Here is a 70651-nt window from a genome sequence, read left to right as displayed (position 1 = left end):
CATTTTAATTAAAATTAAAATTAATAATTAAAATAAATACATGTAGCCTTCTGACCCAGGACTAGTCATGGGTTTGAATCCCATTCATGGCCTTTGTCAACATCATCTAATCTCTCATTCTAATTCACTGTACTGTATTTCTCCCTCTTGCTAATCAACCAGAAAAGGCATTAAAAATATAAGGTTGGGAAACAACAGTCCGTGTGGAACATGCACTATGGTGCGTGTTACTGTATTTCTCAATGAAATAGGTTCACATCCACGCACCTCCCCCTCCACCTGGTCTTCTGTGTGTATGTGAACGTGAGTGAGAGCTCATTAGCTAAGTGGTGTGTGTTTAATTGATGGCCGAGTGACCTCTGCCCTCTCATCCCACACTCTGACCTGGTGTGCGGCAGCTGCCTCACATGTTTAAATGGATTCTATCACACGTCGGTGCAGGCAACACTTTGCACTGTGTCACCCACAAAATGGCTGACTTAATGTTTTTTAATGCCCTCTCACCTCCCTAAGGGGAGGCAGGACACGTCCACTTCACTGAGATGAAGCAGTTTGTGTGATGAAGTGATGAATGTAGCATATGTGGACTGGTGATACAGCAGAATCGCTTTAGAAACATTTTAAAAATACTTGGGGGACCATTTTACCATTGCATGCAAATGGGTAATTCTGTACTATCAAATTTTTTTTTGCTTAATGATTTTTTTTTTTTTGTCACAGTTTTTCTTCATTCTTTGTAGACGCTGTCTTCCTCACTGTGTTCAAAATATGGGTGTAAAGAAGCCCTCTCACACTGTGAAAGACGCTGAGAAATATTTTTTTAATTTGTTTGTTTTTGTTTTTATCTATTTAACTTTATTTTCAGTGTATGTGGCATTTACGTTATATTCTATTATTTTTCTTTCTTTCTTTCTTTCTTTCTTTCTTTCTTTCTTTCTTTCTTTCATTCTTTCTTTCTTTCTTTTTATTTATTTATTTAGTATTTTCTGTTGCAGCTTGCCTTAATCCTTAACGCCTTGCCTGGTTTAGTGTTAGTTCTGCCTTTTCCCTGTCCAGTTTTTCCAACATTTTCTAATTCTTCTGCAACTGTGAGTTGCAGAAGAAAAATATGAAACATGAGCTTGGTGAGTTGTACATTTACAGTATGTTATTTCAGGAATGCTTTGTATTTTTTGTGACAAACATTCCCTTTTCTCTACCATATGTAATGAAAAATGTCCCACAATTACAGAATCAGCCCAGTAGTACCAGGGAATATTTATTTCTCCACATGCACACATGTTCACATTTCACCTGAGTGGTCAGAGTGCAGTTACATCAGGGGTCAGTGTCTTGCTCAATAAAGGACCCTGTGGCAACAACAGATATACCGGCTAATTGAACCAGCGACCTCTGACCTTCTGACTACAAGAAGGCCTTTGCAACCTCTAAACCAAACCAGCTGACAAAAATGTTTAGGTTAGGTTATTTATCAGCACACAGACTGACTCCACAAACATTTTTTACTAACGTACATTTAACAGCGAGTCTTGTATTCAACAGGAAAGGCATGTCAAATCCTGAGCTCTTGATTTCAATCGGTAAACATAAGATCAGAGCTAAGGCACTAATGTCCAACCTGAAAAAGACAGGAGGGGGGGTCAGTGCTTACAATGAATCTTTTCACTAGATGAACCAAACTAGGGCATGACTACCCTCTATTGGTCAGCATAAGAATTACAACCCCTAGACTCCCTAAACCTGCACACAATGTGCTCTTCACTAAAGAGAAGCCATTCAAAACGGGATACAGGGCACAGGGGAGGCGTAAAAAGCAGCCATGGGGAAGGACAAACAGGGCTAAATAGAGAAATAACAAGGTGGGTTTTTCTGCTGTCATAAAGCAAGGGGCTGAAAACAGTCTTGGCCAACAAGCTAAGAGGGCATACAACAATGAGCACCCTGTGTTTTCAGCTATGGGCTTTGTAATAACAACCCTGCAGCATGGGGCAGAGAGGAGGCAAGGCCTACGGTCACCAATGGGGTGTTATGTCAACACAATGGATGTGATAATTCACTCAGCGGGACCACAGTTGTTTTCGGGCCTGAAATGGCTCGAGACTGGTGGCTGACTTTCTCACTGAGACTAAATGTGAGATTACACATTAGAGGGTCGATTGCATTCCTCTCACATGGCACAATCTGTGAATAGAGTTGGTGATGACGTCCCTTGTGAATGCACTGTCTCTGACTGTGTTTTTCTTGAGCTGCTGCGGTTGGACTAAAGCAAGAAAGTAAAGCTAAGATTAACTGAACTGAATAAAATAACATGAACTGTGCTGAACTGGACTCATCTTTAAGGAACTGGGCTGACCTCAAGTGAGCTGAGATGAGGCCTTAAAAGTGGCTTCATAGGTCTGCTGTCCTGTAGGTGTATCACATGATAAGTGCATTCCTCCAGAAGAAACATGGGCCACAGTTTTCACAGCACATACCGCATTGAACAGTGAATAAATGTTGCACGGCTGCGCTGCTCTAAGAGGATTTGTTCAGAAAATTAAAATTTGGCTCTTGTTTTTGTTGCCATTAGATAACACAAGCAATGACCTGGCAACCAGTCAGAGCTATTCACAGGGAAACTGGTTTTCTGTTCAAATATATTGACTAGCATGTGAAAGTGAATCTAAGTGTACCCCACTTTTTATTTGCAGAATAAAAAGGTATTATAACAGTATTAGATTGATAAAATGCATCATTGTAAGTGCAATCAAAATGTTGTAAGATAAATAAGAATAAATCCTTTGATGCTTTTCTTGAATTATAATGGATTTAATGTATATTGGTGGTTGTTTGCTGTATGTGGCCAACCCATAGTTGACCTCCCTTTCGATTTACCGCTACATCACTGGTTGTCATAGCTGGATTTAATGATTGCTAATGCAGTCCAACAAGATGCTAAACCTGACTTCAGTGCTGCATGGCAACAGCCATCATCACAAGGGGATTATCACATTAAAGCTGTAAACATCTACGGCTGGTCCATTTATGTGAAGCATTTGAGCCAACCACTTCAGCCAGAAGAGGGAAGAGAGGTTTCCTAGACAGGGCTGATCAGCTCAGCCAATTACACAATGTTTACAATGGCAGTGGCAGGCTTAATAGGATGGACTTGATGCTTGAACTACACACACACACACACACACACACACACACATGCAGCACACATGCACATATACAGTATAAACACACACAGATCTGGATTAGTGTGTTTCAGAGTGATAGTGTCGAAAACAAATCTCCCGCCGCAGCTTGTGGCTACTTTGCCAACCTGAGGCTCACTGATTACAGCCAACACAGGCAACTCAATATGACAGGAGCGAGTATCGATCCTGGCCTGTTGTATCTGTGCCTGTATAACCTTCATCACATTATCTCCCATTGTCTATGTGCATGTGGGAAATAATATAAATGCGTTTCACTCTGCTCCTTCAACGCATTGGCTTCTCATCATTACATAGATAGACAGAGAGGAGAGAAGAGAAGAAGAAAGAGAGAGAAGCAATGTTGGAGAGAAAGAGGACTTAAAAGTGCAGGTACATGGCTCTAATTCAGTCTAAACAATGGAAAAAGACAGTTGGGAGGTATAAAATGCAGCTGATTAAACATTTACTCAGCAGGCAACTGATAAAGACAAAATCAACTTTGAAAAGAAGAAGCACATCTAAAAATAAAAGTAGCACGGCAGAGGGCTCACATTGCGCTTGAATTGTATTGGTGCACACAATCATGCTTGCTGATGCTTTTCAGCCTAGACAGACTTAATCAGAGTACATATGCACATACTTTTATTTTTGGATATGATATTTATTTTCAGTCTTTTTTTTAAACACTTCAAACCTACTCTAGCTGAAACTTACTTTTACCTCCATTTTAGTGACAAAATCAACTAGCCTTTAAAGTGAAGTAGGACTTATACTGACTTATACCTTTTTTTCCTGCTGTTTGCAAACGCTTTGGCTCAGACTATCTGTGTAGCAGTAAATTCTGTTTTCATCGTCACAAGAAAATCACTAAAGCCATACAACTTCTATGCACTAAACACAAGCATGCTTGCTCATGTGTTTACCACAGTTGGTCCACAGTCTTGTAGGTCAGGACATGGAGGGTAGGTCACACCTCATCTGACCACAAACCCAATGTGACACCCATAAAAAAAGCATGCAAAAACAGCTCTGCCGCTTCAGCAGAGGGTCTCACTTTTTGTACGGAGATTTCGTTTCTAAAGTGAGCAGTACAACACACTTTCTTGTTCTCTCTCACACACACACATACAAGGCCTCAGGCTGTTTTCCATTTCCAGCTCAGCAAATCATAACTACAATCCATCTCCCATGCTAAGTCTCATGAGGGACATCCACTATTTTTAAAAGTGATATCTAATCTTGCAAAATGACTGACAGCAAAAAAATGAAAACAAATCATGGTACTTTTTAAGAGATAGCATGCAAATGACAGTAATAAAAACACATATACTGACTGGGTCCTCTACAGTTTTGAGGTACTGATTAATTTCAGCCTGGGAGTCCTTTTTAAACAAAATGCACATATTGCAGTTAGGAAATGAACTATTATGTATCAGGATTTTTGAAATCAGGTTTAAAATTGTTGCTGTGACCCTTTTACACTTAACTGTAATAAACAGTCATTAAATTGCATAATACACTTAAAATGTATTAGATGATTATTTGCTGAATTACTCATAAGCACAGTTAAAGGGCTGAAGGTGTGTAAATTGTGAGATTGTAAATGCCAAAATAATCTTACAAATCCTGAATGAATGGTTGATGCACTGTTGTGGGGGATTAGGGTAACATTATTCAGATTAAGCCTGTTAAGTAAATAGAATAACATGTTAATTTGCCTGCATATTTTATGAATGTGGAGGCAAAAGTGACAGTTGGTTTTTATTATGGATTACACAAGCAGGCGATCAGTGAAAGTATATATGAGTAAAGTGTTAACAGATATGATTGTGAAAGTCAAATTCCCAAACCTGCATGAATGCTGAATACAAATGGACCAAAAAACAGGGATAATGGGTAAAAATGTACCAATAGGAGGCAGGGGGCTCTAGTGGTTCAGAGAAACTGTTCCCTGTATCCTGCTCAAGTTTCTGTGAGCAGGATGTTGGTTAAGTGTGTCTGTGTAAATGGAAAAACATAATAATGATAAAAAAAAAAAAAAAAAAAAAAAAAAAACAGATTTAAAAACTATTACGTGTGGAGCAATGGAAGAGCACATCTGATTTTGGAAGAAAGCAAGTGCCAGAACTACTGATGCCAAAAGATAATTAAAGACTACTCATCAGAAGTATCACTTCAGAACTGCATTTCCTCTTTTTCTGTATTTGGCCAGCAGGTGGCAGAGGTGTGTGTGACTGTGTGAGCAGCAGTGTGTGAGGCTGTCACCCACCCTGGCTGTGACAAGCTCCCTGCCCTCTCACAATTACATGCCCTAGTAATGTCTCCCCCTCCTCCTTCCTTGATGGTCTGCTGGCCCCCAGCTGAGGAGCTGGACCACAGCTCCAAATCTTTGCCCAAGAGGAGCACAGTCAGAGCAACAAGTGCAAATCCTATTTGGACCACCCACCCTCCTGTAAATACGAGATTCCCTTCTCCTACAGTCTCCCTCAGTCTGATAAATGTGGTAGATTTGCTGGGATCTCGTGCTTTCCTGGCTAATGTTCTGCAAGACTTGAGGAAAATCCCTAAACACCTCAAATTCCACCATTCATACAAACAAAATTTTGAAAAAAGGGGGGGTGGGGTGGGGTGGGGGGCGATATCCAGCAGAAATTCTACCCTGATGAGGTGCTGTGAGACCCGACAACAATCTAAAAAACATCACTGGCAGAATGTTTAATGACCAGTTCACATAATTACATGGGATTATAGCGGTGGCCGGCTTGATGTGAAGTGTTGCCTGGCTCTCAACCATTCAGCTTTGGCCTCGCTGAGTGAGAACAAGTCAGGGGCGGCCTGCTGACTCACATAGCCAGCACACCTGAATTAACCAGCAGCTGTTGAAAAGGCAAGTTTAAATAGGAAGCTCCTCTTCAGGAGAGCCTACTTCAGCACCTTACTGGAGTGGCCTACTTCTACATTCAATTAGTTCTCAGCCAGTCAGCTGGCAATAATGCTAGGACTGTGGCCACCTGGGGGAAATGATTCCCACTCTGATACCACCACAGAGGAAGCAGCTTGTATCATACAGACACGCAGTATAGCACAAGGATCTGTCTGGACTCTAACATCTTGCATCATGCAGACAAAAATTAGAGAAGAATTTAAAAGCTTTTGAGCATTTGAATGCATAGACTTCCCCAGACTTAACAGAATGAAAGATTTTCTCCAGTATGCAGCTCCATTTAAAGCCTACAGACTTCCACACAACACCAAAATATCTTGTTTATGACATGTCTGTCTGAAACAGCTTTGCTTCTGGTTACAAAAAAGCACTCTCAGATGTTTGTGATATAAAAAGTGCAGCAATCAATATTGAGATTTCAACTGTTTTTGAGTGAAATGTGAAACCCTTCCAATTTCCAAATACATCCACAGTAATTGTAGTGGGTGGTTAACTCTTGTTTATATACCACTGTATAATATAGTCCCATATGCTAACATCAATTCAGCTTCATAACAATGCAATGTGCAATTTAATTACAGCACTTCACCACATGATTTGTACCATCCAGAGTGACCACCCTTCAGCAGAGAGCTTCAGGCTGGTCTCTATGGACTTACATACAATATGTAACCACAACAATGTTGACATGACAAGCAGTGGGTGTGGACTGTCTTCAGCTCTAGCTTCTGTATGGCCTTTACAAGAAATTCAGTGAGACAGACATGACTGTCTCTCTCTGGTGCAGTGCTGCTGAAGGGAAACTGTGTAAATTGTTGCAGGTCTGACTTGTCATGACACTTTTACAGGCTGCGACTGTGGATAAATAACGCACAGAGCACAACCGCAGGCCTACAGCATTGTGTATGGGTTGCGTTTGCATGTGAATGGGAAATATGAGTTCCCTTGTTTGCCTCCATGCATACATCCACACTCAGCCGCTTGCCACAAGTGACCTACGTGGTTTTCCTCCATGCGTCCGACGCAGCAGTTTTCCCTAACCCTCATTTCCTGCCTTCTGCTGCCCCGTGGCATCCCCTAATTCCCCCCTCTCCGCTCGCCTTACTCACTCTCTCCATCCCTGGCTTTCCTGTAGCTACTGGCTTTCCAGACACATGCTCACACATTCACAACCACTCTCTCCCTCTCTCTCTCCCTTCCTCTATCTTCCACTCATCTTTCCTCTCTCTCCAGCTTCATCTCTCTCTCTGTCTCCTCTCTACATGCAGCTCACATGCACACTGCTCTCAGCCCCTGCCGTCAGCTCCATCTAGCCGAGCTGCAGTATTGATGAGGGAAGCAGTATTGGCTGTGCAATAAGAATCAAGAATGCTTGCCAAAGTTCGAACCTCTGTGCTCTTCAGCTTTACACACGATGTACATACATGCATGCATGCACATCCACACACACAAACAGGAGTGTCTACACATTAAGTGTCTCAGCACAATTAGAGGCAACAAATTGTCATGCACAGTTGCAGGTGTGCACAGAACCACACAGAAATTCAACGACACACACACATATGCACAATTAAACAATAATGCAATATACTGCCCTTCTTCTTGAGATACATTATCAACACACTCGTGCCAGGTACTGATATTTGAGTTTTCTCAAACGTCTTTTGCACACATGAGGAGTATTTGTTTCTGTCTTTAGGTATTTTAACTAAAACTGTTCTATTATGTTCATGTTGCAGGTTCTGTCCATACTAAAACACTGAAAAACACAACTGATTCCTGCTTATTGGAAAATTATTTTGCCTTTTCCAGGGTATTTTTTCTTCCTCAGTTAGAGGTGTCATGATATATCATAACCAGTTATCTTATAATATATTTCATATTGCAGAATCACCTGCATGATACCATCATTTCCGTGGGTAAAATATCATGATAGAATCGAATCGCCAGTTACCCAGTGATCCCCGCCTCTAAAGCATGGTCACACACAGCCAATTAAAACAACAGCCTGGTGCAACATGTAGGGAGACTGCCCTCATGTCACCAAATGTTGATATATTGAAATTATAGTGATAGTGTGATATGAGACACAGATATGGTCTTCTTTCTCATTATACCATGATATTGCTCAAGTGTTGCCTTACAGTAAACAGATGCCATTTTCTGAACTCACTGCATTATTCTACCTGTTTTGTTATTTGCATCTATAACATGCTTGGTTATATCCACATTATTAGTGACTGTTTATCAAAAATCCCTTTTGTGAAAATATCTTATGAATCAGTGATATTCCCTCCCTACAGTATGATCACAATATCAATATTGAGGTACTCAGTCAAAGATATTGTGATATTTGAATTTGTCCATATCACCGAGACGTAGCTGAAGTGTCCTTTTGAGTCCCTGGTTCCACGGGTGCTACTCTGCCCTGCCCCTGCCCCTGACCTTTGACCTACTTATGAAGGCAGCAAGCAAAATTTTGGATCAATAATATATCCTGACACAATCAGTCTTGAATGCACAGACTGGTATTGGTAAACACTGTATTAAACACCACTCATCCACCCACAACGGCAGCCTCTTCAGTCTGCATGCAGAGCAACCAAAACTGGGACATGAAGTCTACTGTAAGAAACAAGGCCATTGGTGTTCATTCATCAAAAAACTGATTTCGCCAGCTTCCCCTGGGAATCAATTCAATTCATTAGTAGGCGAGCTGGGTTCATGCTCTAAGAGCCAATCTAGACCTTTCGCTCACCACTTGGTAATCAATAAACAATCATTCATCCCAACAGTAGACTGATCTTTCACATCACCAAATAGGCTAGAAAATAAAAATAATTCAGTCGGGTTCCACTAATGCTTCAGTCCTTGCTATCCATGTCTCACAAGATGAGGCCTAGAAGCAACCATTTTTTCAGATAGAGCGAGAGTCTTGTCCAGCTTTAAGCCCCAGCCTTAGTCTTATATCAGTGAATGAACTCCACTTGGCCCTGCAGTGCTCCAGCCTGCTGCCTTCTCTCGTCTTCAGTCAAAGACTACAGTCCAAGCAAAACCCCAGACGAGAATCAATGCAGTTTACAGGGCAATGTGTAGGAACATCAATCAGATTAGAGTCAGCTCATTGCATGTAGGGGTCTACATCCCAACCATTTGCAAAGCAAGCTGGCAGTTATATATACCAGGATAAAACAGCACAAAGGTTCACAGTTTTGCTTATTGCAAAGAGCTCTGTCATGCAGAGTTGATTAATGAATGCTATTACATAGCCTAATATACTATTACAATGCTCAGTGTCACCTTATACTCCTCTCACAAAACTCCACAATATGATGGCATGCAAATTCAAATCCTAGGAGGCAATGTACATTAAGGCTGTCACCCTAAGAAAAGCAAACATTTACACTCTGTATTTAACCTGAGATAGCTGAAATGATGAGAGAAACGTGGGTTAGGCACTTTACTTTCCCACCAAAACAAGCACAGTTTGTTCCGATGAAAGCTGTTTTGTATGATCAACTTGACTTAGGGGACCTTTTCATACAGACAGTCAGCATAGAGAGGGTCAGCAGTCAAATGAAAATGGAATAAATTAAATGCATAATATACAGCCTTTAGATTAAAATGAGTGCAGCTAGCTGAGCATGTGTTTTGTTGGTTACCATGTGAACTCCTGTGGTAAACTGGGAGCCAGTTAGTGATCTCCAGGGAAGCTACTTTGTTTTCTATTCTTATATATGTGGAGTATTTCAGAGACGGTTTATCAGTCAGTACACACGCACTGGTAAGGATTGTAAAGGGCTTTAACACACATTACTATGTTGTTTACTGCCGATATTGGTCCTTGAGGGATGCAAAGATTGCTCAGCTACACATTGCACCTACTGGGTAACTGACATAGCCAAAGCCTGCTCTGGCATTATTGCTATACAGGTCTACAGAGTAATGCAGAAAGTGCTGCTATAACAACATACAAAAAAAAGACATGGGGGTCAGTTTATATTAAGCAACAAATAATCAGCAAAATTACAGGATGATAACGCAAGTAAGAAGTTAATTTGAAGGGATAAAAGCAATACTGTCTCACCAGGAGCATCCTGGCACTGAAACAGAGGGTATATGTTATACAGCAATATGATATAAGTAATAATAATTAACCCTGTTCTTTTAGCACTAAATGCAGAATGCTTCATGAAAAGATATTAACATAAGCATACAGTATATAGAATATAAATTAAAATGTAGTTAAAAATCAGGAAACACATCCAAGAGAAAACTGGTTAATAGAGCTGGAGAAAACATACAATTAATGACCAGTTTCTTATTGTTGTTTTTATTTAATCTATTGACAGCAGAGACAGCCAAATATGTGAATAAAAGACAACACGGCTAACAATGTGACAGGCTAATGCCAACATAACACAGACATTTAGATTTGCTTCAACCTCTGAGCTTCTCCATGCGTTTCCAGACCTGCTGACATCAACTAAATTATGAATTGATCCCTGTTCCTACATAATGCAGACAATGAGCTTTTTGGGCTCGCGAAGAACCATGTTTTCAAATGGACCATAGGGCTATAGGACAACTGACATGTATGGAAAGCCTGTCAACGTATGGCCTTTTTCATACAGTGGTAAATCTATAGAAAATTGTTTCTCAATACTTAGTGGAGTGCTACAGTCTATTAGACTGTACATCTTTATTTTTGTGAAGCCTTATGTTGCAATAGCAGTTGTGCAGGAAATTAAAGCCCGGAATAGCAATAAATCGAATGTGAACATTTTTTACTTGCTTAACTCAAAATTTCTCTGGTTCAGCACCAATTCCTCTGAAACACAGATAGATGAAAGAGATGCTTGTTGATAAAGTGATAAGAACAGGTTACTACAGGCTTGTGATACCTTACACTAAAAGCACAGCTGAAAAGAGGTTGTGTGTGATATCAAAGTGAACTTGATGTGAACCTTCCTTTTAAGATTAAATAAATTTTTAAAAAACTCCATCCCCACCTACAGACCCCAAACACCTACCAAACATAGTCAGTACACTGTTAATTTAGCGTACAAATCCAATAACAAAAATGAAGCATAACTGGTTCCACAAGTCACAAGTGTCTTTTTGGATGTTGATAACGTTACATGGTACGTCAGGACAGAAAACGGAGGGAGATAAAAGCTGGAAAAAGGCTTTGAAGACCAAAGTTAGAGCCACAAGGGCAACAGTCAGATTTCTTGCTGAACCATTGAGCTTGTCCCATTAAACATATGACTGAGTCTCTGCTGGTGCTGATGATCAAAAATATATCTTCCTGAGAATGATGCAGGTCCTCTCGGGGGCAATCAGAAAAAAATACGTCATCTAGGTTTGGCCTGTGATCGTTCCCTTCTGGTCCTATCGAAGAAAACTGAACATGCTGGAAGACCGCGGACAGAGGCAACATTTCACAGTTTCATCATTATCTGATCAGTGGTGCTTAAGATAGGACGGCACGATACAGCACAACCTTGAATGACCTTACTTGCTTTGCATGTAAACCCATGAAAAAGTCCACTTGTTGGCTAAAGCTACCCTTGATGTCATTAGATTAACAAGCTAATGGCTTGTTGCTATTAGTTCCTAAGGACAAGAATGCAATTTTTTTTAAATCTAACTTTGCAAACCCCGGAAGTGGGAGCTTCTGAACCATCTTGTGCATCCAGTGAGAAAATCAACACAGCAACAGACAAACAAATTAGGTGGCACCCCCACAAGGCCAAATGTTAGTTTGAAAATGCCCCATTAAAGTGGTGAAATGAATCATTTTTATCACATTTACTGTAACTCAGCTTGTGCCTCCAGTTTTATTTAAGCAATAATTAGCAAAATTTTAACAGAAATAAATGTCAGTTTCGCTACTCTCTTCTGACTTATTGAAAGATTTTGCAAAAGCTTTTCCAAACACTTGTTGTTGGATCGGTCTTTCCCAGGAAAAAATGCTCTGATGCACAGGAAGTGATGTGACAGAGAAAAGACTAGAACGTGCAGAAACTCAAACTTCATCATCAGAAGATCCAAGTAAAAAGATAACACACTGTATGGCTGCCAAATGAATTCTGGGAGGCTTAGTTAAAAAAAAAAAAAAAGCACCACAGCAATGACCACAATAGCCCCAAAGATGTTGAGTGAGGAACTCAAGTATTACAACTTCAACGTTTTGCAAAAGCAAGAATAAACAATGTGTGAGTCAAGACACAGCTTGCTTCATAAATTCATGGCAGGAGCAACACCAACAAATTATTTGTAAATACATATGACAATTAAAGGACTCTTTCATTATATCCCTAGTGCAAGCACACATAGGTGCACTGGGTTTGGCTCCCAGTGGGAGCCAAACCCATGATGACAGTAGTGAGCACACACATGTACTGGCAAACGGTTCGCACACGCGCACACACACACACACACACACACACACACACACACACACACACACACACACAGACACACCTGTTCAATGTAAAGTCCCCAGCAGCTTTGATTTTTGATATGTATGGCATTACTTGTATCTGGGTGTGGGTGGGTGTGAGTGTGTGTGTGTTTCGTGTACATATGTGTGTGTTGTCCAGACTGGGTGTGGTGATGATGGAGGTGGTGGCACTGTGGAAAGGGTTGGCCATTCCTTAGAAATGTGTGTGTGTGTGTGTGTGTGTGTGTGTGTGTGTGTGTGTGTGTGTGTGTGTGTGTCTGAGGGGGTGGTGGGGGGGTGGAGGGGGAGAGGGGGGGTAAACAGGGGATGTTATATCAGCCGAAATCAGAGAACGCCAAAGTCAAGGGACAAGGTAATGACTGAACAGTACTATGATCTCACCTGAGTACACACTGTTGTGAATGGGTATCTGTGGTGCATATGTGTGTGTGTGTGTGTGTGTGTGTGTGTGTGTGAGTATATGTGCATGGGTGTGTGTGTGTTTGTTGTGGTTTCTAAGCTCAAAGCATGTCTCAGCGGAGACAAATCCTTAAGAGTAGAGGCCAAGCATGTCTCTGAAACAAAACAGACAGAAACAAACTCTCCCTTTTACAGTCAGACTGAGTTGAAAGAGATTTGTATCACAGAGAGAAAGAGGGTGTGTGTGTTCGCGTGCGTGTGTGTGTGTGTGTCTCTGTGTGTGTTGGCAAGTGTGTCCTCTTGCCCTGCTGCCATGACAATGCTAAACCAAATAAGCATCTAGAAAATGGATGAATGGATGGATGGAAGTCTGAACGAAACAGAGGTGAGAGAGAGGAAGAGGGAAGGATGCTGCAGTCATATGTGAATCAACTGGAATATAAATCAGGCCCAGGTACCAGTGATCAGTCTGTCAGTATAAAAGCTAATTTCCCAGCTTCCCTGTGGCTTTACAGGCTGAATTGGCCACACCCTTACACTCACAATATGGAGGTTTCGAGTCCAGCTTTAAACTCTATCACATGCTATGCCATCTTTTCAACCTATCTTTCCTTTGAATCTACACTCTGTGTTGCCTGTTAAAGCAAAAATGCCACAAAAATAACATTTAAGGTTGGCAGGTACCCAAAGCCTTATCACATCTCACTTCTCAATTATCTTGTCAGAGATATTTTTATTCTCTTTGAGTCACTCCTATAAGCTTATTCAATCATTGTGTATTAAAACACTGTTACATATAATATGCAGTCTAGATCGGACTGCATATTATCTAATATCTTTGACTTCCTTGCCTCAGTGCCTGTCCAGTTTATCCACAATTTGAGCAAATTCAATATTAACCATTTGCAGTGGTTTCCCGTCTGTCATTTTATATTTTACACATTTGGCCTCTCTGGAGCCGCTGTGGATTAGACAGTGCTAACTGCTGTTCAGGTTTTAGAAACATTTCATAGATTCATCTATAACTGTGGATGGAACAGAGGGTGAACCCACCAAAACTCAGTTTAATCATCTTTTTATTTGTGAAATAGAATTTGCCCAGCTCTTTTTATGGCCGACATAAACCTTCATGATATAAATTCATGGTTTACATCTTAGTGAGTAAGCATCCTGTCAAAACTGGTGAAACATACTTGAAATAGGAAATGGAAAAGGTCTGAATTGCTTCTCTCGATGTTTGCTTTATGATTACTAAAGATCACTGACCCTTTTATTTATCATTACATCATTACACTAGCCTAAATCAGATTCATGTAATATTGTAATAATGAAATAATAAATCTTGCTTTTCCGAATACTTGTGAAACATAAATGCCACTTGCTTTCTGTGCAAACTTGTGCAAGGTTTTCTTGAATTAACTGTTATTTTCATTCTCATTCAATCATTTATTTTCTCTACCTTTCCAATACTTTTCAGGACTGGGTCTTATTCCAGCATGGGTGGGTTGACATCGTGCACAGACTGCCAATCAAAAGACTACAATGCAATGATCTTCCCTATTCCAAGACACTGACACTTGAGCCTGAAAATCCTGAAACAAGTCAAACTGCAAGGAAACAGGTGGGGGTATCTCACAGCATCCTCAGGATTTTTGCACTTGTTAAAAAAAAAAAGACTAATTAGATGCCACGTGTTAAGATGACAATTTTGCAGAGTAGGATGACAACATGTGCGTTCTGTCTGTGCGCTGCTGTCTGGGAATATTAAACAGCAAAGCATGAAGTCATTCCAGCACATTCCAGCGGCGCAGCACGGAGCAGCCCCCTGGTGTGGCCACGCCGTGGTATCACCTAATTGATGCTTTTGGATGCCAGTGACGTTGCTCCAATAGCATCGTGCCATGAAGTAAGCCCCCACTCTCTCCACTCCAATTCGCATGCACTTTACAGAGCCACTGCGCTGCTCACACACCAAACCCACTGCAACCCGTCACGCCGGGGAAATCACGCCGACACACCGGTGCGTGCTCCCTGCAACAAAGTCTTGCTCCGTCTTGCTTTTGAAAATGCAATAAAAGTTACATAACCTCAAATCAAGACAAAGATTCCCAAATAGGCTAGCCGGCAAAGCGATGTGATCACCCGGGCTGCTTATCCGCCTCTAAGCTGACATCACTGCAATGGGGCCAAGGAAATAAGCTGCCACATCTGTCAAATCTCCTTCTGCAAAACCCTCCACCCAAATACAGCGGGTATAAAGAGACCTTAAGGGCATCCGAGAGACAAAACACATGCTGTATGGTATGGCTGCGAATGCAACAGACAAGGCAGGTCCAGTAGGGACCTGTGGGGACTATGGGTTGCTAGCCTTCATAGTCTAGCGGCTATGGGCCCTCTAATTACAACTTCCTACACTCCACAGTTAAAGGGGCCCGGAATAGCAAATCTATGGGGAGGAAAACATAGCAGCATCTCACCCGCCCCATCGCCCTCGCACTGAGAGTGTGCGTCTTGCCATATGTGCGCACAGTCTACACCGCCGACGCACCGGCAGCAGCGCCAGCGTCATATGGTGAAGGACCGCTGTCAACAAACCAAACCAAGCCCAGGCAGCACCGCACACTTCACGTCCACTCTCTCTTTCAGCCTATTCCCCGACCGCCGCCGCCCCTGCTTACCTCCGATGGTGAGCTGTTTTGTCCTTCTTTCCCTTCGGCCTCCTCTTTCTGGCCTGGATGGCCATCACTGCCGGGGTGAGAGCGTGTTTATTCACGGGCATGACCGACGTCCGAGTCCGGAGAAGGGTGAAGGAGGGGCAGGGAGAAAGAACAACACATATCAGTCTCTAGAGCTGGCTGGCCGGGTCATAGCATCGTTTAGCAAGAACGCAAGAACGCTCCCGTACACACGCGTAATTTCCGCCACGCTTTCACTAAATGCAAGCAGAGCGGGTTTAGGATAGACTATTGAAGGATACGCACCTTTCCTGGAGCTCATGTTTCCTCCTCTTCCCCTCAGCAGGAGCGGGCAGCTCGGCGGCAGCAGCCGGGTTCTCTCTCTCTCTCTCTCTCTCTCTCTCTCTCTCTCTCTCACACACACACACACACACACACACACACACACACACACACACACACACACACACACACACGCACCATTCTCCCTTTGGAGGACGCGCACTCCCTCTGTCGTTTGAAGCAGGAGGCGCGTTCAGTCACATATGTGGCCCTGCACAACTTTGCACAGTTAATTTTGCACATTTGCATGTTTGCGGCTTTGCATCCGGCACAACTAGTGAGTTTTCGGGTGTAGGCGGGTACACCAAGTGGAAGCATACCTTCCTCTTTCTGTGGATATTTAGAGCTTGTTCTCAGTCAAATTTCCAGTCTCAGTAACTTTAGACACAGTTAGGTTAGAGAATCATATGTCAATATTGTATTTTTCATCATAATAACCATGATGAAAAATATAATTGTTCAATCACTACTCCAAATATTCACCTCTTACACTGTCCCCATTTTACTATATGGTGAAATAAATTAATAGCAAATATGCAAATCCTTTTTACTGCAGTCACTGACATTACAAGAACTCATGAACTTTGATCCAGCTGCTCTGTACTATTTGATATAACATGGTTTAAAGGAAAGTATGTTTTTAGGCTGAAATGCCTTAATATCTTTTTAGCTTTCATCTTTATCGTCACTGTGCGGAAGGTCTCGTTATTGCAAAGAGAGATGTAAAACGCAATTTGAACTTAAAATACATAACAGCCACCACTTAAAGTCATGAGATAAAATCAGCAACATCATGTATACAGCCTAAAGGACTTGTCATCAGTTTGCACAAGCATTTAACAAGCACAGGCTGATGACACATGAGATAAAAAAAAAAAAAAAAAAAAAAAGGGTGGGGGTGGGGGGGTGGTTCCTCACCCTTTTAGACCTGGTCCTGAGTTGCCTAAATATGCACCTAGAGGGGACAAATTCAAATTTCAGGGGATGAAGACATTCAAGAGTATATATATTTTTTTAGTGTACTTCAACTGTATGCCTACATCAGCTACTGTTACACCACTGGACAACATCCATGTATTTGTGCAATTCACCAGTCGTTCTTGGTAGATGGTGTTTATGGTCCAACTTTTATTTATTGTATTGCTGTCTACAGCCCTATGTCAGCTTTTTCCTGTCTATGCCTAGATTCATTTAACTTTTGACTTGTGATGCTGCAACAATTCAATTTTCCCCAACAGGAGTGAACATTAAAGGTTTATTCCATCTCATCTCTCATGGTGCATGACACCTCAGTTATTCCAAGTTACTGCCAGAAACTAGCACCTTAGGCCCATAAATAACTGGGAATAATTTGTCTGGGCACTGTTGCTGCTGCTGGTTTCCAAAAGCTGTAACCACAGCTACAAAGCTCAGACAAACAGATCTCCTGGTCTATTTTTGTGAAGATTCCGGACGACTCCTTCCCAGAGCCTGAAATCAGATGAGATAAATTACTGTACAAATTTGTCAAGTTGGTAGTTTGTGAGGTACCACATCCTCCTTAAAACAGTGGAAATAAGTATCTGATATACCCCACAGGTATACCATAAGTTTAGAGGATGCTGTACCCCAGTCACAAGCCAATATGCACTTAATGTTACAAATCAATCCTGTATTTTCCAAGAGGGTACGCTGCTACTTTCAATTCTGAACCAGAAAATGTGTCTACAGTCACTGAGAACGTTTCATCTCTTTTCATCTCTTTAGCATCAAGAAGCAATCAGGGCTGAGGCGGCACTGGTTCCCTCTTGTTTCTGAACACGGGAAATAACATATAAACTCAGACCCACCCCCCCAGGATAACATTGCAAAGATGAAATTCACTACTATTCGCCTTTAATTTTGAAATCAGTGAGCTGTGAGAATGCCAGATCACAGCACCAGGCATTGAAGGGCTTTACACGCCAAGTAGGATTTTGTATTTTTGAGAATGTCAAATAAATGATTTATCACCATTGCAGATAAGAATTTGCTCCCTTGCATATTGCACTCAAATGTAAAAGTGGATCCTTGTCCAGACAGGATAAGGCATAATCAAGGGAGGCAATTTCTTGGGTAAATATTGCATATGATAAGTTACTTTAAGCTCATCAGTCAAAATCTAAATATATCATCATTAGTAAAAACTAAAATACAAGTTGTGACATTTGAACTAATTACATGCTGGGAGATTCTTTCAAATCCTGTTGTATAAGGTCCCACAGTTATTTCGTTTCACTTAGTGGTGTATTAGCTCTTGAGTGGGTGAAGGAAAGCGTAGGTTTTCATGTCAGAGGTGAAAAGGCACCGCTGGGATTCGAACCCAGGATCTCCTGTTTACTAGACAGGCGCTTTAACCAACTAAGCCACGGCGCCGCTGGTCCTGCCCCTTTCTCTATACTTTCTTCACTACACAAGTCAGTGAGTCATTTCCAAGTGCTTTAGTGCGTGGGAGAGAAACTCGAGATATAACACTGTCTATGTGCCGATTACATTCCACAGTGACAGACATAAAATTGAGCTCCAAGAATTAAACAACACCTGGGCTCATTAATTAGTGTTTCCCAAACTTGTACATGTCAAGGGCCACCAAGTAGACACGCGTTTGGACCTACTGGATACAGATTCGATAAGATTTTGTCCTGATTGAAGCTCATTTGAGAAGATGTTGTTACATTTGACTTGGTGCAGAATTACATCTCTACAGAACAGGGGGATGGGGTGGCGATCGAGCTTGTTACATTTATATAAACTAATCAAAGCAGTTTATTTAGATCAAAACACCAAAGCAGATGTGCAAGTTCAGTAGCAGTCTGTGATTGGCAGGTCCTGGACCAATAGTTTTTAATGGGCAGATTTTAGAGCTGGATCTGTTTCCTGAAAGCAGAGATGCACAAGCAGAGGAGAGGAGATAAAGAGTTCTCACTCTGGTACTGCTTTCGTAGTACAAAAATCACAGCGGGATATTAACAAAGCTGAAACTTTCGGGTTCAGAGGTACATTTCTCATTCACTTTCTCTCAGAGATTTTTTTTTTATTATTATTTTTATCAGCCATAATGCTTTAATTATGTAAGGGAAACTTGACATGATCTATACGGTGAGATGACTCCTTGTACATGAGTCATCAGTTAATAGTATTTAAAGACTGAAGTTACCACAGAAATAATTACCTGCACCAAAGCTGAATGATGCTCCTATTCACACAACTAATGTCACTTGTCTCTGCACTGGCACCGCTCTGCCATGGTGCTGCTGATGGAATTGTGGCCTTACATTTTTGATTTTCATATAAATTGTTAGTTTGTTTTGGTTTGTTTTGCAGTCTCAGTGTACTGTCAGTGTACAAGGTATGCCAAAAAAAAGAAAAAAAAAGATATGGCCTTCTGATGTCTGCCAATATTGTCACAGCAACATATATTGTTTATTTGCGGAAAATTACACTGAAACTGAGCTAAAATGAATGTTTGTGCAAAAAAATTGCTGCAGCTCTGTACCATCTCCGTTACTATGGTAAAAAATGTAATGTATGTCAATGTCTCCATCAAACGTACAGGAGTACTTTTGCAAATCGGAAGGTGAGACTTTTTTTCTGTTAAATGATTTAGCGAGTCATCTTTTAAAACATACACGATCTTTGTTGCAAGGGACTGTCGCCGAGTGTGTACTTTAACCACACATTTTCAGCGGGAGGGGTTTAGGCTAGGATCTGTTTCCGGAACCAAGCACACACACACACACACACACGGGCACATACACATACACATACACATGCACGTGTGAGGGAAACCTGGCGTGTTTCACTGTGCGCGCTGTCCTGAATCTCATCAGACGCAGGTAAAGACTAGCGCATTTCTCATATCATTAAGTGACATTTAGATTTTCAGCCTAGCTTGTTGCGTTTGTTTCATTGCTAGCTATCTCAGTTGTAGCTAGCTAAACTCCGTCATGTCATCGTGACCACTGCGAGTGCATTAGCGGCTTTGCTAACATTATTAACTTTACGATGAAAGCGTATGTCTTCTCTCAATTTGTTCAATGTTTCCCGTAGGCCCTGCATTAAACTCACCGTTCGGCCCGTCAGTAAGTGTCTGTGTGTCTCCAGCAACAGGGAGGCGAGTGTCTCCCATATCCTGCTACCTCAGTTTAGCAAGCAGTAAGTCTGCACTTGCATTTTTGTAAATCTTTGCTGCTGATTCTGCTGGCAATGCTAAGTTAATTTTACCAGGATGTGTTGGTAGTGCGGCTCAAGAGACTCAGATGTCCTGTATGTCCAGTGTGCTTATTTAACAGTCATGTATGTTTTATTTGCAGCGTCTGCCTCTGTGTCCCTTTTCACATAGCATGGCATCCATTGAGGAATCAGAGCCCATGCTGGTCACCTCACAAGGGGGAGAAAAGAGGGTCTGTCCCGAGAAGGGGGAGGAGGAAGAGGGGGACTTACCTCCAAAGAGACCCAGAGTTCAGAATGACCAGAAAAATGGAGGCCAGTCCCATCAAGATGAGGAGGAAGAGCCAGAGGGGAATGGAAGTGAGGGGGAGGACGGAGAGGAAGATGGTGAAACCTTTGCAGATATGATGAAGCATGGCCTCACAGAGGTGGACGTGGGGATTCTGAAGTTTGTCAGTGACCACGAGGGCTTCTCCGGCATCCTGAAGGAAAGGTTAGTGCTCCTTAACTGTAACACTTTTTCCACGCATGAATCAATTTGGACTGTAAGAGATGATATCATGTGGTTTTTGTTCAGGTATTCTGATTTTGTGGTGCATGAGATCAACAAACAAGGCAAGACGGTGCAATTAGATGACCTCTCCATTCCTCCAGAGGTTGAGGTGAGATATTACATGAGATTGTCATGATTAATATCACTTCTTTTACTACTTAAATGTTTTCAATAATATGGCTCACAATAAAAGCGGTCTCACTCAGTGGAGAAGGATTTATTTCTTTGTTTAAGAATGGTCCATTTAATTTGTTAACATGAAAATCTCTGAAAGCAAAGACCCAAACTCACTTTTCATGAAGATGCAAAGGTGTTATGCTTGTAACACTAGTCCACCAAGACAAGTTCATATCATATGTCCTTAGCCTTATTGTACAAAATAAAAAATCTGAATCTGACTCTGTCTGAAGTTAGAAATTAGTCGAGAATTTCATCTCTCATCTGAATTGCCTTCATTGAAATCGTATATCAGGCTTATCAAATTATACGTGCCTTGATGTCGTGGCAGCATATTGCTCCGGGGCATTGGGAGTCCTGTGTTTTCCCCATCCCGACCCTTCCAGATAATTACATTACATTAACCATTTTTTGTGGTTCCTGTGGCAGGAGGTCCAAGAGGCTCAGCAGCAGCAGACAGATGAATCTGATGTGCTGACGGAGGAGCAGAAACAGCAGCTTGGGGAGCTGCAGCTCTTCAAGAACAAAGAGGGCAATGTCTCAATTGAAGTGAGTCTGCTTTTTGTTCTTAGTCACTGGAGGGCTCTATTGGCTTAATGGCCTGTTTCAGCCCCTTTATGTATTCATTTATCATTCATAACCTCCAGTCAAGTATTGAAGCCAGTTAGAGCAGGGCTCCTGTTGACTGTGGGCAATAAGTACAAAGCAAAAAATAAATAAATAAAAGGCTAATTAAACATCACAAAGCTGTAATATGTTTAGGAACATAAAGAATATATAGGAAAGATACACTAGAAGAGGACCAGAGCATGTCAAACATTTGACCACTCCTCTTTGCACTGCCCACTTATCTTAAACCTTGCATCTCGTCTTAGTATACCATCATTTTCAAACCTCAAAACTACCTGGATACACCCACTGTTGAGAGAAGGAATAAGTGATGTCCCTGCTTATTTGCAGGTAGAGGATGATACAAAAGAGAAGCGGACACTGATCCACAAAGCCATCAAGACTCAGTTTCCTGGTCTGGAGACAAAGACGGAGGAGAGGGAAGGTCACAAGTTCATAGTGGCCTACCATGCTGCTGGGAAGAAAGCTCTAGCAGGTATGTGGAGAGGAGACAGACCAGAGAAACTATGATGCTAGCTACTAGGCTTATGTCAGCCTTTAGTTAAGCAACTCATTGCATCTTACTTTGTGCCTCGTTAGGTCCTCAGTTGATACATGAATAGTAAAAGACAGAAACCTTGCACATCATCAAAAATTAAGGTTGGGAGGTTTCATAAGCAAGATTTAAGTACACATTCCTAAGTGCAGGGCAGGAAGTGTTTTAAGTCAGGCAGCTTTTTAGTGCATAGGGCGATGGTTTCATGCCTGTCTTTGCAATTAAATAATACCCAGAGAACTACACCTATTGTACCATATTTCTGAACAGCAGTCTTCACAGCATTAACCCTATAATTCGTGCTTATGCTAAAGTGAAGTTGAAATTAGGCTTTCAGGAGCAGAAGAACTCTGTGCAGTTCTCATTAAAGGTTGTCAGTAATGTTGTTGATACTTTACAGGTTATAGGGAGTAATATCATCTTCTGTTTCTGTTTAACCAACTGGACCAAACTCAGTTGTTTCCCCTTGTGTATGACTGTGAAGACCAGTAATGCTGGTTTACTCCAAGTATCTTAGATTATATAAGGGTTTTGTTGCATGCTTTTGTATGTCTAGTTTGACCTCATCTACCCCAATGCATGTGGTCATAGAAAAGGTTTAGGTCAAGAACATATGATGCATGCACTGGTGCATGTGCACGATCAACACACCTGCATGGTTTTTTTTTTCTTTAGTAACAAAGTCTTTAAACAATTTTTGCGTTAAATATCTGCAGTACAAAAGGAATTATAATTTCACCCAGTGGAGTGCTTTGATCAAGACATTTGTTTTGTTTAGACTATTGTGTCCTGCAAATAATTTCTAAAAAGTATCAAGATTTCTTTTTATAGACAACAGCAGAAAGAAAAGATACATTAATGTGGTGGCTAAAAAAAAAACTTCATAACTATATAAACTTCAGAGATGGCCTGCTGCCGTTTTCCTGTTGCACCCTTGTTGCATAGATGGTTCAAACACAACACTCCACTGCTTTGGGCCCATGCATGCAGAGCTCACCCTTACCAACTTGATCCGCAAATACAAGCGTCTTTTTCTTAGTAACATTCTTCTATCCTCCTTTTGCTCTTCTCTGGGTGGATAGAGGTCAAAACAGCTACAGGTAAGAACTTATTGTCCACACAGTACAGAGGGAATGGTTAAAACCCACAGGGAAGCACTGTTTGGTATTGTGATGGCAGTATGAGTTTATTATTTCCATTCTGGCTTGCACTATAATAATTTAAATTGAACGGACAAGGGTTCTGTTAAATGTGGTTCACTGAAAGCTGAGGGTTAATTGTGCAGAGCTTGTTTCTCTAAAGGTAATTTGTTTCAATCAAGAGTGGCTGTATAATTTTTTTTTTAGAGATGTAGCTGGAGTCTCAGAGCATCCCTTAAATGATTTGTATATGGATCTGAAATCTTTGACTGTCAGTAAGTTTATTGTTATTTGCCTCTGTTTGATATTTCATTGATGTCCTTTTCTGTCTCCCTGAAAGCTCCAAGGAAACACTCCTGGCCTAAAAAACGTGGCAGTTTCTGCCATTTTGTCCTGTACAAGGAGAACAAGGACACCATGGATGCTATCAATGTGCTCTCCAAGTTCCTCAGGTAAAAGGGCATTGATAAGCAAACACTTTGCCCAATAAAAATGTGATTGCAGTTTATGTCCTTCTTATGTATAATGATGCATGTTTTTTCAGGCTTAGACCCAATTTATTCTCCTACATGGGGACCAAGGACAAGAGAGCCATCACTGTACAGGAGATTGCAGTTCTCAAGTGAGTGTGTACTGTTCTCAAAGCAATGAGTTACATGTGTGTTCATTCTTTAATTGTGCGTGAAAGGCTGCAAAGAGGTGTGACGTGTTCCATCTTACCAGCGCTGCAGTTGTTTTTGCTGTTGCTAGGCAGAAGGCCTCTGGGAGATCAGCTCATTGCTGATGATAACTAATTAAAGAGACCATTTCCCTCCCTTCTCAGGATCACGGCAGAGAGGTTGGCCCACCTCAACAAGTGCCTCATGAACTTCAAGCTTGGAAATTTTTGTTATAAAAATCACCCTCTTAAGCTGGGGGAGCTGCAGGGAAACCACTTCACTGTGGTCATCAGGTCAGTAAATGTTAATAGATGCCTCTCATCACTGTTGTAATAGCGCATAATACCATTTTGCTCTGCTGTTGTTATGGACACTGGGGTATCCAGTGTAAAGTGGGCGCAGTAACCAATGAGATGTGAGCTGTTGCTATGTGTTGCATAATTTTCATGAGGAAGCTGTGCTGTAATTGGGACTGGGATATAATTAAAAAGACTGGTGCTATGTTACCATGACAAGTTGGAAAATCCCACCACGTATGAAGATTATCAACAAGGGAAGTGCAATATTGTATGAGCAATGTGCATTATCATAATATATAGATGTTTTGAATGTGTTTCATTGATTTGTTTATTTTTATCTGTCATTTGTGAGTTGTGTGTGGAACAGCTCTTGAATGTCTAAGGCAAATTTCCTTTTTTTCTGCTTATCTTAGTTAGGATACAGGAAATCAGTCAGACTTTTTCACTGTCATGTGACTCTCTCAGTGATTTATTTGGTGACATGTTTTGATGTCAGGAACATCTCAGGGACACAGGAGCAGGTGCAGCAGGCCATGACATCCCTCAAGGAAACAGGTTTCATCAACTACTATGGCATGCAGCGCTTTGGCACCACAGCTGTGCCGACACACCAGGTCGGCAGGTAAGACGACGGCACAGGGAAACTAGCAGAAATTATGAGGAAAAGCTGGTGGCAAAATTGTGAAACTCTGTTGTTTGTTTTTTGTTTTTTTCCTGTGCCAGGTCCATCCTGAAAAATGACTGGAATGAGGTGGTGGATTTAATTTTGAAGCCTCGACCTGGAGGTAATAAACAACATTTCTCACTTTCTTTTCTGCTTTTTTGTGACATGAACATAGTAAGGGTCAAGAAAGGTCAAAACAGGTGTGAAATGTGGCCCAGGGCTTAGTAATTCCCTCCCCCACCCACCCACCCAGCTGGAGTCAGGAGCAGTTTTCTATGAGCACCAGATGCCTGAAGAACCTTTTCTCCATCTTTACTGCGTTCTCTACCATCTCCACCAGCGGAGAAAGGCTACCTGGTGCGCTGCAGGGAGGAGTGGGCCAAAACTCAGGACCCGGAGGCAGCCCTGAAAAAACTTCCAATCAAGCGCTGCGTGGAGGGGCAGCTGCTGCGAGGCCTGTCTATGTATGGCAAGAAGAACATCATCACTGCCTTTGGACTGGTTGGTTTTTTTTTGTTAACAATGCTCTCTCCTGTACTAGCAGTAGCCTAAAAGTTGAAGAAGGGCATTGCTGATTTCAAATGATGATAGTTTTTTTTTTATGTCTAAATAGGCAATTCTCTGCATTCTCTGAGGACCATGTTTGTTTCCTTTGTAGATTCCCAGAAACAACCGTCTGATGTACATCCACAGCTACCAAAGTGTGGTATGGAACACCATGGTGAGCCGAAGAATCGAGGCCTTTGGTTTGAAGGCTGTGGAGGGCGATCTGGTGCTCAGAGGAGGTTAGCACTGGGTTAAATAAGTGGTCACAGAAAACCTGCAAGAGTCGGGGAATATGATACTTGTCATGGAAAACGATACATATTTTGCAAGTTCTGGAAAAGTCATTTACATTTTTTCCTGTTTTCCAGTTCAACCAGCTATTTTCCCTGCTAGAAATAGGCACCGTTTGAAGGAACAATAATCCAAAAAAAAACAAATGACTTAACTTCACTTTACATTGGAGATTTTTAGTGTGATGCTCTTACCCAGAGTGAACAACAATGAAGAGAACAGTAGAATAAACCTCAGTTTCTGTATTCCTAAAAGTTATGATTATTGGAAATAAAGAAGTTATGAGGTTTAATCGTAGCTATCCAAATAAAAATCTATAAATAGGATATTCCAGCTATCTAACAATTATTTGTATTATAAGACTGGCAAATACTGGTAATAAAAATGCAATTTATGCCATTGAATTCATTTTGAAAATATGTTCGGGAACCATGGAGGAAAACAGCAACTCCAACAGCATGACTGGCTGTATGATGTTACGGTGAAAATCCCGTCTGCTGACATGATTCTCTCCCTTTTTAACTTGTTTATCAAGGCACGGCACACCACCTGACTGCAGAGGAAGCTGAGAGTCATTCCATCCATGACATTGTGATGCCTCTGCCTGGGTTTGATGTCATTTACCCTTCTCACCATGGTAATAGAGGGTCTATGTGACATCGAGTTTATAATTCATTTCCATATTTTAAGATAGGATTAAAGTAAAATGCATTATCAGTAATGTTTGTGTCTTTTTGTCAGTGGGTAAAGGCTACAGGGAGATGCTGTCTGCGGACGGGCTGGACATTGACAACATGAGGCACAAAGTGAAGGACTACTCTCTGGCCGGAGCGTACCGACGCGTCATCATCAGACCCAGTGATGTCAGCTGGTGTGTAAACCTTTAACCATTTGCTCTGGTATCATTTCCATGTTGTTCTTTGTAAATTTCTGCCCTTTACTGTCATACTTAATTGTCTTCTGTCATATTGAGATAGTTAACCCAATACTGGAATATATTAAGTTCTTTTCTATGATGTAGTAACACTGAGCCCTATACTGTAACACTGAGCACTTCATCATCTTGTGACACCAAAGCCTTTACTATAGTATTTAAATTAGTCAACATTTTGTCGTAATGTTGAGCCCTTTGCTGTAATGCTGCTGCTGTGCCTCTCGGTGTAGGGAGGTGATACAGTATGATGACCCCAAGATCTCCCTGGTCCATACTGATGTGGAGAAACTGGAGGACAAGCCTGCCCCTGTCTTCAACACAGGTAACTTCCTGTGCCTTTTTGAGACCGTATTTGGTGCTTTAACCTCTAATTTATCAGATTCATTAATAAAGGGTCACACTCGTAGAGTCATACTATTTAATTTTTCTATATTTTGGTAACACATATTGTTTTTGGGTCCACAGTAATACTCTACAAGCGTGACCCTTTATTAATGAATAAGTAAGAATGTGTGGGGATTAGGTGTATCACGTTGAGATGCAGCAGTGTCAGATCATGATGGCATCTTACATTTGTTGGTCTTTCATGTTATGTCTTCAAGATATGCCTCCTTCTGTGTGCATGATGTTATTGCTCCCCTTCTGCCCACAGAGGGGAAGTATCGGGCTTTGCGTATGGAGTTCTCCCTGCCTCCCTCAACTTACGCCACTATGGCGATCCGAGAGGTTCTGAAGATGGACACCAGCATCAAGAACCAGACGCAGCTCAACACCACCTGGCTCAACTGAGACTATAACACACAACGGCAAATACTGACTGCTGTTACAGGCTGCAAAGCAGCTGAACACTGTGGCTACTTACTGTTGTGAGTGTTTTAAAAGAAATGTGTTGAGTGTGTGTGAGTGTAGGAGTGATTGGGTTCTTTGTCAACTCAGAGCTCACTCCTTGTAGCTTGTTAGAGTGGTGAGTTAAACTATGACAACCACATATTTAAAAAATGTATCATTCAGAACTTTTTTTTAAATCAGAAAGTTTTTACTTTGTACGCTAAGGCTTTCCTGTACTGCAGCTAAGTGATCTCTTATATTTTGCTTAAAAAAGACATTTAAATTAATCTTGTGGTGCTTTCATGGACCATTCATGCAAGTATCCTCTTCAAGCTCTGCTGCACAGGGTACATGGTGTGTACTGTTTGTACAGAAACATTAACTTTTTTTTTTTTTTTAAATATATGTGACTGTGATTTGAAAACACTTCAGAAGAGAGAATTAAAAAAATGTTAAAGGTAAGAAATTTTATAGTCATTGTTTGATTGAAACATTGGGTATTGTTAATGTCATGCTTAATTTGTTCTGTTCCATTCCGGTAATGAGGCTCACTGGACTGAATGGTCATTGTACTCATTAGATGAACATTGTCTCCCTCTGCTGGTGAAGTGTAACATGGGTAGTGTCCTGCCAATCTGTATGTGTAATTTGGGCTCTGCTGGTCTGCACTGAGCCACTTGTGCTGTGCTGCTGGTCAAAGCAGGCACTGTGGAGCTGGCCATCTGGCACTGTGGCATATGCCAGCTGGCAGGATACAGCTGCCCCCTCACTCAGACTAAATGTGGTTACTAATCAAGTCTTTCACCCTGGGGTACGTCTGCCCTCCTTCTAATTTTGGATCATTTCTTCATTACCCTCCATACTGCATCAGTGTTTATACACAGTATGTCATTCAATATCTTAGCAAGAAACCCCAAGGAATAACATGGTAACATAACTAGATGACAGTTAATTTAACAGGAGAGGCATTGAGCTGAAAATATGTACAGGATCATTTTGCCTTTGTTTTATTTTAATATCCCCTCCACTTAAACTGGTCATTTTGTATGCAGTGTTTACACAAACATGCAGATGGCATGGCAGCAGCATATGATTGACATCCTTGAGACTCACCATCTTCGTGACTGCATTTAGCTTTCCACTCAGGACAACTGAAAGAGCAGGAGCAGTGATACTGACCATATTTGTCCTTTCACCATTTAGCCCTGTCTGTCTTCCATTAATAGAAGTGCATAGTAACACTACAGTTGATAGACTGCGTGGTAAAATGTAAAAGTGAAGGTCTAATCTGTCTCTGTGAGGAACAAAAGGCCTACAGAGGCAGATGTCATTCAGAGTGCTTGATAAACCCACTGGCACTGGAAGATAATGTGTGGACGTGCAACCATTTATGGGGTTTTCATGGTGAGCATGTTCACTGGTGTTTGTGTGTGTGAATAGTGTGTCGCTGAATCATCAAAAGCAACGCATACTTGAAATGACATAACTGCATTCTTGTATGCAACTTCAATAATTGAATCCTTAATTTGTAAAGGCATTTAATTTAAGTGTTTTTAAATATTACTTTTATTTCAAGGGGATAGAAAAACATGAGTTTAAGATGAAAATATTAAAGATAAACGAGTACAGCAACATGCTGAATGATCTAATTATCAAAAAACATTCACTGGTGTGAGGGGCAATTACAATCAGCAACAGAAAACTGCATGATTTATCAGTTTTGCTGGTTGTGAAAAGTTTGTATAGAGTCACACTGATAATGCTGACAGACATAAACAAGTTTTTAATCAGCAACAAACAAGCTGGCATATAGCTCATTTTAGGCAAAACAATATTGGATTATGTAAAACATGAGTGCAGAAAACTGGCTAGCATTGCATAGCATTCATTCCTCAGCAGCTGAATCAAAGTTCTATATATTAGCATTGAGATCAAACCTCCATTAACACTTAAAGCGTGTAGAAGAACTTTATGTTACAACCCTGACAAAGGCCAAAAGCTGAAACATTGTCTATCAATAAAATTATTCTTTATTCTGAAGTGTTGGTGGAGGTTTAATCTCTATAGACTTTCTAACTATTCCCTGCACCTTGGTAGTATGAGAAGTTATGCTGGACAAACCCTTCTCTGCTTCAGTGTTAGCATTATTGATACGGCTCTATCAAGACATATTAAATCTAAGGGGTCGTTGCATTTATTTTATCAAGGGAAGCGCAAGGGATCTTGAGGGGGCACACAGTTATCATAGAAGAGCTGGAAGGACTTGCCAACGTAAGTTTCCCTCTTCAGGAAGTCCTCCAGGTGCTGCACAGACATCTCCTGAACCTGGTCGTTCTCCTTGTCGTTGAGCCCGTGAGATGCATATGCAGGGAACTTGGAGCGCACATCATACGGTGCATTGTGGTCAAAGTCAATGCAACAGTAGGCCGACCACAGGTAGGTGGGGATACCCACGCGGTTCATGTTGTGGCGGCGGATCATGTGCCCTGAGGTTGTGACCCCGGTGACCACATAAGCGATGCCACGGCAGTAGTTGTTGAGGCGCCTGCGGATGGTGTGCTCGTGTCTTTTCCAGGCACCGATGTTGAATTCCCGGGCCTGAGGGACCACGTTAGTCAGGGTATAGGTGGCCGCCTTGTCGTCAGGGTGGGCCTGGTGCTCGTCTGGATTCAGTTGGCCACGTTCGAAGCTGATAGTCTCCGAGTAGTCGTCTAGAATGGCCTGAGCATCTGCAAAACTCTGATGAAGATCCTCCTGAGGAAAGTGCTGCATGTCCCTTGAGCCAGACACTATGGACAGCTGGCAGGAAGAATCAATTAAAACAATATTTCTGTCATATAATCACCAAATAGCCTTGACGGGCAAATGGCCTTTCAGTAACAATTTACTCTCTTAGATGTTTAGAAATTATGCTCTATGACATTCAAGGAGTGAAAAGAAGAAACCAGCAGCAGCTCCTACCTGTGGTTCGAACATCCAAGGCACATCAACCTTTTTGGACCCATCCGAGCGCTTGAAGGTGTACGCAGAATAAACAGGGATGCGGTCGACAGTGTCATACAGAGTGACAAAGCGTGGCTTTCCATTGTAGGACTGGCAGATTTTTTTGAACAACTTGTCCTGAAGCCCCTGAGGCGGTGTGCCCATGTATAGGAATTCTTTACACTCAGGTGAGAAGTTCACCTGCACCTCTGCCCTTGCCATCAGCATGACCAGTAGACAGATGAACACCCGATCTGTTCTATTGGAAACCATGGAGAGCAGTTGAATTAAACTTAGGTCTCTACAGTGTTTTTAATCCCTTGGAAGCTGTGTCTCTCTGTGCAGGGTTTTGCCTATGCTGTGCCTCATAGCAGCTCAGGTGTATTATGCAAATCTTATCTTTTTCTCATGTCAACGAGCTGGCCGAGGCAGGCACTGGGGATGTCCCGGTTGTGTAGTTATGGGCACATTTGCAAAGTTACAGGCCATCCTAGTACTATCCCAGCAAAATACAGAGATCTTAAACACTTGTATTGAATTTAAAGTGCATTTAACAGCAGTTTCAGAATGTACAATCATTTAATACATTTAGTACAGCTTCAAGCCTCATTGCACTAATTTCAGATGAACACAGTTTTACTCACTAATTCTTGCCTACACTGGATGTGCTCCATGGGCTGTCTGTGAAGATCAGTTTAAGGCAATTTTGACTTTATGGATGTTTTGAACAGGAGGCCTATCTCACTTAAAAGAAAATTCACCCAACAGCTCTTTAAAAAGCATCAACTTCCTCGTGGCTCTTCCTACAGCTCATACACAATATATATTGATGGGAAAGCCCAAAAATCCATAGTGTAAGAGGAACAATTGCGTATATTAAATGTAACTGAAATCCTATAGTGCTAAGATTTAGGAAACTGCATGTGAACAAGGTTGATGTCTTCAATCTTCTCTTAAATTGCGCCTTAACCCTGTTGTTTCCCACCATGATACTTTTTTTTCAGTGAGATCGTTTGCCTTTTACTCCTCAATAAAAAGAGTTCTGTTTGTGTGTGTGTGTGTGTGTGTGTGTGTGTGTGTGTCTGTGTTGACCAACTTGACCAACATTTCCTGGTGAAAGAAAAGGCTGGAATGTTTTGAGGACATCTGTTCCCATAAGAACAGGTTGATGGCAGAGTGACCCCTGTACCTCTGAAAACAAACACTTCCTGTTTACTTTTGAAATAGCTTCATTTATTTACACTGTAATGGTGGCCTCCATTTTCTATCTATCTATCTATCTATCTATCTACATGTCAATCTTGCGTGGTAAGCTTTGTTAAAAACTTGGAGTGACATTTATTGCTGTTAACTCCAGCTACATCACCGCAACCCCTCATCCACACACGACTGTTGATAATTTAGATAAAAATGACCTAATATGCCTTTAACATTTGATCCTCTCATTAGGAAAACAAGTACTGTCAAGGATTGCGGACACTGCAGCTATCAAGCTTATTGACCAAAAGTTTTTATTTATTTTTTAAGCTTACATGTCCATGATCCACAGTTGTATGGCAGTCATACAGTCTGGGGTCCCAAAGTTCCCAAAACAATTTATGGGTCAGCCAAGCTGTTTGCTGTGTTTGCTGACCCTCCAGTCTTCTGCTCCTCACATGTTTTCACTGTGACAAGTGTCTGCTTTATCATTAAAATAATAAAAAAAAGGCCTCTCTCATGCTAATCTGTCTCTCTAGATGTGTTTTTTATTTTAATTTTTCCTTTTTTTCCCTGTAGGATGCAGGAGTGGAGCATACTCTGCTCAAGTATAATTTTGAGAGCTTTACCCCATTAGCTTTCAAAGCAAATGAAAGCTTTTAATTTGTGAAGGACCACTCTGCCACTGCTTACATTGATTAGCAAAAGGGTTTAACATGCAAAACCTGCACTAGGTTCACATGGTCAACTTTTACTTTCTAGAGCAAACAACTTAAAGTGAGCATAAACAGGTTAGGCATCCCTTTAACTCTGCTTAAAAATGCTGAAATTGAACACTAGAATGGAATAGCAAGGACATAACTACAAAAAAAGAACAAGTACCTCTCTTCTTGATACTTAAATGCAATCTTGTCTTTACGATAATAGATTTTGTTAACTAGAACAATGAACGAGCAACCTTTGCCAGAGTAATACTCTGCTTGCCAGTTTGTACCTCAGTTGAAAACGGTTGTTAATGTAACTCTTTTATGTGATGTGCCAGCCTCCCCATGGGTAGAGGAAACACAGCTGTGGGCTCTAGGATCTATTTTCATTCTAATATCCATAGCTGTAACAGTGTGTCCACTGTGTTTAGCCTGTTTTCCTTGTCATATAGTGCATGCTGAGCACAAATAAACCAAGGTATCGCCATGCCTTATTGCCATGGATCTCCTTTCTCGCCCAGTCTCCGCTGTCTGACTGCCTGAAAGAATTAAAGAGCTGCGTGTTGTTATTTATGCTTTGTGTGGCTTGTTACATTTGTCCATTGTGTACACTGTGTGTTTGAGCATGTGGGACATAGAGAACAAAAGAGTGTGTGTGTGTGTGTGTGTGTGTGTGTGTGTCTATACACATTTGGCGATGTGCATTTGGATGCATTTGGGTTTGTTTGTGCATAGAGAATGTGAATAGCATAGGGGATGAGGACTCTGTGTGTCAATTTGTATGTCTGTGTGTGTGTGTGTGTGTGTGTGTGTGTGTGTGTGTGTGTGTGTTTACTGTGTCTCTCAGGAGATGTGTGTGTTTGTGTTGGGGGGGGGGGTATTTGCAGGTCTCGTAAGACTCTGCTGGGGTGGTCTTGTTTGACAACAACAGAAAGGAGGGTCCACTCTTTCTCTCTCTCTCTCTCTCTCTCTCTCTCTCTCTCTCTTTATGTGTATGAGTGTGTGTGTGTGTGTGTGTGTTTGAAGGGGGCATTGCTATATATTCAGAGTTAAGAAGCAGACACACCTTCCTCAGCAGTGCAGTCAGAGAGAAAGGCACAGACAGAGGGGGGAATGAGTCAGAGAGGGAAAGTGAGAAGAGAAGAGATAAAGTGTGTCCAGACGACAGAGACTCACTTTTGCCCCACAGTTTTGATTATAGAATCACCAATATGGATTAGAGTGGATGTCATCAAAGTTGGAGTAGTCTGAGGTAAGTTTATTTTCTGTGGATCAGTATGATCAATTTCAGGTGTTAACTAAAATGGACCATTTACGCAACACAACAAGCTTTTATCCAAAGTGATTTACAGTATGACTTTATACATTTTTGGCACTGGTGGCTCCACATTTAAGTGACTTTGAAAAGCATGGCATTAATGTACTTCATTTTCCTCTGGACTAAGAAGATCATCACTTAATCATTGGCTACTCAGGCTCAGGTATATCAGGTTTCCTCAAAGCCCTGGGGGGTATTTCACAAAAAGGGACTAGAAAAGGTTGAAAAAGAAAGAAAAAGAAAATGGTTATGTCACAAAACAAAATGGGAATATTTGGTTTATGAATATGATTTTGTCATGAATGTTGTTGACTGCTTATAAACACAATTTCAGGAGATATTTTATGACACTTTCTAAAGTTGTCTGGCTAATTTCCTAATCCTGCTTTGTGAAATTCCCCCTGAAATAATCCCAGACTGTGTTTTTATTGTTTCAATGGAACTGGAGTACAATATCAAAAGTAATTACTCCTCAAAATATTACATGATATTTGTGATTTGTGATTTGTATGTTGAAATATTTCCCTTCTCAGATTAGGTAAAAACTTGGTATTTGTTTGTGTTATACAATAATGCGCCATTTAAAACTGTTCATGTATACAAAGAGAGTAAACAAAGAAACTGCTGCAAATATTGAAGAATCTCACTGTGTTTCTCTGTGCTTCCAGACAATCCAAGTCACGGGCAGAGGGAGGAATGACGGAGAACAGAAGACAGGGGGTCACATTGTTGCTTCTCTCCACAACATTGTGGGAGTTTGGAATTTTGAAGCCTACTTTATTTCATTTTTCACTTCCTGTGATTTTTTACCAAGATTCTGTTTATTTATTGAGTTCGTATTGGAGCTTTGCATGATTTTAATGGGAAAAGATTTTAAATAGAAGGCGGGCGGACCATCCGACAGATGTCAAACATGGACTTCCTCACGTCCCCTTCTCCCCCTCCCCACTTCCACTGTGACTACAGCGACTGGTCTCCCTCCTTCTCTATCATCCCGTCCGTCTACTTGCTGGCCTTCCTGGTTGGTTGCCTGGGCAACAGTCTGGTGCTCTGGGCCTACCTGGACCGAGCTGATGGGAGGAGAACCAGGACTGGAGACGGAATTGGAACAAGAGTGACAGCGAGACTGAGAATGTTCTGCTGCAGTAAAATTTTCCGAGCCAGTCGGGAGAACGTTGACGCTAGCAGAGTTCTCCATGGGACGCTCTTTGAAAAGAACAAGGCCAGATGCCCGAGTGCCACCAGGCAAAGCTACAGACCCTCCTCTCAGTCCTCCCACTCCTCCTCCTCTCCTTCTTCCATCCCTCGCTCCTCTCGCTCACTCACGGACTCGCTCATTGCTAGCTTAGCATTAGCCGACCTGTGCTTCCTGGTGACCCTCCCTCTGTGGGCCGTCTACACGGCAATGGGCTACCACTGGCCATTTGGACAGCCGCTCTGTCAAATCAGCAGCTTCCTCACCGCACTCAACATGTACGCCAGCGTCTTCAGCCTGAGCATGCTCAGTGTGGAGCGATACTGGGTTCTAATTGGACGGCGGCACTCAGGCCACCACGCCCAACATGGCTGCCGCAGCAGGGCAGTGTGGATAGTGGGCGGAGTGTGGGCACTGGCGGGTGTTCTGGCACTTCCTGGTTTGCTCCTGCGCTCCGTCAGGGAGGTCGAGCTGGATTTAGGCCCTGAGGACGACTGGCAGAGAGAGACGACACAGACGCCCGATTCCAGAGCTGTCCTCCTCTCCTGCCAGATGGATTACTCCATTCTGATTGAACCAGAACTGGACGAGGAACGGCGAGAACGGGCAGAGCTTTGGTGGACAGCGGCCTTGAGCCTGAAGTCAACACTGATTGGCTTCCTGTTTCCTCTCATCATTCTGTTGGTGTGCTACTGCTCGCTGGCTCACCTCCTCAGCAGACATTTTGGACGCGGGCCCCGTCCTGACCGCAGACGCCAGCGCAGGCTTCTCAGGGTCATAGTTACTTTAGTGATGGCGTTCTTCCTGTGTTGGCTGCCTTTGCATGTTAATAAAACTTTGTCCATGTTGCTGGAGCTCGGTCTGCTTCCATATTCCTGTTCCTTTGATCAGGTCTTACTTGCTGCTCACCCATATGTCACCTGTTTAGCTTACCTCAACTCCTGCCTCAACCCGCTTCTATATGCTGCCTGTGACTCCTCCTTCAGGAAGAGATGCAGAGGAGCGCTGCTTGTGTTGTGCAAGAGGACTAGGAGAGGAGCAGAGGGGGCAGAGGGAGAGAAGGAGGGAGGAGAAGAGGAGAAGGAGGAGAGGAGCTCAGCTTTTCCGACAAAAACACAGGAGGAAACAGCAGATAGGACAGAGGAGGGAGAGGAGGAGAAAATGGAGGAGGTGAACAGCAGGATGGCCTAGGGGCTAGAAACACAGGCTTCATCCCCTCCATCTGTGTCTTGTCCATCCTAGTCTAAAGCAGTGAAACTTGAGCGTTTGATAAATGGGGAAAAAGTATTGTAAAAGTTAATCTATGCAATTTCATCTTCAGTAGGTGGGACAAACAATAGGCAAAATGTAAATTAAAACTACATTTTGTTTGTTGATGATGAATCATTCTTCCCTACTTATTTCCATTGGTCATTGTCCAGAATTTGCATTTTTTGAGGATGATGGACCTCTTAAATGGACTGAACTCTGCGTGAATCACAACCACTACGGGTCACTTACCATTTCTGTCACACTGTGAGAGAACGACTTGTTTTCAAAATAAATATCCTATTCCTACTCCCCTAGGAATGATGCCACCACTTCCTCAGAGATGGCTGAACCAAGGAATGGTCCCTGGCAGGCAAAGTGTTTTCTTGATCTGTATATTTTTGTATTCTTAAGATAGTCTAAGCTATACATTGGTTTGTGTATCGTTGTTATTTTTAAATAAAAACCGAGAACTCCTTTCTTTTGCCGTCTGTACATATTTTCTTTCATGTTAGTCCAGTGTTGTTCAACATCCTGATTAATGATATATTTCAATAAGTTGGTAATTCATTTGGGTTATCCCATTTTGCTGATGACTGTGCCATCTAGAAGAGAGGTAGAAATGCTTATTGAGTTTCTGTTTTTAAAAGTGCAAATGACACTGAACAGAATTGTGGATCAGAAGGATGATGACGTTTTAAAAACCTCAGCCTCAAAATCTAAGTGTATGATCTTTGGCCATGACAAGAAGCTTCCAGTTGCTGTGTTGTTCATGTATGCACTACTACAATCCAGCCCTGTCAGACTGTGCTCCATTTGTTCACAATTAATGCCCACTGGATGGCGCAAGAGGTCAGATACAATAGAGACTGAACTTCTAGTTGGGCTCTGAGCTCTTTGTTATTTTTGCAGGGATGTCACAGAGTGTAAACCCACCTGAACTCAGTTTGCTCACATTTTCATTTGTGGAGGTGTGTTTGCCAACATGTTTAACCTCACAGGAGCCTGACTTAGGCTAAATACACCATATAGATCATGTCAAGTAGAATCAACTAATGAATGTTATAGAGACTGGAGGTTTAAAGGGGAGAGCAATCTACACTGATTTTTTTCCATTTCTTTTTCTTTTGTGAAAATGAAAGTGATTTTCATTCATATTTTTTTCATTGTGATCACCAGCTGGAGGTCATAGTTCATGTTTGTTAACCACTATATCAGTTAACAAACTTAGTCCAGTAATTTTAGGCCAAAATTGGGGTCAACCTAGGACAAATTGCAAGAGAAGCAAACTCAACTGATTTTGTATCCTCAGTTTGTCCTGAGTGAGGGAAAAAAAGTCCCAAGAAATCCCATTGGTGGAAAGTTTTGAAAATCACCTATTTATGACCACACATTACCAAAAAACACTGTTTTTAACACACAGGGGAAAGGGTTCAAAATTTATTTTCAGATATCACTATAAAAATTCACAAGTTGATTACACACACAAAGACAAGAAAAAAAGTCAATTACAAGTTCTTTGAATTATTCTGTTTACACATGCATATCACACATTATCTGATTTGATATGCGCTAATAAGGAATATAAGGAATAAATGCCATAAGAGACATTTAAACAATGAATTAAAAGGTTGCTATATATATAGTAACCTTGAATTAAAAGGTTACTATGTAACAGTGAATTAAAAGGTTACTATATATATATATATATATAGTAACCTTTTAATTCACTGTTTAAATATCTGTTCTGGCATTTATTCCTTATATTCCTTATTAGCGCATATGAAATCAGATGTGTGATATGCATGTGTAAACAGAATAATTCAAAGAACTTGTAATTGACTTTTTTTCTTGTCTTTGTGTGTGTAATCAACTTATGAATTTTTATAGTGATATCTGAAAGTAAAATTTTGAACCCTTCCCCCTGTGTGTTAAAAACAGTGTTTTTTGGTAATATGTGGTCATAAATAGGTGATTTTCAAAACTTTCCACCAATTGGATTTCCTGGGACTTTTTTTCCCTCACTCAGGACAAACTGAGGATACAAAATCAGTTGAGTTTGCTTCTCTTGCAATTTGTCCTAGGTTTTTTCATAAAATGACTGGACTAACTTCTGTATCGGTTGTTGAAGACAACACCACACAGATCCAATTGTAAATGTCTGACTTTATTATGTTTTCACTCACCAACCGGTAAAACAACAATACCATGGCACTGTTCAAAACAGCTGCTGGCAATATATCTTGCATTTTATTGTTTGCTCGTGTATTTTCCTTATTTCTGTGGCTCTAACATAGACATTAAACAGTTATGTCAAATTATTTCCAGCAGGTTTACAGTGACTTCGGCTCAGTAAAACATCAACAGTGAACATGCAATTTTGCTATTCTGACCCTCTGACTCAACGAATAAGTTTTTTTTGTTTGTTTTTTTGGGGGGGGACATTTCGCATTTTTGCAGTGTTTTGAATGAATGTTAAACAACAAACAGAGTGTAATCCACTGTAAAAGAGTCAGAGATGTTATTTTGCCCACCAACAGTAGCCTCAGCAATTCATAATGTAGTGCAGACACATCTTTTTCTGGCTGTGTTAATGAAATATAAATATATATGTTTATTTTTGTAACTTGAGCAACTGCTGGCACACCACACATTGCTTTCTTTTCACCTAGACATGTGCAAAACCGACATCTTCCTTCTCTACGGTTGTCAAAAGACATTCTGGGAAATGTAGGCTGACTGAAGCACAGGTAGAATGAGACAGGTTGAAGAAAAGTGGTTACACCAAATAAGTCCATCACAACATTTTATTATGAAATGCACTGATTGTCTCAGATTGATGATACCTGACTGTGGTTTATTTTTCCTTTACGCAAGACAAGCAAGTCCCAGTCAGCCCCAAAGGTGCTGTGCCGTAGCTGACTGACCTCACTGGAGGGAAGCAAGTAAAAACAGAACTTCCCAGAACATATTACATCAGTACTAAGAATGTACAGTCATTTGGCATCACTTTCTCTTCTGAGTTTTGCTTTGGTGTGTTGGTGGGGGCTTGTCCCAGCCTCACACCACAGAGAATGTGTTAGCGTGGTTAATGTTGTAAAGCTGTGCTCTGAATGTGACTGCTACACAATAAGAGCATGAAAAGACAAAATCTTCATATCTTTATGTTGTTTTTGGGGGGAAGGTGGAGGAACAGAAATTCACAGATCTTTGCATTCCTGATAGTTTGAGGAAGGTATTGGGAATTTCAGCAGTACAAATCGAACTCAGTAGTATTTATCTTCATTGCATATTTTGTGCAGGGAGTGTGTGTCATTCTGCAAAATGGCCAATGTTAATCTGACGGAATCTAAAACAAAAGTTTTCCCAAAACAGGGACATACTTGTATGTGTGCTTGTGAGGGTGTCTCATGGGTTTATCTACAGCCATGCACACCCACAGCCTCCTCTCTCTTGGGGAACCTGGCCCCCCCTCTGGGAACTGCTCTGTCACAGGAAGTGGAGGCCCTGGAGACGCTGAGATACTGGCTGCAGGCTAGTTACTACAGGTAACATATATATATACACATATAACAGCAACATGTCGATGACAGTTTTCACTTACAGTATCCTGACCAGGGCATTTCTTGAAATAGAAAATCAAAGTGGGTGTTGAAGTCATCAGCAACTTCCATATAATGTCATGGTCTGAACTGCCCGCACAGTTTTAAATGCTGGGGAACTCCCGACCACATAAGAATTGAGGAAGTTTTGTGAATTAATGAACTTAATGATAATGCGGGAAGATTTAGATCTGATTTTTATTTCTTTGCATTAAAAAAAGAAAACAGGGAAATACAAGTATCATGACCACATACAGCGAGACAAATGCAAGTGCAGCAAAGGAAAAGAAAGGGGCTTGTTGTGCTCCTCGCCCATTAAATTATAAGCACACTTCACAATGCATAGACTAAACAACATCAAGAAAAAAGGAGACATAAACATGTTAATGCAATACCTAAAGCAGCATAGCGTGATTGTCACCGAGAAAAATAACTCGAGAATATGTAACACTATTTCCATCACACTTTTCATCTTTTCACATGCAGACCTTTCCACATCCCTCTTTATCGCCCCCTTGCGGAAAGTAGCTTTTATCCCCCATGCAGCCATTGATTGGCGCTGTGGGGTAAACGCACGGTGAATAATGAAGCTCATGGCCTTCCAGCCTCCATGTGAGTCATTCGGCTCTGTTGATACCAATCGAGCGCTCTTCCCCTCTCTGCCTATTACATGCATGTGCGTGTGTTTTGTCCTTCCGCTGTCGCTGGACCGCAGGCCTGAAACCATCAAGGTGGTCGAGAAGATTTTGAACGGGCCCGAGACACGGCAGCCTTCACTCAAAAGATGTCTGGGACTTCGACTAGATCTGCGACCACACAGTCCGCAAAAATGAAGAAGGATGAATCTTTCCTCGGGAAATTAGGAGGGACACTGGTGCGGAAGAAAAAGTCTAAAGAAGGTAATACACTCTGAATGTTTCTCTCTGAGCGTAACGTTATTATAAGGACATATTTCCTATAATTGTGTTACTGTCCATGGTGCTGCAATCACGTGACGCACTATCAATGTTTTTTTTGTTGCAGACACCGAATGCAATGCAGTACTTGGATTATTGTGCCTTGTCAGTCTGTCGTAATAAAAAATTTAAATATTCCTAGAAAGACTTTGATACTCAGTCTAGTGCGCAGTGGTGAGTGTGTGTAGTGTTTAGTGTGTACTTTCATCCGCTCTGGTATAACTGTAATTTTCCAGAAGACCTAATAAGCAATGATATTTACTTTTTGCTCATGTTTAGGACCATCAGAGTAATGCTAAATGGTGAGTCATTTACCCCACAGAGGACTCATACACTATCTTTGCTAAAATATCTAACATCTAGGACTTTTTCCTTGGTTTTTATCTTGTCTCATGAGGTCTAGATATAATTTTGATATCAACACTAAGGCCAGACTTCTGAGCAAGTGACATGAGAGACAAAGCCTCATAGCCACTTGACAGGCATTAAACATGAGGTAATAAACATAAATAGATAAGTGGCTGGTGCCAGGAATGCAAGGTTATTAAGATAAGTTGTAACAGTAGTGCTTTTCTAACTTTTCTTTCTTTTGCCTGTGATCCTGAAGGCTCTGCTTTCTAACTTAGTGCCACAAAACTTTTTTTCCCTTTGTTTACCAAGCTATTTTCAAACCATGCCGAATGGACAGCTGCAACATTTGACACCTCTTTGTGTGTGTGTGTGTGTGTGTGTGTGTGTGTGTGTTTGAAGATTGTGTGTACTCTCAGCCATGTGTTTGTCATTCTCTAAAAAAGGAGCTCCAGCAGCAGGAGTGAAGAGAGATATGTTAATTGTTCAGGAGTCCCATTAAATTCCATTCCACTCTGCTTAAATGTATATGAAGCACCTCTGTAAAAGATGTGCATCAAACCACAGCGATAGCTGAAAAAATGAATAATTTCCCAGCAGTTTCTCATTGCACTAACTTAAAAATAGTGATACAAATATGAAATGAGATGGTTTATCATTTTCTTTACCCCCTACCAACCCTCAAAGACCTCTGGTGGTCCTCAGACCCCGGTTCTGTCATATGGACTAAGGGGACCAATTCAAACTCTTCAGCTTGTGAGAGTGGAGTGCCCCTGTGTGGTGAAAGTGAATTAAAGCTCACAGATGCAGCTGATAATTACTGTATAATGCAAAGGATCGTTGCTCTTTTAAAAACAGAAATCAGCATAATACAAAATGTCTGTGCCATTTGACTTTGTTAATACGGTGAGGGTGCATTGCTTGTTGGATTACATGCAACCACATAGATTGTGGTTTCTGTTACTTAAGGGTGTGGTATATGTTGTGAGGAGCACACCCAAGAGCAACAAGTCACCACTAGAGAAGTTCGTGCACTTTTGCTGAATTATTGGTTTGGGCAGAATGATAATGTTCCTCAAAGAAAGAGACTTTGATTTCTTAAGCAGTGATGACACTCCCTAGCAACAGTATGTACATGTTGTTGTACATTATGTGCACTTTGTCTTTGTTCCTCTAAAGAGCAACCCCTGATTTCTCCTCCTTGTATTGGAAATGTGGAGGGAAAATGATACAGTATATTTTGCTGAGATTAGAAGGAGCAGCTAAAATACACAACTGGATGTAAAACAACAGTTAAGCATATATTTTCATATCTCCTTTTTATTTGCAGAGCCCAGATTCCTGCAGTTGCAGACTGTAGCTTTTACAGATATGTCACTGGCAGTCTCTGTATATCCTGATAAACTGAAAGGAAGTGTGTCTGTCTCAGACTGTACAGCACAAGTCAATGATAGTGCTGTAATAATAGTTTAGTTAAAAAAGCAAGTCATTGCCTCAGTAGCATTATAAGGAAGTGTCATAGCAGGTTGAAGAGTGTGTCGCCTCAGAAAGTAGAATATATTTGTTTAATTCAGATTCCACAAGGATGGATGGTGACAGAAGTAAGTTGTGTTTTTCTATACCATGTTCGTTGCTGCTGGTTTCGCTCAAATAGATAAAGGAAGTATATACATTATAATAATACATAATAATATAATATAATGCATTAAACAATGTATAATGCATATACATCACTAATGCAGAATCAATGTTCATGGCAATTTTCAGTGGCTCTAACCCTTGCCCTCCTCACTATTTGTTGTTTGTTATATTGCACTGCAAAATATTCATTTTAACAAGCCATTCCATGTTATATTCAGTGTTAAAATTTTATCTTTTTTAGAACAAGTGGGGGGGGGGGGATCTGCCAGGGGGACAAGACAACATTTTTTTCTTTTTTTTCATTTGTTTTGAGAAAAACAAGATGAAGACGAAACTATTTTTTTTTTACAGTGTGATTGGATACATATTTACGTCACTCCGGATATCAGCATCATGCAAATGTCCCAAAATGTCATTACACATTATAATTACAGTTATATTACTGCTGATTAGACTTACTGTCATGCCTGATACCCGATGAAGCCCCCCTGTGGAACATCCTCAGTCACACTGTCATCTCCTGGCTGTGCTGTTAGTCACTGGTGCCTCTGTTGGTGTAAATAACCAGAGCTATATTTAAGGTGCAGTCTGTCTTCTCCATACTGCGGCATTATTTATATCTTCCCCCTGTGCCACAGTAAACCCCCTCCTCCCACGGGAGCAGGAAAACCAACCAATACCAGGTTGATTTTATTTTCCTGTGTTGTTTATAGTTTAAAATCTCAGGTCCTTTTGCATTGAAATTTGTAGTGATAATAGAAAGTGTTTTCATGAAAGCTTGCAATGGAGCTGGTGCAAGATAAATGGACCCTGGTTTGTATTGAATTAGTGTAATTGTGTTCAAAGGAATACATTTGCTGCTTGATTGATTATCCACTGCAGTAAGGCATATTAAAGCCTGAGAGGGCAGGGTTATTCTTTGAACCACATCGGTACTGTTATGTTACTGTGAAAGTACTATACTGTATTGACGGTAATCAGTTTTGCTCTTTACAGTGACAAAAACAGTGACCTAACAAGGGTAAAACACAGTTTAACACAGCCAAGCGTTATTTTTGAACAAATTAGAGTATGTGTAAGGTCAGCACAGTTTTATTGACTTTCCTTCTTCTGTCCACCATATCTGCTCTGTCCAGAGGTTACTGGTGTAGTAAGGTTACTATGGTGCTTTTACGTCTCGTGTGGTGTCTCCTTCCTGTCCCAAACATACACACACTCACACAAATAAAGACACACACTATGCTTCTCCGGTAACTGGACCGCAGAGGTGGAGTGGAGGGCTGTGACAGAAATAAACACGTGATGACGCCCCTTCCCTGCCACTGCTCTAGCCCACTGACTGCAATCCACACACACACACACACACACACACACACTCACATACTCTGGCTTTCTCTACCTTTACTTGCTGTTCTGTCGGGGAACCCTGAGTTTTACACCGGGGGCATGGCCGGGTTGCTATGTGGGACAAAGAGGAAGAAACAAGGTAATTTAGTTTTAACATAGTCTGGGTTTTGTATGGTGGCTATGTGAGAGACTTGGAAATATGAATAGGGAAGCATGTCTTGTTATCTTACTGCACTGTGTGTTTTAATATTCAGCTGTGTTGTAAACCAAGAGTAAGAGCTGTGAATCTTTAGGTTTAGATCTTGTAATGCATGGATTGTATTGTGTAATTTAAACATTTTAATACTGATTTGCCCACACTGATCCGTGTTAATAAAGCTTTGTCCTGCACAGTGCTGAGGCACTGAGGCAACCAGATGCACAGTTGGACACAGGGAGGGAGGAAGTAGCACAATTATGATGAAATGCAGCAAGCCTGCACTCTAATTACAAAGTAAATGCTGATCTGGCATGAGATGCAAGGCTATGGTAGCCCACTGGCGAGGGCATGTGGTCAGTTACTATGAGGAGGCTGAATCAGATAGGAAATCCCTGGGGATAGCTCCTCCCTGAGGTACACTATTCATCCCCTCTCTGTACACACTCGTAACTCGTGATTTATTTTGGATTTTGACACTGTAAAGGCATTGCCCTGGACTTTCACTCAGCTTTTATTTCATTTTCAATACAAAGTGTCCGTTTTATGCTTTTATACAAATACATACATGAAAATACAATGAAACCGAAAAAAAAAAAAAAAAAAAAAACTAAAAACAAATACGAAGGTATGACTTGTACATTGTATGGTACTCTTATTATAAGATTACTGTGGAAGTTGAGATATTCTAATGATGAGGTACAGTGGGTGGTGAGTGGACAGGGGTATAAGGAAATTAAGGAATTATTGCAAAAAAGAGGTCTCGTACAAGGATTGAGTGTTTTTCTGGAAATTTACTGTGAACTTTTCCAGAGCTAAATATTCTGTTAACAAGTACAGCCAGTGGATTATGGATAGTTTAGGTCTGTCTTTCCAACTGAGTAGTATAACCTTTTTTGCAGCTGTTAATGATATAATTCATCATCATCATTTTTAAATGATGGGATGTCTGAACTGTGGACAGTAGTGAAACAGAGGGAAATAAAGGCATAATGCCTTTTTCAGATGATTTTTATCTGAAGAAATGCTAAAACTGCACCCTGGTTTATCCCTTGCATCTTTCCCCTTGGTTTTCCTCTTTGGCTTTTAATAGCAGATTCGATAAAAGGATCACAAAATGATGAATTTAAAATGATTCCTGCTTCGGGTGGTATAACTTGAAACAGAGGATAATAAAAGCAATGTGGCCATTAGAGAAAGACACATTCTAATCCCTCGAGTATTCAGTCTCCAGTCTGAAATGGGAACATCACAGCAGAGTGGAAAAGTACCATCCAATACCAGACTTGGGTCCGTTAATAGCCACAAATAATTCTTACTTAAGAATTACTGTTGCAAATAATAATTATGAATAGTAATTTTGACACTACAAGAAATCACCAGTCACAAGGTCTTTAAATCTTCTTTTTACTTAAACAAGTAAAAAAAGTCTAAGTTTGATGAGATTATCCCACTTGTTTCCAGTGCAGTTTCACTTGTTTCAGGGTGTTTTTTTTTCTGCGAAGAAGAATAAATATGTTGAAAAAGGGGAAGAATGAGCCAGAGTAGCCCAGTAGTTTCAAGAAAATGACACTTGATTCAAGAATGTGTTACAAGTTGATTGGCAGGGTAAACAAGTGTCATTATGTCATCCCACTGGCAGATTTTTCACTTGTTCTGGTTTAAAAATTCAAGATTTTCACAGTAAATATGAGACTAAATAACTTGCTAAGATGGAGATATTTTGCAGTGTGTGTAAACCTGTTGCTACTCATGTTGTCCTCTGTGGTGGTCCAAAGTAAGGTAAAACAATCAATGAAAAGTATTTGCAAATGCTATTTTCTTCCAGTCTGGCTACTAGAGCCAAGTGATGGATGAAAGAGTGATGAAGCAGAGGAAGAGCAGGGTGTACTGGGACGTGAGTCCTCAGAGGAGTGTGTGGCGTCAGAGTCTCTGGGGCCCAAACCGTGTGTTAAGCCTGCCTCCAGACAGCTGGTCACAGTACACTAATGCAATACTGCACTGTGTTTCACTGATCAATCTCTATCTCTTTCTCTTTTTATCATTTTCTCTCCCTCACCCTCACACACACCGTCTTTCTTTCTCTGCCCCCCCCCCCCCCCCCCCCCCCCCCCCCCCCCGCCTGCCCTTCCTTTAATGACTTTTGCCTTCCTTTTCTGTTTATTGCTTATTGCTTTCCCTTTATTTTGTGCTTTGTAACAGTGTTTTGAAAAAAGTTACATGAAGACTATTATGTTCTCTCTCTCTCTCTCTGTGTGTGTGTGTGTGTGTGTGTGTGTGTGTGTGTGTGTGTGGTGTTGCTTTTTCCTTAGTGAGTGATCTCCATGAGGAAGGGAAGAAGGCCATTAATGCTCCCATGCTTCCCTCGGGAACAGACATCCATCCTGAGGACACACTGCTGGGTACACACACACACACACACACATACACACACACACACACACACACACACACACACACACACACAGCACTAATGCATATGCAGCTTATATATACTGTGCTATATAACTTCTTATCCCAGATGAACTCTATTTTTTATTATTGGAGACATTAGTAATTAAATGCTGACTGAATATTAATGCTTTTTTGATATTACATTACATGGCAAGAGTGTTTTCATCAACTTCAAGATGGAGCTGGTTTCAGCTGACTTTTAGAAGGGTCACTGAGTTATTCAGAGGAATATGAATGTAATGTAATGTGTTGACTAATGAGGACTGTGGTGTGACAGCAGAGGAATAGGAAATGAAAGAGCTGTGGGTGAAGTGAAGACAACTCCCTCTGTCGCCAGTCACCATATGAATCACTGTTGACATGAGTGTGATAGGAAAACTGTGTGTGTGCATGTGGGCGTCTGTCCATTTGTATGCATGTGTGAGACAGATGAAATCTGTGCGTGTCTGAGTTGTAAAAGGGGGGTGGGGTGGGGGGGTGGATGTGTAGGAAATGACATTTGAACCTGGACTGTGTGACAAAGTGTGATGTAGTCTCTGGACTCCCACTCACGTCCACTGACTTTCTGTGGTAATCTGTCTCTTATATCACTTTAATCAGAGGAAAATGCTGAGCGGATCATGTTGGACCCAACATCCAGGGAGAACGCCAAATTCAAAGACCTACTGAAGGTAGTACGAGTTAAGTTTCCTATTCAGACATCGTGCTGTCTTGTCATGTCGTGATGATATAATCAGACCGTGAAAAAAAAACAGAAGAAAGGTTTAATACTTCCTTAGATTACTTACTTAGATTCACACGCAAACCACATATTTCCTGAGTTACTGTGAATGAGGGGGAAAATCTGATGATGTCATGATGCCACCAGTGTTGCCTTTTAAATAATTAACTACGTATGTATGACAGGAGTGTAAAAGCAATAACTCTCTAAAATTGGACCTTTGACCTGCAAGCACACATATGGTATATTAAGATGTTACTGCTGTGTGTGTCCAGGTCCTGATTGATTGGATTAACAGCGAGCTGGAGGAAGAGAGGATCATTGTCAAAGACCTGGAGGAAGACTGTTACGATGGACAAGTGCTGCAGAAGTTATTTGGTGAGGAACTGGTTATTTGCACAGTTTTGGACATCTCTCTTTCTCTCTCTCTCTCTCTCTCTCTCTCTACATATATATCTATATATATCTATATATATCTATATATATATATAGATATACACTATATTACCAAAAGTATTCGCTCACCCATTCAAATGATCAGAATCAGGTGTCCTAATCACTTGGCCTGGCCACAGGTGTATAAAATCAAGCACTCAGGCATGCAGACTGTGAAACAAGACATTTGTGAAAGAATGGGCCGCTGTCAGGAGCTCAGTGAATTCCAGCGTGGAACTGTCATAGGATGCCACCTGTGCAACAAATCCAGTCGTGAAATTTCCTCGCTCCTAAATATTCCACAGTCAACTGTCAGCTCTATTGTAACAAAATGGAAGCGTTTGGGAACAACAGCAACTCAGCCACGAAGTGGTAGGCCACGTAAAGTGACGGAGAGGGGTCAGCGGATGCTGAAGCGCATAGTGCAAAGAGGTCGCCGACTTTCTGCACAGTCAATTGCTACAGAGCTACAAACTTCATGTGACCTTCAGATTAGCCCAAGTACAGTACGCAGAGAGCTTCATGGAATGGGTTTCCATGGCCGAGCACCTGCAGCCAAGCCACACATCACCAAGTGCATTGCAAAGCGTCGGATGCAATGGTGTAAAGCACGCCGCCACTGGCCTCTAGAGCAGTGGAGACGCGTTCTCTGGAGTGATGAATCACGCTTTTCCATCTGGCAATCTGATGGACGAGTCTGGGTTTGGAGGTTGCCAGGAGAACGGTACATTTCAGACTGCATTGTGCCGACTGTGAAATTTGGTGGAGGAGGAATTATGGTGTGGGGTTGTTTTTCAGGAGCTGGGCTTGGCCCCTTAGTTCCAGTGAAAGGAACTTTGAATGCTTCAGGATACCAAAACATTTTGGACAATTCCATGCTCCCAACCTTGTGGGAACAGCTTGGAGCGGGCCCCTTCCTCTTCCAACATGACTGTGCACCAGTGCACAAAGCAAGGTCCATAAAGACATGGATGACAGAGTCTGGTGTGGATGAACTTGACTGGCCTGCACAGAGTCCTGACCTGAACCCGATAGAACACCTTTGGGATGAATTAGAGCGGAGACTGAGAGCCAGGCCTTCTCGACCAACATCAGTGTGTGACCTCACCAATGCGCTTTTGGAAGAATGGTCAAAAATTCCTATAAACACTCTCCTCAACCTTGTGGACAGTCTTCCCAGAAGAGTTGAAGCTGTAATAGCTGCAAAAGGTGGACCGACATCATATTGAACTCTATGGGTTAGGAATGGGATGGCACTTCAGTTCATAGTATGAGTAAAGGCAGGTGAGCGAATACTTTTGGTAATATAGTGTATATCTATATATCTATATATATCTATATCTATCTATCTATCTATATCTATCTATCTATCTATCTATCTATAGATATAGATAGATAGATAGATAGATATATTTAAATAGATAGATAGATAGATAGATAGATAGATTTTTTTCCCCTCTGCCGCCCCCTACTGGTGCTTGTTTTACACACCAGCTTATCAGAACTATCTGTCTCATCAATTGCCAAATCAGCCCAGCATGTTTCAATATGAATTGAAAAGAGCACAAACTACATTATACAGGGCACAAGAAGAAACCAATACTGGGTTTCTTACCAATATATACTAGAAATGTACAGGGTGTCCACAAAGTCTCTTTACAATTTAAAAAATCTATTACAAAAGCAATTGATGAGATATGTTAATCAGGTTTGTTCTATGTACTCAGTGGTTATCAAAGTTTTTAATTACATTGGACATCAACGACCTGCAGCAAAAGATCACTGATGCCATTGCCACCATTGATGAGGCTCTGCTGCAGCGAACATGGCAAGAAATTGAGTACCGTCTTGATGTGCTTTGTGCAACCAATGGTGCCCATATAAAGGTGTATTAAATGAGGCAAAAAAAAAAAAATCAATATCTACGCCTCATTTTGTCATGATTTCCACAGATTTGTCTATTCATTTGATTTTGTAATAAATTTGTTAAATTGTGAAGAGACTTAATGGACACCCTGTACATAAGGTTGGGTTGTTTATGGGTTGTTTGATCAACATCAGTTTAGAACAGATCTTTTGTGCTTGTTTTTGAGCTTTCACACTTCTTTGTCAGCTTCGCCCTTGATCTAAATAAATATCTGCCTTTGTTTTGCAATAGCAGCAGCAGCAGCAGGGGGCCTCTGCGGCTTTCTTGTTGGTTTCTTTCATTGTGTATGATTTTTGAACCAACATACTTGATATAAGCCTCTTATATGCTAGGGCTTGTCTTTAGAGCACAGGCATCTCTCTCTCACTTGCTCTACTTGTCATATTTGTTGTCTGCAGCAGCCACATTCAACATTTTTGTGGTCATCAGGAGCTTGTATGCTGAGATTAGAGACTCAGCTGATGTTCAACCCACACCAAAACCCTCACTGATGCCACGTGCAAAAGATCCTTTTTCCACATGCTTCTTCCCCAACGATAACTAAAGAGGATGTACTGACTTAAACCTTTTCTGTTGTCAACTTTTTTTTGCACTTGTCATTTTCACACCCTGGGGAAACATCAGACCTTTTTAAACACTTAGCCTCATTTTGGATTTATTCCTTTTTATAAGTGTGCAAGCTCTTGTTGGTGTCTCTTTGTGTGTTGAAGGAATTTTCCTTCAACACACACACAGACATCCCTCACTTAGTGCAAGGATCAAGAAACAGGATGTTACTGCATGACTCAGTGCTCTTTTACATATATGTAACATGTTTCCCTGTGTATTTGTTCCATCAGTTTGACATAAATGTGCCTTCTCTCTCCTGTTGTTGACAGAAAAACTGTCAGGCAGAAAGCTGAATGTGGCGGAAGTGACCCAGTCAGAGATTGGCCAGAAGCAGAAGCTTCAGACGGTGCTGGAGGCTGTCAACGAACTGCTGAGGCCTCATGGCTGGTCCATTGAGTGGACTGTTGATTGTGAGTTTTACAGCAATTAAGCGTTTCACTGATTACCACACAGCTGACTGAATTCATTTTGTGTTCTCAAATCAAATTACTTAATTAAAAGAAGGAATACTTTAATGCAAAAATACCCCATTAAAAATAAAAGTCTTGCATTCAAATTATTACTTAAGTGAAATTATAGAAGTATGAGCTGTAAAATGTACTTAAGTATAAAAAGTAAAAGCAGTCAGTTAATTTATTTTCAACTTGGTAACTGTTTTTTTTTTCATCTGAAAAAGCACCTGTCGCCTTTAGGTAATTGCTTATGTCATTACGTTAGCTTGGAGCTGACAGTCCCCTCTGGTTTTCTCTTCTTGCAGCTATCCACTCAAAAAATCTAGTGGCAATTGTGCATCTGCTGGTGGCCCTTGCCATGCACTACCAGGCCCCCATCAGGCTGCCTGAGCATGTCTCTGTGCAGGTGGTGGTGGTCAAGGTAAGTTGGCCCATCAAGCTTGTCATTATGCTCTATAGAGGCTTAAGTAGAGGCTGAGCGGCTTGGGGAGGCATGCACTTTTGCAGCAGAGACATTGTGTATGTGGCAAATTATCACTGATTTTCTCATCTTTTATTGTTTTGTCTTAGATTTGTATTATGTGCATCAAACAATTCCACTATTTCTGCTGTGTAGTATGGAAAAAAACTTTGAATTTGTTTGTTTGGAGCAGAAACGAGAGGGCATCCTGCAGACTTCTCTTGTGACCAAAGAGCTGACGAGCACCACAGAGTAAGTGCTGATACAGTCTCCTACTCATTTTATGCACAATGAACCTTCCATTAGGAGTGTGTTCCTCTTCTCATTTCAGTGTTGTGAAGTGATCTGGTGACAGTTTATTTGGACTGTCCAGTGTTAATATTCAACTTAATATCAACACTAGCCCTAACTGAAATAGGTACCGAGTCAACTGATGTTGAGTATTTACATTGGAGAGATTGATATAAAGTTACACATCAGCACTGACCTAACTGATAACAAAGTTGATACTAAGTTGAATATTAACATTGAGCAGTCCAAATAAAGTGTGATGAGTGATTCTTATGGGGCTTACAGAACCCTACAGAAATGATGCATGTGATTTATATTTGTGTTTATATTAAAATGTATTACCAGTGTACACATGTCTTGGAATAGTGCACAATATTAATAGCAATGTGTTGTCTTTTATTTATGAATTTCAGGATGATGTTGGGTAGATTTGGTAAGTCAAAGCCATATTCTGTATGTGTTTCATGTCACAGTATTATGTAAATATCCATGCCATTTTTTTGTTTTATTGGTTGTCTGACTATATATTCATGAACTGCAATTGATTTCTTCTTCATCACAGAGAGGGATGCATTTGACACGTTGTTGGATCATGCACCAGACAAGCTCAACGTAGTAAAAACGGTAAAAGAACAGTGCCGGAAACCTTTCTGTGCCTGATGTGATGTTTTCCTTTCCTTTTTAATTTACCTTAAATTGTGTAACTTATATTTTATTCCTCCCACCTACAGTCTCTCATCACCTTTGTGAACAAACACCTGAACAAGCTGAACCTTGAAGTTACTGAGCTGGAATCTCAGGTAGGAGATTTGATGAAGGTTTAGTTATCCACAGTCTTGTGCTATCATTTTCACTACAGTGCATTATGATTATATGAGTTATGTAGTGTGCTTTAATCCATTGCCTCTTTTCTTCTCTACATTTCATGAAGGCCTTGTTGGATTTTCATTTTCTAATGGATGTAATCCAATTTAATGTACTAATGCAGTCTAAATAGGTTGTACCGTGTGTGTGTGTGTGTGTGTGTGTGTGTGTGTGTGTGTGTGTGTGTGTGTGTGTGTGTTTGTCCAGTTTGCTGATGGTGTGTATCTTGTGCTGTTGATGGGACTGCTGGAAGACTACTTTGTCCCTCTGTACAACTTCTTCCTCACTCCTGAGAGCTTCGAACAGAAGGTGATTACAGATTTTTAAAGTGGATTAACTGGGTCAGTGGGTGGGATATTTTTCAATTTACTAATATGTTGAGTGTCCATGTTTTTCCCCTCAGGTCCACAATGTGGCGTTTGCCTTTGAGCTGATGCAGGATGGAGGCCTGAAGAAACCTAAAGCCAGACCAGAAGGTATTTGTACTTTGAGCCTGCATTTTTACTGCAGCAAATGAAATGAACTTCCTGCAGGAGATTTTTTTTTTTAATAATGACTTTGATAATGAGTCTGTGTCCAGACTGAGGGGCTGATGAATGGCCGATGTCCCACAGTAACAAGAGTTGTCTGCCTGCAGCCTGCAGTACTAATACAAGACCATCTGGTCGCAGTCAAATAGTCTTTGTTGCTCAGGGACGTTCATAACTGAGTGAAATGAAGTATCTAAGTGGCAGCCATGATAAGAGCTGGTTGAATTTTGTAACTTTAAAGGTAGGAAAGGAAGGAAGGAAAAGGAAATGTGCTTCAGTGCTTCCTTCATCTCCTTAAGCATAGGATACACTGGGCCATCTTTTACAAAAAGGAAAGGAGATAATGCTGTTCCACAATTCCTTGCAGCAGCAACATTTCAGCCGTTCATATTTCAAGGTGTTTGCTGAGTTTTGTGGCAGGGTTTAAGCTATTATATGCATAGGCTTATAATCATCATAATCACAATACTTCCCTTAACACAAAAGTCTGTCTTTCAAGAAAACAGATATGAGATGTTTTTTGGCCAGATGAAGTTTTAAGTCAACATGTTAATTGGGGGGGTGGCCCCGTAAATGGTAGAGCACGTACCACTTGTTAAGACTGAGTCCTGACTGCAGCGTCCTGGGTTCGAATCCGATCCTGGGCCATGTGCTGTGTGTCATCCCCTCTCTCTCCCCTGTCCTTCCTGTCTCTCTACTGTCTAAATGATCTTAAAAAAATAAAAAAAAAAAAAACATATTTGAAATTTGAGAATGGTGATATGTGCAGCAGTAGATTTGTAAGCCTAACATGTTATACCGGTCTTGCTTGAATCTAACAATTATTTTCATACAATCATCATTAATTGGGATTCATGTCCATAAATATAAGTGGACAGGTGGGTGAGCATGAGCAGCCATTCTAACTCCTGAATGCACTTTTCTCCTTGACTGATTTCTTTGACGTTCATGACGTTTTCCATCAAGGCCAAGGAAAAGTGGTTAGGAAACGATACAGGATGTATTTTTTTAACCTCAGTGGGGTGAGGGGCATCTTTATACAAGTCTGCAGGCTGCAGATAGACACTCGACAGTAACAGTGATACTGAAAGTTGCCCAGTAGGTGGCGATGTTGCCTTACTTTTAATACTCATATTACATGGCACTGTAGTCATATTACAGAGTTCATACAGCCTCAAGCTGCTCTTTGTTGTCCAGCATAAATAAAACAGTACACACTGTTGTAGTAGAACAGTAAAACTAAGGTTCACTGATTGCACAGGCTGTAATTGTTTATAGTCATAGTTATTACTTCCAAAATGCCACTTAATTAATATTTATTTATTGTTTTATGTCTGTCTTTATGTAAAACTACCATGAATACGTAACTGTTTGTACTCTGTATAACTGCCGTACAGATATACGGATTATTTCACAATTGACAAATTGCCTCCAGAATTTAATCTAATAGAGCTGACTGATCACCTGTCTAAACTGTAATCAGTAACATAATCCACTAATGCCTTCTAATTAATTTCTGTTGCTTGTAGGTTAATTTAATCCACAGAATATGACACTGAACAAGCTATTTTTTTTCCATTTATTGCATCACTGTAATTTAAATAATTCTTAACATCCTCTATGATGCCTTTTGTTTGTCTACAGTGTGACAATGTACATTCTGATTTCCTTGTAACATTTTACCAGCTAATCCAACAAGTAAGTTTACTTTTTCCTGTAATTGGAATTATTACCACCACCACTTCTGCAGTCAGATAACTGCACTCCTACTATATGATTCCTAATTAGCATAAATAGGGTTTGCTCATATCTGCCGCTTCGTTATAAATGGAAGTAGAGATTCCAGAGCCACTAATGATATCAACAATGTCACACTTACTAGCAAGGCAATGCAGATAATAAGGGGCTTAAGACATCCCGGTTTAAATGCTGATGCAACGGCACTGTTGTAACAAAATGGTGTCTAGTTTGAATTGCTTAATAAAGACTTTGTTCAGAAGAAAAATTAGAATAAGCAGATATGCTGTATGTTATGCCATGACAGAGACTAAGAGTGCAGATATTTTCTTACTTTAGAATCTCCTCTTGCAAGGTCTTAGGCCCAATTTTAATCTCTATCACATTTCCAGAAATTACAAATAACCTTTTGAAGTAAAGTGAACCAATTGCAAGCACAGAGGAGGCTCCTTTGCATTGTAAATATGATTTTACGGTAGGACAGACCCATCTATTTTTTGCTTCAGTGCTCCAGGAATCCAATTTTTCTCAGGAACAGGAACTAGAGCAATATCATAAACTTTTTTTTTCCTCACTCGACATCTCAGGGGGTCATTTTTCTTCCTACACAGAGCTGCAAGTCCAAACTGACTTTAAACGGTCAGCTCTAATGATCTCTGTGGTGTTTTCGATTCTTTACAGATGTCGTCAACTTGAACCTCAAGTCCACTCTCCGAGTCCTGTACAACCTGTTCACCAACTACAAGAACTCAGAATGATGTCTATCTGTCCCGGCCGATTTTCAACACAGCACTGCCCTGCTCTTGCACTGATGTTACGCATTGCAGTCCGGACACTGATGAGACCAACGGGGACTGAAGTCATCATTATGTGAGACTTAAAAAAAGACCCAGGGGGGATTGGCCTGAAAAAGCTCTGGATGTTAGTATTTAATCTTCACGAAATGTCAGTATTTATTTATTCCTTCCCCCGATGTTAACTGCAACCCAGAAAAACCTCCCAACCTTTAGCCTGCATTTGAGTACACAGCACGACACTGGAAGATGTATGAGGGGCAGAGAGTGGTCAAACTGGAAGCCATGGATGTGTATAACTGCTTACACTGCTTAAGAAAGTAGAAAATGCATGTGTTATATTATATTGTATCTCAAGAGGCTTTGTATATTCTTAATATATTCTAATCATGTTGCCTTTATAAATATATTATCATATTCAGCCTATCGTTATTTTATATTTGTTAAAAAAAAAAAAAGAAGGAATGCTCAACAGTTTCTTTGCCAGTTTATCCTGAACTATGTGCACTATGTGGTTCAAGCCATATTTATAAGCTGACTCTGACGCCCTCCGCTTTAAGTGCAGTGTGCTCTTCCTGCCCTGAGAGAGCAAGCCAGTCAGAGTATCTTCGTTTTGACTGGCCTCTCAGTCTCCGAGGAGGCCCGGACCTCTCGCTGCTCCTCTGAAGCAGAGCTCGCCTCGCGGTGCTTCCTGGAGACCACTAAGATTATATACAGCATGTAAAGCTCCAGACTACTCATGCATTTTAGAGCCAGGCTGTATTATTGAAAGAGAAGATGAGTCAATCTAGACAGTGAGGAGACGCTCTCTCACCGGATGGCTCACCCCCCTCAGCTTTTTTTTTATCTGTGTCTATTAAGAAATAAATGTCAAAAATTTCAACGGAATGAGTATTTCATTTTATTTCACACTTGGGTGGCAGGTTAGATTTGCTTTGTCTTTTCGGTGAAATTGGCTTTGGAACACCCAATTCCTGCAATTTGGGTTTAGCTAAAGGAATTATGGGCTTATTTTAGGCCTTGATTTTCTTGTCTCGTTGCCTTTGTTACCATGGTAACCTTCCACATCCCCAAATTGCCCCATCGTCTGGCTGATGTGTGTGTGTGTTTTTTTAAATATATTTCTTTCCCTTTTTTTCTTCTGATGACAAGACTGGTGCACATAGAGATCGTGCTGTTTTGTTGTCTCTCCCTCTTACTGTGTGTGTGCTGGAGATTGGGGGGGCTGTAGGCCAGATGACAGCAAATTGATCTGGCCAGTCACAGATGGAGATGTGTGAGGCGAGCCTGAGTGCTACAGGCCTCTGAGAGTCACGTTGACTTGGACCTCCTGAAGTGTGGCCTCGAAACAATACACTTGCGCCCATCAAGAGAAGTGTCCTCCCATTATCTTTCTCTCGACACACTCCTTATTGAAGTCTCAAACGTTGCACATCACACCGAGATAAATGCCCTTATCACAAGCCACTGCACTGTGCTCCTGTATGAGAAAACAACACAGTATCAGAAAGAGGAAGTGCTAACTTCTTTGCCACCACATCCTCTCTTCTGTGCCTATCTTCCCTTTTGACCGCCTGACACGTTATTTTCTTTTAAACCAATGGTTTGCAACTGAATGAAGTCAGACTTTTTCATGATATGATTTCATCAGGGCTTCTATTCAGACTTAGCACAGCCCTCCACTTTATGTGCTGCCACGGTGACGGTTCAGGAGTTGACATCAGTTAAAGAACTCAATTCTGCAGAAGTCATCCTATTTTGTCTGTTTCCTCTCACGATACTGAAGGTAAGCTTATTCAAAAAGACTTTTGTTTATGACCTTGTCTGAAAGTAACTGTCAACTTCAGGGAAGGGAAGCCGCACACACAGACACACACAGACACACAGACACACACGCATACAAAGAAAAAAGTTGCTTGGCAAAGCTCTTCTCTAGTTCTTGGGGGACGACAGTTTGACATGCTGCAGGTCACATCTGTTTTGTCAAAATGAATTTCTTTGTTGGCATTTGTTGTGCTTTGTCTGGGACCATATGATTCACAATGTGCTTGGGGAGAGGTATAAGCCTGTAAATGCATGGGGTCTGACTCTTCTGTCGAGTGCTGAATGTGCTGTTCGGTGACAAAAACGGACTGACAAAATAGGAAGTGAAGGAAGCAAGCATCAGAACAGCTTCTTTTTTCACTCTGACACATTTCAAACCTTTATGTATCATACCACTGTGGTCATGTGAAAAGCTTGTAACTTCAGCTTTGATGATTTTCATATTGTAAAGAACCATACCAGTCCCATTTTGACATAACACCAACCGTGATCACATCAGTCTCTCATAAATATTTGTTGCATAACTGTTTACACAACATGCTTTAGTAGCCAGGAAGAAACGGCTAATTTACCCCCATTCACTCCCACTCATATTAAAAATGTTCTGTGAACCTTAAAAGTTGCTAGATAATTTCATCTGGTGAGTCCTTGGCAGGCACATATGTTCACTAAAATTACAGTTTATTCTGTTTTAATCATTTAAAATTTCCACTTTAATATCAAATGTGTTCCCAGTTCAAAGCTTGAGGAGGTTTCACACTCCCTCTGTTTCAGGTTTTTTGCATGTAGAAAACATGTTTTATTGTTTTGAGGTGACACCTGTGGCCAATCATTGACCTCCACTATAGTTCTGCCCTCTGAACTGTCAATCACAACCACTAATGAAGCTGAAAAGAGCCATCCAGAAAAATATGAATGCATCTGGAAAAACTAGTTCCTTTAAAGTATGCACATTTTTAAGTAATAGTTGGGATTCTTACCTATAAATAGGGGTATTTGCTGCTCCATACCAGTGTAATAGATCCTGCATCAGCTCGTCCCTGTCGCTATTTTGTTTCAGTTTCACTAGCTCCCCCCTAGGCTCTGTGTGTTTGTACATGATGTAGTGATACTGAAACAAAGTAGTTCCAACAGTTAGCAAGAAAGACGACTGAAAAATAGCATTGAATCCTAAACGAACGTGTGCTGTGCATCCTTCAGCATTGGGAGTAATTGTTTTGTCTGGTGAGCCCAACACCTCATTCATTAATTTTGGAGAGGAAAAGTCCTGTGAAGTGTTCAGTCTCACAACATTTGAGGAATTGATAAGTAACACTTGGTTGATTTATCACATTCCTATGGAACAAGGTTATAATATTTAACTAAAACTAAACTAAACACTAAACTAGTTGTGAAAATATATTTCAGTTAACTGAACAAAAACTAACTGAAATGGTATCGTATGCTCACAAAAATAAAAAAAATATAAAAAATATACAAAAAATGTCTTGTCTGCATGACAACTGCCACCAGAGTTTTTATAGTGATGCCTATTCTGAACTTCTTAAATCTTGCCCCTGAAAAACACCCCCACATTATAATAATAATAATAAAAAAATGCCCAAAACCAAACTAAATTGAAAACAAAAATACAGACCGATAATAACTCTGCGATGAAATAACATTAGAAAGCAAATAGGCTACCACTTTATAGGTAAGAATCTGAACTATCACTTTAGTATAGCTATGGTAATTTCGGAGAGAGCATGTGCTGTGCAAGTAGATGGAATTCCTTATGTGTAGCAAATTTCATGTTTCACAGAGCAGTTTTTCAGCTTTTTTCTCTAAATATGAATGGGAGTGACTTTTGATAAGTTAGCACTGACCTCTGAGTTGTGTACACTCTGCAACCTCTATTTATGACAGATATGAGCACGACTTTGATGAGAAGTCAAGATAACTTCAGTTGGATTCCATGTTCCTCTAAGGTTAGGGGAAATTGCATCACGCTTGGTGGTAAGAAACACTTTAAAAACCCATTACAAACACACAAAAATGCATGGTGGTCAGGTAGAAAACAGGTCTGTTTATTGTTAGTCTCTGAAAAGCTGACATTTTGGACATACAGCTGTTTCCCTGGACCACGATGATACACAACAGGAAGCTGCCGAGCACAATCAGAGTCTTTCACTGTTGGCCTGCGAACAACTCCCCTGTAACTGCAGGGGGTTAAGTACCTTGCATAAGGCCACTTATTGAGATGCTGTTGAGGGGAGAGGTGAGAGTGCTTTTCATTCACTACTTTACTCATTTTTTGTAGTAGGTCTGGGAATTTGAAACGGCAACCTTCTGGTCACAAACTCCCACGTAACCTTTTCTATTTCCACCACCCACAATGATGGAGAGACCACTGCCCTTCTTCACTCTACTATGGTTCATATTTAAGGCAGCACCTCTTCTCAAGGTGTTTGACCACAGATAATTCTTCCACAGCAGCTGCTGACGGACCAGCAATAGTGTGAATATCTCGTCCTGTGAGGGGGCCATGGAGAAAGATGTTTTTGACTGGAAGAAAGAGAAGGACACAGAGGACGCTGAATCCTTCCAAGGTATGTCTACATCCATGACACTGAGCAAACATCCTGTCATAGTTTTGAGTTACTGCCATCTACTTGTCATGATTTTCCTTCAACTGGCTGTAACACACTGACACACAGCGGTCAGTCTCAATCAATCAATCATTATTTGTATTGGACAGTTCATAAAAAAAATCCAATTAAAGTGCAAGAAATAATAAAACAGCCGGTTAGTCATAAAATAAGCAATTACGCAATGTAAAACTAATGTTAAAAGGCTTAGAAAAAAGATGAAATAAAGGCAAAAAAAAAAAAAAAAAAAAAAAAAAAACAGCAGTTGGTGGATTTACTGTATATTTGTAGGAGAGAAGAGGAAGATCATTCAGCCAACATCATTACAAGACCCCAAACTTGAAAAGCTGAAAGAGGTAATAACTGCTTCTTACTTTCATGTCACCAGGCCTTTGTCTGAATCCATGTTTTCCATTCAAAATTTATTTTAACATCAAAGCCCACTGTGAAATGTTCCTCTGGAATGCCATAGATCCAAGATTCTCCTTTTGTCTTGAGTGGGCTGAGGATAATTACTACACAGAAAATACATTACAAAGCCTATATGTGTGTGTTCACTGAAGAGCATGAATAATATCTGATGCAGAGAGAGAGGTAGAAGGATGAGTGAAATTTTAATGAACATCTTTATCAGAGGTGATGGTTAGATCAGAGAGCCATGGCAAGGACCAGACAGAGTCTGCTGGATGAGATTTTCAAAACACATTTGATAGGGAAAGGATGGCAGTTTTAGTGGCGGAGAATATAAAACTGCTGCTTATCTCCTTGAAAAGCTTGAAATGCCTTAATATAAAATGAGAAGAAAAAACATAAATGTGAGTTAATTTGCTAATATTTTTTGGGTGCATTTCAATTTAGAGCAGCTAAGGATCTAATTAATGAGTCATGTTCCATCTACTCAGGATCACATTTAAGAAAAAATAGACTAAGAGGATAAAAAATGGGGTTTCATGCTGTTTTGTTTCTCCACCACAAAGTCAGCAGGCAAACGTATGCAAGTAGATGAAAGTGAATGATGTAAGTGACTGTGTGGTGAACTGTGTCTCGCTAGGTGCTGATTGATTGGATCAACAGTACTTTGAAACCAGAGCACATAGTGGTCCAGAGTCTGGAGGAGGATCTGTATGATGGACTGGTGCTCCATCACATGCTCTGTGAGATTAGATAGATGCACAAACACACACACGCACACACACATGGATGCACATACACACATTTAAATGATGACCACTTAGCATTAGAACAACATGAAACATTAATACTGAAGATGGAAAAGGAGCAAATGATTATATCCTTAACCAGTGACTTCATTAGCTTTGTCTGACTATAATTTCCAACTACGGCGACTATTTTTATTACTGTACTTTTCACTTTTCACCATCATCATCATCATCATCATCATCATCATCATCATTATTAGTAGTAGTAGTAGTAGTAATAATGATAAGAGTAGTAGTATTAGTAGTATAGTTTTGCTTTAATTTTAATTTTAATTTATTTTTATTTTATATTATAGCAAAATAACATGAAACAAGAACAACATGAGCAAATTACATGATTTTTTTTTTTAAATAATTATAATAAAATTTAAAAAACTGAGACAGTCAAGGAGGGATTAAAATGAAGTAAAAATTGCCCTTTTTCAAGATCAAAGCTAGCCAATATGTCCCTGGGTGAAAGCTGACCTTGTAAATTATTAATTCCTGCATTCTGTAGCCAGGTTAGCCGGTGTGCACCTCTCTGTGGAGGAGATAGCACTGTCCAGCGCTGCTCAGATCCACAAATTGGAGGCGACCCTAGAGGAATTAGACAAGAGACTGGGCCTGAAAGATGCTGCCAGCATTAAATGGAACGTCAAACGTGAGTCATGCAGGCTTCTGCGCCTCAACACTGAGGGCCACAAGTGAACAAATGTTCGCTTCTGGCACAGAACTTGAATTCCAACGGGATTTGATGCTACAGCCTGTTGATGCCATGTTAGCTAACAGCAACTGTGAGGGATTATTGTGGAGATAAAATTTCTGACGCTACAGCAGCTCTGTGTTAATCATCTGTTGGTGGAAATTTGTTTTTCTTTTGTGCCCTGAATACTGAATCGTGTCTGTCATGTTACTAGAGGTTGGTTTTCTCATTTTTTCTGTACTCATCCTATTAGTCATCCACAACAAAGACCTTCTGGCCACTATTCATCTTCTGGTTGCCATGGTGAGATGTTTCCAGCCTGATCTGGACTTGCCACCAAATGTGAAGGTTGAAGTCATAGCCATGGAAGTGAGTTTAAGTTCGACCTCCAGTATTTCCTTGATGTCATTCACAGCTTGTGGAACTGTTGCACAATATTGGTTCACCTTATTTTGCATTTAGGTCAGCAGCAGTGGAATCAAATCAAATGTGCAGATTGAGTTCCTCACTGAAGAAAGGTGGGGAAATTACTATCCTGTACACTTCCTCAGATGTTTGTATGGAAAATTCGAACTTCACCTTCATCTGCCTGCTTTTTCAACAGTGATGCAGCTGCAGATTCTCTCAACAATTCAGAAGGTGAGTAAAAGCTTGTGGAGGTTGAGATGATGTGACATTTTGAATGTCATCCAAACAGCATCACCGCCTACAATGACTTACACGCTTCTCTGACTGCCTGGTCACCCAGGGGAAGATCCCATTGAACAACTGCTGAAGCTGGAGGCTCACAAGGTCAACACGGTGAAGAAGGTAACAGCGAGAGGGAGGGTGCTATTGAAGTAGTTTGAAACATTAACTCTCATTTACATGCTTGTCTTGACTCCTGCTGACAGTATCGGGACAACACAGGTAGAATTTGCCATGCATACAGATGAAATGTGCAAATAAACAAAATAAAATACCTGGATTTCCTGGACTGGTGCTCTTTGGGGGCAAAAAAAAATTACCACAAAACACTCATATAGCTCATGCATAGAGTCACCCTTTACCCAAGACTTCTGTAGCCAAGCGACTGCATCGTGAGTGGAAAAAATCTATAATCAGATTTTTTTGTAGTGCAAATCTTCATTCTGTCCTTTGCATGCCTACGTGCACCCAAGCCACACACATCCACATTCTGCTCAACGAGAACATGTGAGAAACACTTTAACCGTTTTCAAAATCTGGATGCTCGGAAATGAAGCAGCAGTAGCTTTTATTTATTTTTAATATTTATTTGACAGGGGCTATACATACAACATTGCCACAAAAAAGGGAAAATGTGATGTATATAAGATGTCTAGCTTCAGCTAATTTGCAGTCTTTGTCCCTGGTAAACTCTTTCAGTTTGAGTGTTGTTAACCTATGCGTAGTGTAGCAGTGTAAAGACATACATAAAGGAGAGTTTGGTGTGTGTTCACGCATTTAGAGAACACAGAGACGCGATGCTTGAATAAATGCTAGCATGATATGTCTGCTATCAAAGCCTACAGTGAATATTTGTGAATACTTGTGCTAGCTTCCTCTCTGTGTGTTGGATAAGACACCCATGTTTCAACTGGCATGAGATAGATCAAGTAACAACAATAAATAAAAAAGAAAGTTGAAGGTCAGGGGGAAAACTGGGGGAACTGTTCCTTTAAAAGCCTTTTTACTGTGGCCTAAGGTACTCTAATGTGCTAAATGAATAAGCCACCCTTACTGCAAACAGTCTAATCCTATGGTTTTCCATTTTCAGGCCCTCTTACACTTTATCAACCAGAATATGTCAACCATGGGTCTGCAGGTGGCTGACATGGACAAACAGGTATTAACAAACAGAGGAACACTGTTTTGGAGAACAATTTGGAGCACTTTTATCCTTGCTGTAAGGAAATATCCCTGGTATCGAATTAGTTACCACTGGACTACATCATAAACTCATTTTCATCGATTGCTTCCTTTGGCATCGTGTCACCTCTCTTGGACAGGCTCCAATATTCGGTGTATTTCTGTCTAGTTTGCAGATGGTGTGATACTGCTTCTGCTGATTGGACAGCTGGAAGGCTTCTATGTCCCTCTCTATGATTTCAACCTGACCCCTGTCAATCACTCTGAGATGGTATGGATTCACTGTATGGATTATTAAACAGATGAAAAAAGAAAGTGCATCTTCCGGGAGGTTATCACTTTGTGTTGGATAGATGCACCTACACTACCACTTAAAGGAAGAATCGACCCTTAAACACTTAACCATAGTTATAAATAGCTATTGGTGACTTACCTGGCATTTCTAGAACCTCAGCCGGGAGTAGAAATAGCCAAGGCCTGTGGGGAGAAAACGGGTATGGCAGAAATGCAATTTACAACCCTGAACCATAAGATACTCCTGGAGTGCACTGAACATCATAAATTAGTGAACTCGAATGGTGTATGAATATCTGTGGGTGGATTTTTCCCATAACACAGTTACTAGGCTATATATTATCATCATCATCATCATGCCTGTGGATCCTCATACATGATTTAATTTTCATGCTTTATACAGTTTTTTTTGTTTTGTTTTGTTTGTTTTTTTAAATCCACTGACCAAAGGAAGTATTACTGATTTAAAATAAACATTCAGCTCACCATTGACTGAGACACTGTATGAAAATATAAACAGACGCAGTCCAGGTACTGTACTAACTCACTAGTACTGCTGTCATTCTCTCATAATAGCTGTTGGCATTGTAAAGAGGTCAATGTTTCACAACATTTAACTTAATTGTTAGTTGTAAGATGTTAGAAGTCATCGTGTTCATTATAAGCACATTATAATTACATCAGAAAATGTCACAATGCATTATAATGCATTATGAATCTGATACAACAAGGCTATGAAACTGTCAGACATGATGTATTTACTAAACTGCAGTGCCTCCATATAAAACTGGTGTTTCAGGCCCTGCCATCACTGTTCAAAAAAATATTCAAAAAATAATGTCACTTGGACTGATGTCATTTCTCAGATGAGCACAGTAAATAGTAGAGCTATTGGAACCTGATCTAAAACCTTGTCTCTTAAAATATATTTTATCAAGCAACAATTATTTTACTGCTCTAATAATTAAAGTAGATGCATATTTCAATGTGTCATGCCTCATTTATAGTTATATCTTTGATCCCACTCTACTCTAAGCAATATAATGAGTTTATGAAAAAGTCATGACTCTTATAATAGATCATTTGATGTCACTTTACTTTAGTTAATATGATGAGCTCATGAATTACTCATGAGACTCCGTGACATACTAATAAGGCTTCCACAGCTTATAATACATTTGAAGCCTCATAAAAAAATAAAAATATAGACATCATAAGGTACTTCTTAAAACAGTCTCATGACTAACTGGTGGCAAATTCATGATCTGTTGTAGTCTATCATGGCATTTTCTGATGAGGTTATGATGAAAATATGATGTGTTTACTATTTTACACTGCTGATAGTGGAGATAGTCAAGTATAATAAAGCTGATAAGACTAACATTATGAAAGACGAATAATAAAAATAGATGTTTTTCGTTGGGTTTTATTAATAAACAAAGATAATGCTTCAGATGGGAATTTCCAAGTACACACTGTGCCAGAGCCTCATTCGTTGTTTTTGTCGATTTCTCCATCTATAAGGATTTGAGTGCAATTATAACGCTAATGGCAAAATCAGCCATAGTCTGGATAATTTTACTTTTTACCAGAATGTTTGTGAAACAAGTGTAATTTTCTCAATGCTAGTGGAGAGAATTACACTGTTCTGTCTCACTTAAATATACTGACTCTTGTTTCCAGAAAATCTCTGATGCAAGTGAAACAGCAATGGTGGAACTATCTCAATCTATTGGCAAAAATCACAATAGTATCAGTATTATCATATTCCAGCCCATTCTCATCCCCAGGGTGTCAAATGCCGCAGCCCTTCTGCATCTGATAACGATGCCAAAGACACCCTTTAGAAGCCAAAGGCACCCTTTGGTGTCAGTATGAGATATGGGGAATGGTGATGTAGTATAAAGAGCAAGAAAGTCCCTGAAGGGAGGTGGTCGGGATTTATGACGGGTGTGTAAGCCGCTTTTGTTGCTTAAACCTAACCCTTCCATAACCTTAATCAGGTCTTTTTTATGCCTAAACCTAACCTTTCCCTTAACCAAGTAGGTTTTTTTTTTTGCCTAAACCTAACCTTTCTCTAACATTAACCAAGTGGTTTTATTGCCAAAACCTAACTGTGTGATACCAACACGTGATAAAAGTGATACAGCCCAATGCGTCTCATCCTGACACTGAACCCCTTCTGCTTCAGTATCAGAAGTGAAAGGGGTGTGACCAAACTGTGGTATTTGACCACCTGGGAATTGGAATGTGCTCTATATTCAGTCACAAGACTGAATATGATACTATTGATTGATATTGTCATGTGTCTGACATTTGAATCTCTGTGGGCCCTAGCTTCAGAATGTGACCCTTGCCCTGGACCTCCTCAAAGACCTCGGCCTGCATGTGAACAATGTTGACCCACAAGGTGAGCAATTTCACAGTGTCATGCACAAACAGTTGACAACACACTGCATTCACTCAGATTAAAATTCCAGTCACAGGGGATGAAAACCCAAACAGTACTTGTGCATGTAAATGTGATTATAACAGAAATGTAACCAAGACTGTAAACAGTAGCTGGGAGATGGCAATGTCACACTAATCCAGACGATTCCCTCTATCAGAAACATTTGTCTGGGTGATAAGGACACGCCAAATTCTGCTCATATGTCAAGCGAGACAGGGGATAGCTCCAGTAGTTTGAGTTAATCTCTGCTTCATGGAATAGTGTGAATTTGACAGCGTTTTCTCTCTCTTTTTTTGGAGGGGGGGGTGGGGGGCTAGAATATGAATGACTATGAATTGAGCCTCGATGAGTATCACTACGGATGATTGGCTCAGTCCGAGGTCATCATCATTCATTTAGAGAGCAGCTCCAAGGGAGACAGCCTCAAGGGGAGAATGTCACTCTGTTGTCTGTCCTCTGCTGATAGTCTTAGGGATTTAACCTTGCCGTTATTGCTGTATCTGCTGTGTGCGCTCATGTGTGTATGTGTGTGCATGTGCGCGCGCATGTGTGTCAGGAGAAGGAGATGCTATTTGTGTCCCTGTTACTGTACAGTATATCACACAGCTAACAGGAAGGGCCCAGACATTTCCTGATTGTATCTGTACACTCATAGTGCAATTTAGTGAACTGGTGATTGCGTAATCTTTAGCTCAGAGTATATAGATGCATTTGTCAGTTTCAACTTTCAAATTGCTGTTTACCCATGTCAGAACTTAAAATCATGAGTTCATGACTTGTGACTTTAAATTATGAGTTGCAGGTACATGTTGTGACATTACTAGCTTATTTGCACAGACCAGCACACATTGCATTTGAGTTAACTCTTAAGAAACTCTTACTTTCTCAAATAAAGCTGCAAGATGGAGACTTGTTATGTATTGTATATATTTTAGGCGAATCGAATTATAGGTCCGATTTAGATTAAAATGAAAATAATGATATCCTAATGAAATTTAGCATCGAGTTCATTCCTTAAAATAAAAAAAACAACAAACACCAGAATATAAGGTAGATTTTCATTCATTGATTGATGACTGATTGAGCATGTCTTAAGTTAAAGTTAATAACCTTTGACATAACTAGTCAGTTCAAGGGGACTTTCCTATTTGCTGTTTCAAGAGAGTAGGGAAACTTTTTATGTTGTTACTTTTGCCTTTATAGGTTGACTCCATTTTTAGTCCTGTATTGATGTCGGTAGCAAAAAATAATTCCAATGGAGAAAAGAGAAGGGGTGAAGTGGGCAAGAAAAGTGAATGACTGAGTGACTGCCTGACTAAGTGAGTTAATGGCGAGGCTAACTGTGTGATTCAGTCGATGCCTGTGTCTCTGGGCACACATGGATTTTCCCTATTTCCCTATAGATCCATTATTGACTAGATGCTCTTTGTACTGTCTGACTGTGAGATTTTCCTTCACAATCACTGAAAATACTGCACAATATTGCCCACCAGCCATAGCCTGTAATTGTAGAGTAAATCCTCAGCATGGTAACTGTTAATGTAAGGCCCTGCACAATTAATCCAACCCAGGAGCAAGTGGCTAATTTAATTCATTTTTAGTGTCTTTTAATTACCGGCGTAATTGCTCTGATGGAATGAGGAATCCCAGCACTCGAGGTCTACAATGGGAGCACACAGTGCGCATTAATTAGGTTAGCTAGTGGTGGAGTCAATCTTAATGCCACGTTCATTTAATTAGCGCATCACACACCAAAAAGCTATTTTGTTGGGATCTCATCTCACCAAGGACATAGTGATTAGATTCCCATCTAATGTTGTTTTTTCCCCCCAGATCTATGACCTGTTGAGACGCATTGTAAGAATAGTTATCAGCTAATGTTGGTTAAAGCACCACTATATTGTCACTGCTCCAGTAGTCTTGTGAATGCTGATGGTGCATAATAAATAAGCACTAAATGGCTCCTGTGGACTTTGTGACAGATATTATCTCTCAGGATGCCACGGCCACCTTGAAGGTCCTGTATGCCCTGTTCAAGAAGCATAAAGCGAAATGAGGGAGGAGAGACACATGAAGAGGCATCCAGGTGATGGGGAACATTCCTGAAGCTGATGATATATTCTTTTTTTCCCTAGCTGTTGCAAATTCAGGTATTTGAAGGGTGCAGCTGTTAACATTCAAAAGTTGTCCATCGGCCAGTATTTACACCTTCTAAAGGTATAAAAATCAGCATGAATGACATAACAGGAGGCTAAAAAAAAAAAAAAGTCCAAAATAGATGTTTCAGTTTTATTCACATCAGAAACATGTGATCTTGATAGGGATCTGTACCCTACCAGTGTTATTATTCTAAATTTTTGAATATTTAAATTTTATTATTACTATTTTTATTTTTCAATTGATTTTGTTTATTTTCCTTTATCCATTTGTAACTCCAACACCACTGAGGCATGTTGTGTCATGGCACTCATTCCACCTGTAAAAATATCCCAGTTCTTGACTATCACTTATCAAAAAGCAATTTGATTTTTTCCCACTTCTCTTTGTACACCTGCTGATAGCCTTGGTCTCTCTGTTTTCAATCTGTAAATGCTAATGCCATGTCTCAGAAAAATTGTATTTTTTTGTCATGTAAGTGATGACAGTCCATTGCCACAAAAAGGTAGAGGGAAAGAGAGAGAATATGTTTTCCAAATGATGATGTCTTGAACAAGAAAAGTTGAAATGACTAAAAAATGTTTTTGCTCACTCTAAGTGAAGGTTTTTTTTTTTTTTTTTTTTTTTTTTTTTTGCTAAAAAAATGTAACAATTGTCAGGAATGTGTCAGCAACCTGTTCTTGCTGCACACATGTACTGTCAGTATCCATTGTGGTTGTGTGACCATTAGTTGGTGCATTAGGATATTGCCAAGTGCCTTTATTTATTTTTTTCTTCAGATGAAAGTATGAAGTGTGACAAACACCAAAGAAAAATGGCAACTTTCCCACTCTGAATTACTCTGATCCTGTCCAAATTTCCGTTCAGTTTTTTTTTTTTTTTTTTTTTTTGACATTCGGGAAACCCGTAGGGAACTGGAAATGTACATAATATGTGACATTTCCAGTTTGCATAAATATGTATGACATTAAGCTGGATGTAAACAAAACTATAGAAGAAGACACTGAGAGAGGAGAGAGAGTGAAAGATAAAGAGGCAGAGAAAGTCATATACATAGTCAGAGACACAGAGGTTTTCATTGTTCATCATGTTAATTGGCCATTTAAGCCGACTGTGAGTGTTATGTCAGTCCAAATGGCTTCTGTTCATGCGGCGTTGTGAGCTGGCTGTCCAATTTACTATCCTTGAACTCTTCATTCCATATGATTGTCAGCTAGATTTGCTCACTGGAAATTGCAGACATTTAAAGACAAGCAAAAATCTGTGTAATTTGTGAGGTTGAACCATGAAAGAACATGACAGCACACAGTGTGATACATAGACATATGTGCAGTTTCAATAAAATGCTATTTTATGCAAACTGCCTGCTGTCTCATCCATTGTCTGACTTTTCAATACAGGAATTGGCTTATACAAGCAATTCTGTGTAGATATGGGCTGCCTGTTCTTGTCGAGACTGCTAGTCACTCCAAATTGCTCTCTGCTTCTGAATTAGCACAATGGAGCTATTTATGCATAATACTTACATTTCCCAAGAGGCCAATCTGTTCATACAATCACTTCTACATTGTTAGGTTTGTCTCACACACTGTTAAAAATTACATTAGTTAGTTATTTAGTTAATAGCTTCACTTCAGGCCACCAGGTATTGTACAGTGGCAGAAATATTTCCACTTAAGATATTCATTTAAATCAATAGTTTAAATTCCTGCAAACTGAGTCTTATTGTCTGTCATATTTATTGTGTGTGTGTGTGTGTGTGTGTGTGTGTGTGTGTGTGTGTGTGTGTGTGTGTGTGTGTGTGTGTGTGTGTGTGTGTGTGTGTGGATTTGTGGTAGCTCAAGAGAGTCTGGATGAGAGTAAAAGTCAAGCCTCGGAACATACATCACCAAAAAGGCCCCAGCTGTCTATCAGTAGTTTTTAATCCAGCCAAACACACAGGGAGGAATTTATTCATTGAACCCCCAAATATAGAATGCATCTCTTTTCCATTAAGGCCACCTGGTCACTGGCTTTCACTTTTCAGACTTGTGACACACTTTGTTTGATATAAGTATCATATAA

General features: G+C 40.6%; 6 protein-coding genes and 1 non-coding gene across 12 annotated transcripts in view; 4 read left to right on the top strand and 3 right to left on the bottom strand.

Moving 5' to 3' along the window:
• The window catches only part of srpk2 (SRSF protein kinase 2), a 100929-nt gene extending 84891 nt beyond the window's left edge, over nt 1–16038 (bottom strand). For both annotated transcript variants that reach the window (XM_030054512.1, XM_030054511.1), the window contains exons 1-2: nt 15976–16038; nt 15673–15739 (exon numbers count right to left, since the gene is read on the bottom strand). In XM_030054512.1, the coding sequence (XP_029910372.1) occupies nt 15673–15739; nt 15976–15991 (83 nt within the window). In that variant the 5' untranslated portion in view covers nt 15992–16038. The remainder of the gene's footprint in view (nt 1–15672; nt 15740–15975) is intronic.
• Nucleotides 16039–18331: 2293 nt separating this feature from the next.
• trnat-agu (transfer RNA threonine (anticodon AGU)) lies at nt 18332–18405 on the bottom strand. Its single transcript has one exon. It is a non-coding gene; the product is annotated as a tRNA-Thr (tRNA).
• Nucleotides 18406–19723: 1318 nt separating this feature from the next.
• On the top strand, nt 19724–27930 carry pus7 (pseudouridine synthase 7). Of its 3 annotated transcripts, none has more exons than XM_030054514.1 (18): nt 19724–19865; nt 20080–20184; nt 20343–20692; nt 20777–20861; nt 21359–21478; nt 21890–22034; nt 23177–23194; nt 23574–23685; nt 23778–23855; nt 24057–24185; nt 24688–24813; nt 24915–24976; nt 25196–25356; nt 25514–25640; nt 26228–26329; nt 26434–26563; nt 26857–26948; nt 27279–27920. In XM_030054514.1, the coding sequence occupies exons 3-18, from the start codon at nt 20373–20375 to the stop codon at nt 27413–27415; spliced, it is 1944 nt and encodes a 647-aa protein (XP_029910374.1). In that variant the 5' UTR covers nt 19724–19865; nt 20080–20184; nt 20343–20372; the 3' UTR covers nt 27416–27920. The 3 variants fall into 3 exon arrangements, with proteins under 3 accessions (XP_029910374.1, XP_029910375.1, XP_029910377.1); XM_030054517.1 differs by having other exon boundaries at nt 19741–19865; nt 20372–20692; nt 27279–27930; XM_030054515.1 differs by lacking the exon at nt 23177–23194.
• A 1726-nt stretch (nt 27931–29656) lies between these two features.
• Nucleotides 29657–30793, bottom strand: LOC115360490 (endonuclease domain-containing 1 protein-like). Its single transcript, XM_030053422.1, has 2 exons — nt 30416–30793; nt 29657–30253 (listed from the first exon to the last, which is right to left on the bottom strand). Exons 1-2 carry the CDS (start codon nt 30707–30709, stop codon nt 29657–29659), a joined length of 891 nt encoding a protein of 296 aa, XP_029909282.1. The 5' UTR covers nt 30710–30793.
• A 3775-nt stretch (nt 30794–34568) lies between these two features.
• aplnr2 (apelin receptor 2) lies at nt 34569–36041 on the top strand. Its single transcript, XM_030053421.1, has one exon. It carries the CDS (start codon nt 34569–34571, stop codon nt 36039–36041), a length of 1473 nt encoding a protein of 490 aa, XP_029909281.1.
• A 4237-nt stretch (nt 36042–40278) lies between these two features.
• parvb (parvin, beta) lies at nt 40279–55554 on the top strand. Of its 2 annotated transcripts, none has more exons than XM_030054695.1 (13): nt 40279–40599; nt 46501–46590; nt 47243–47313; nt 47639–47741; nt 50604–50744; nt 51092–51207; nt 51440–51498; nt 51951–51970; nt 52100–52161; nt 52269–52337; nt 52609–52710; nt 52805–52877; nt 55350–55554. In XM_030054695.1, the coding sequence occupies exons 1-13, from the start codon at nt 40485–40487 to the stop codon at nt 55424–55426; spliced, it is 1098 nt and encodes a 365-aa protein (XP_029910555.1). In that variant the 5' UTR covers nt 40279–40484; the 3' UTR covers nt 55427–55554. The 2 variants fall into 2 exon arrangements, with proteins under 2 accessions (XP_029910555.1, XP_029910556.1); XM_030054696.1 differs by lacking the exon at nt 40279–40599 and adding an exon at nt 44077–44131.
• Nucleotides 55555–57028: 1474 nt separating this feature from the next.
• On the top strand, nt 57029–69514 carry parvg (parvin, gamma). 2 transcript variants are annotated; one of them, XM_030052724.1, is made up of 13 exons: nt 57029–57248; nt 59762–59874; nt 60205–60269; nt 60965–61067; nt 61630–61773; nt 62069–62184; nt 62278–62333; nt 62420–62454; nt 62564–62625; nt 63593–63661; nt 63854–63955; nt 66316–66388; nt 68413–69514. In XM_030052724.1, the coding sequence occupies exons 2-13, from the start codon at nt 59811–59813 to the stop codon at nt 68484–68486; spliced, it is 963 nt and encodes a 320-aa protein (XP_029908584.1). In that variant the 5' UTR covers nt 57029–57248; nt 59762–59810; the 3' UTR covers nt 68487–69514. The 2 variants fall into 2 exon arrangements, with proteins under 2 accessions (XP_029908584.1, XP_029908583.1); XM_030052723.1 differs by having other exon boundaries at nt 59759–59874.
• The last annotated feature ends 1137 nt before the right edge of the window (nt 69515–70651 follow it).

The sequence above is a fragment of the Myripristis murdjan genome, chromosome 6 (assembly GCF_902150065.1).
Source record: "Myripristis murdjan chromosome 6, fMyrMur1.1, whole genome shotgun sequence".
In the NCBI taxonomy this organism is placed as follows: domain Eukaryota; kingdom Metazoa; phylum Chordata; class Actinopteri; order Holocentriformes; family Holocentridae; genus Myripristis; species Myripristis murdjan.
The sequence above is the reverse complement of the archived record's forward strand: the minus strand, read 5'-3'. Positions and strand labels throughout refer to the sequence as shown.

Coding starts and splice junctions, on each gene's coding strand:
- parvg (XM_030052724.1), top strand. CDS start 59,811: ATGGAGAAAGATGTTTTTGACTGGAAGAAAGAGAAGGACACAGAGGAC. Junction 61,068..61,629: donor GGTGCTCCATCACATGCTCT/GTGAGATTAGAT, acceptor TGCATTCTGTAG/CCAGGTTAGCCGGTGTGCAC. Junction 63,956..66,315: donor CTGTCAATCACTCTGAGATG/GTATGGATTCAC, acceptor TGTGGGCCCTAG/CTTCAGAATGTGACCCTTGC.
- pus7 (XM_030054517.1), top strand. CDS start 20,373: ATGGCATCCATTGAGGAATCAGAGCCCATGCTGGTCACCTCACAAGGG. Junction 21,479..21,889: donor AGGGCAATGTCTCAATTGAA/GTGAGTCTGCTT, acceptor GCTTATTTGCAG/GTAGAGGATGATACAAAAGA. Junction 26,330..26,433: donor CATTTACCCTTCTCACCATG/GTAATAGAGGGT, acceptor TCTTTTTGTCAG/TGGGTAAAGGCTACAGGGAG.
- LOC115360490 (XM_030053422.1), bottom strand. CDS start 30,709: ATGGTTTCCAATAGAACAGATCGGGTGTTCATCTGTCTACTGGTCATG. Junction 30,254..30,415: donor CTTGGATGTTCGAACCACAG/GTAGGAGCTGCT, acceptor TCTTCCTGCCAG/CTGTCCATAGTGTCTGGCTC.
- aplnr2 (XM_030053421.1), top strand. CDS start 34,569: ATGGACTTCCTCACGTCCCCTTCTCCCCCTCCCCACTTCCACTGTGAC.
- parvb (XM_030054695.1), top strand. CDS start 40,485: ATGTCTGGGACTTCGACTAGATCTGCGACCACACAGTCCGCAAAAATG. Junction 47,314..47,638: donor AATTCAAAGACCTACTGAAG/GTAGTACGAGTT, acceptor GTGTGTGTCCAG/GTCCTGATTGATTGGATTAA. Junction 52,711..52,804: donor CTGAGAGCTTCGAACAGAAG/GTGATTACAGAT, acceptor TTTTCCCCTCAG/GTCCACAATGTGGCGTTTGC.